The sequence below is a fragment of the Myxocyprinus asiaticus genome, chromosome 1 (assembly GCF_019703515.2).
Source record: "Myxocyprinus asiaticus isolate MX2 ecotype Aquarium Trade chromosome 1, UBuf_Myxa_2, whole genome shotgun sequence".
NCBI classification, from domain to species: Eukaryota; Metazoa; Chordata; class Actinopteri; order Cypriniformes; family Catostomidae; genus Myxocyprinus; species Myxocyprinus asiaticus.
In genome coordinates, this window is record NC_059344.1 from 68026607 (window position 1) to 68098695 (window position 72089).

Sequence of the window (72089 nt, forward strand, 5' to 3'; positions counted from 1 at the left end):
CAAGCTACAAGCTACGCATCAATTATAGTTATTCTTTAAGTCATTCTTTAACTTAAGATATTCGTTCTTTTTAAGCCATACGTATATCTCTTGAATTATAAAACATTAAGGATATCAATAAGGGTGACATCATTAAACTGGATATATTAATAAACATAAATGTACACTAAACACTCTATATAACCGAATCAAAAATAGTGCTAAACATCAGTATTTAATGACATTTTTAATCAGTACATTAACCCTTGTACACTGATCAATAGAGAACCCCGTTCCATCTGTTCGGGTGAAATTTGACCCAAAACCTCAAATGTGGAAGCCCTGATTTTTATTTTAAAGAAATGTAATAACACTGTCAGACTAAGATATTGATTTGACCTTGAAGTGTGTGTTTTTGTGAGTTTGGTGTGTGTGTGTGTGTGTGTGTGTGTGTGTGTTCTGCATTGAAAATGTGTTATTGTCTCACCCCTTCATTTCTGTTTGTGTTCTGCATTTTGGCTGTCCCATGTATTTCTTGTGTGTGTGTGTGTGTGTGTGTGTGTGTGTGTGTATGTATGTATGTATGTATGTGTGTGTGTTCTGCACTATGGCTGTTTTATAGTCTTACCCCTTCATTTGTGTGTATGTGTGTTTGTGGTTGTGTATATGTGTACTGCATTGTGTCTGAATTACGGCTTTTTAATATAGTCTCACCCATTCCTTGTACCGCTCAGATTAAAATTAAGGATAATCTAATATATATATATATATATATATATATATATATATATATATATATATATATATATATATATATATACTTTTTTTCTCCAAAGAATGAAGTTATGGAAAGCGTTTTGAAAGTCTGGAGTAAAAAGCTGTGCTGGTGTGGATGAGAGACATAAATCAATGCGTTTTCAGATGAAACATATTGTGTGTGGACGTTGCCTAAAATAAATCGGACTTCACAATGCTATTTGAGAGTGAGACGTTCTATGAAAGTGTATTTGATTATTGCCTCAGCTCGTGTAACGGGAGCCAGCTTGTACATGATAGCTGTGCGGTATGCGTAAACCTCACCCCCCTGGTCTCATGAGGCGCACTAGCGACTAGCCTTTAGCCTCCTCATTAATGTGCCCGCCTCCCATGTCAGCACATGCCGGTTCAAATCCCGCTTGGAGCGTGTCGAGCAGGACCGGTTACAGTGGTGCTGTGACCCAAATGAGAGTGAGGTTTTGGGGGGGTGACTGTAACGGGAGCCAGCTTGTACATGATAGCTGTGGTCTCATGAGGCGCACTAGCGACTAGTAGTTTAGCCTACTCGTTAACACGCCTGCCTCCCATGCCGGCTGACGCCGGTTCGAATCCCGCTCGGAGTGGGTTGAGCAGGACCGGTTAAACTCTCTCAATTTCAAGACTGTGCGCACAATAAAATGTGGCATAAAAACAGCGATGTAACGTTTCATCACACTACAATGCTGCTGGTTAGAAAAAGTAGCTTATTACTGGAAAAGCTACTTGTTTATTATTTTCTATGTAAACAAATAAACTTAGTGGTGTTGCTACTGTAAATGAGTTACTCCTCAACACTGCCCAACAGATCCCGTACATCAGGATGTTTGCCAGGGAAACATTTGTCTCCACAGATGATGTAGTCTAACTGAAAAGTGCTATCAGAGTAAACATAATGAATGTGCTCTTTAAATTATCTTTGGAGGTTTCCAAAACAAACTTTTGGCTTGTGATTAAAAAGTCACTTTACTTTGGATTTGAGTGAGTGTGTTGGCGTTGAGCACTTTGTCTACTCTATTTTTGTGTGCTGTGATGCCCGAAATTGACCACAAAGTGGGTGTGTAAATTTGTATTTTATCTATAAGCTTGTCCTGATACAGACTCCTGATGTCTTTATTTGGCTCGGTTGTACTCACTTACACAGAGGGCCTGTTTCATTCTGTCTGTTCTACATAAAGTGACCCCCCAAAAATATTTGGACTCCTACGGTATGCTTTTAAATGACTCAATGTCATTGCATTAGATATCATAGCAAGTGTGATTTGAAAGAAAGATAGCACTAAAAGTACACTTTTCATGCAAGACATTTCACAAAACTAAGTTTGTTCAGTTTAAATGATAAAACGATAGGAAATGTTCAGAATGAATGCAAAAGTGACACAAAGTGACACTTTGTGGATGTCAAACGTTAGCGCGATAGGTTGTGACCCAAAAATGGGTTGCAGGTTTGTTCTGATTGGGACGTGGACAGTGCAACTAATAAAATAAAAGTACATATAATTATGTATATTATAGCTAGCAAAATAAATAGACTTAGCAACTTTTTAAAGGGAGGAGAAAACACTTCCAGGATCTATTGTTGTTGATGTCAAAGGTCCTGCATCCAGTCATACTCTATTTTGACACAAAAGCTCATCAAATTAGGCAGATGTCAACATGGACAGGTGGTGTGACATGAACTCATCCTCAAAAACAAGCAACAAAACTACGGTAAAATAAATACCACCTAGACTACAATACAATACAGGTTCACTTGCAGCGAGGATAAACTTGGTTTGTGTCGACCAGAATGTTTTTTTGTGACTTCCAAGAGCATGAAACCATCGATATTCAAGAGAAATTTAAAAGACCACAGCTGTAAAGTTTAAAGGACTGTTGAGTTAAGCTCAATCAACAGCATTTGTGGCGTAATGCTGATTACCACAAAAAATGTACTTTGTCTGGTCCCTGCTTTTCTTTTAAAAAAAGCTCAAATCTGTGTTCCATTAGCCTAGTTTCCATCCACTTTTCGTGCTGTTTTTATTATCGACAAAGTGAAAATGCATAAAAAATGTTTTGCGACATTTGCCGTCTTCTGCCTGTTTCCATTTCAAATGGCCTTTTATCGATACAAATGGTGTGCGTGATGACATCATGCCTAAAAAAAACACTTTGTCGCATAAGTTTTGGTTTATCGCAAAATAAATCTGCCCTTAAGCCGTTTCCATACAGAAATGTGTTTATCGCTAATTCGCCTCCCAGATGTCTCCATTTTTTTTCCTCTGATGTTTTGGTAAAATGGGGAGATTATTGAGACAGTTCATTGAAATTAGCCAGCTTACTGTCATTTTAATTAATAAATGCAATTAGAAGACGAGGAATTGCAATCAAAAGGGAGCTGTTGCCCTTCTGATTGCCGACCCGAAAGCGAATCATCATGGCCCTGTTCAAGCTGGAAACTTTCGGTCTTAGTATAAGGACCATCCATCGATGTGTATATGCTGTGCACAGCTATTAAAGAAGAAAATTGATGCGGTGTAATATCAGGGTTTACATATATGATACATTCCTGATATTCAATAGTCTATTTTGAACAATCATCTAATCTAAAGCATTGCCATATCAACTGCATTATGTCCTGCATATTTGTCCAGCAACTTTTAATGACCAACTGAACTTGATTGTCATCTCAAATTAATTTTAGTGTCATAATGCAATTTATATTTCTGAAGAAGCTCAGCAAATGCGATCAGAGGTAAAGAGGGTTAGATTTAACATATTTAAACGTTTTTAAATGTTCATAAGTTGGTTTTCTGAAAGTGAACTCCACATTGGACAAATAGTTCTGATAGTTTATAGTCTTGAAGTGTAGAAAATGTCATTCAGACGACTTTATTCGTCTACAGAACAGGGTACGGCTAATTTAAGTTTGTGTAAAGAAAAGGCATATATAGGTCTAAAAATATATATTTTTTCGTTTGGTAATGTATTTTTTTTAATTGAATGCTTTATTGATTTGGTCTTTTTTTTAATGCTTTATTTGTTTGGTAATTTATTTAATTTAATACAGGGAATTTTGCCAGCATTTTTTCTAAAGTAAGCTAAACGATAATATAATTGGGTTATATGTTCGTGTTCCAAAAAAGCACACCTCCTAGTATTGTGTATTTATTTTTAATTTAAAACATCTTTGTGCACTGAAATGATGTTTTTTGTATTATGGGCTAATTCCGTGACGGCCGTCTATAATTTTGAACGGTGTGGAAAATCAACATAAATAATAAACGGATGTCTACCGCGATTAAATTAATCGCAAAGAGTGGCCACTCATTTGTTCTCCTTGCACTTGTCGATGACAGGTGCATGATACGAGATATTTGTGTTGGGACTCCTGGAAGTGTCGTGTCTGTGCAGGTATGTCGTTAAGACCAATCCATAATAGTGCGAGTAATGCTTCACGTACAATAAATTGGCTTTCAAAGATGTATACCTTGTCATCATGGTTAACACAGGCTAACGATTGGGGTAAACTCTGTCATGTGACACTACATTTTTGCGTTAATGGCAATTTTCTCGACAAAGTGTTTCCAAACCAGTTTTTCGCAACATTTGAAGTATCGACCTAGTTTATGCATTAGAGTTAAATGGAAATATATATTGTCAACACTAATTTGCTTTATCGGTAAACATTTTGATGAGCTACACTTTTTGTCGCAAAAAACCCTTGGATGGAAACGTAGATTAGTGAGGCACTTACAATGGAAGTGAATGGAGCCAATACGTAAACGTTAAAATACTGTTTCAAAAATATAGCCATCAAAAGTAAAAATGTTATACAATCAAGTCATGAACATTTTGCCTGTATTACTTGTTATTCTTTCTGCTATTTGGCTACATAAATACTGTAGCAGAAAATGAACAATCTTTCTGTCTTTGATTCCAGAATGCAGTCAAAGATTAAGTCTGGGAAATATTTTTCAGCCAACTATCATTTGCAATCTCAATGAGATGATCCTCACCCTGCACTGACGTGGATAATTCGCAGGGCACATTTGCAAATTTATCGTGAATAAAAAAAATTAAAAAAATTAAAAAAACATTCTCTCCATTAAGCTGTATTGTTCATGTTTTAGGACAATTTACTTAAATCCCATGAAATCAAAATTAGAGCTATGTTGCTTTTGTCTGTTAGCTTCGAGGTTATCTACAACAGGGCTAAAGGCACACCTTAAAGAAAATTTGCTTTTTTTGGTCGCAAAGTGTATCAAGACTGAAACGATACATTTATTGAATATTGATGAACATAATTTGTGTCAAAAGAAATAATAATGGAAGGTTGTTTTTATTAAAATTAATAAATCAATCAATCAGTTTCAAAAAATGTGGTGAGGGGGCACATTTGGGGTGAAAGGCCCCCGGGGAGGTTACAGTGTAGATATAGGGGCAATAGTTATAGGGCACAATTTGTTAACTTACGCAAAAAGATGATTATTCAAAATAACCACTTCTGGGGGGCTGGGTAGCTCAGTGGTAAAAGACGCTGGCTACCACCCCTGGAGTTCGCTAGTTCACTAGTTCGAATCCCAGGGTGTGCTGAGTGACTCCAGCCAGGCCTCCTAAGCAACCAAATTGGCCCGGTTGCTAGGGAGGGTAGAGTGACATGGGGTAACCTCCTCGTGGTCGCTATAATGTGGTTCGTTCTCGGTGGCGAGTTGAACGCGGATGCCGCAGTGGATGGCGTGAAGCCTCCACACACGCTATGTCTCCGTGGCAACACGCTCAACAACGTGATAAGATGCGTGGGTTGTTGGTCTCAGACTGGGATTCATCCTCCGCCACCCATATTGAGGCGAATCACTACGCCACCACGAGGACTTAAAAAGCACACTGGGAATTGGGCATTCCAAATTGGGTGAAAAAAGGGGAAAAAATCCACACAAAAAAATAAATAAATAAACCTTAATTTCAGTAAATTGAAAGATTGTCAAAGCATCAAAATATGTCATGCATTGGGGGTCTCTGGTCATATCTGCTGGAATAAAAATAACAATTACTTGAAATTACAAGTATCGCCAGTAGATGGCTCCAGTGCCCATGCATTGGCTGATCTCTATTAACCAGTGCTGTAACAAACGTATTTTCTAGATATAATTAGACGTTATAAAAGTATAACATTTTTGCATTTTTTAAAGGATGAGACTCTGTTATGATGCCACAATATGCTTACGGTCAAACCTGACCATGGTGTTCAGCTCCCACACGTAAGCGTAAGCTTTCTCACAGTGGGGTCAGACTGAAAGCGGTAGCACACCCGACGAGAAGTGCCACGCCAAGGCTAGGACATGGCACAGATATCACGTCAATGCGGTTCAGGTAGCAGACAGTACACACAAACGTTAACAAGGTTTTTCCGTTCTTCAAGAATGAACAATGCTAGAGGAAATAATCTATGTCATTTGGGTCGAATTTAATGGAAAATATTTTAATGGAAATTTGAGCAGTTTCCGGACTCGTTGCTGGGCGCAGTCAGAATGTCCCTCCCCCTATATCACCTGTAACAGACTAATAATGTTTAATGGCTGTGACACTAACTAAATCGAAGTAAAAATCCCATTCATTTATCCCATAGACAAACTGATTGTTGAAGCCAGCCGTCCGCGTTATTTCAACTTCATTGTTTAAAAATCATGTTTGATAGCGGAATTCATGGTAAACAATTATATTACCCATGATCCAGCGGAAACCACGAAACGTGGTTCGGAGCGACCGTGCGCTTATTTGCACAAACTCGGGATATTATGCAATAAACGTAAAATATATTGTTTCTATACTTATAATCAACAACCTGAAATCAATAGTTTTACATATTCCCATAGTTTTATATTCAGTGACATCATTGGCAATGCTTCATGGGATTATAGTTTGTGCCCTCATGAAACACGATAAGTACACAGTCTTGTACCGTTGTCTTTAGGTACTGTTTTCAAATACTTCCACAGTGGTTCTGTAAGGTTGTCTAATGAAGTCGTCTCCTCTCATCTCCAGGGTCAGGATGAAATTGAAGGTTCTGGTAGTTTTGCTGCTAAACTCTGGACCTACAGAGTTCTTCTGGAGCTCATCCACTGGACGGACTCGGCCTGTCAAACCCTTCACCTCTTCCACACCGAGAAACAAGGACAACAACAGCTACTGTAGAAACTCTGCATCCGTTCTGGGCCAGTTTCCACAAATGAATCCTTTTCCTGGACTGATCTGAATGTTCAAAAGAGAATCAGCTTAATCCAGGACAACGATCAGTGCAGGAAACTGGCCCTGCTGTAATAACTCACTGCATGTCAAGAACAGAGACTTCTAGAACCCTGTCAGTCAAATGATCAGATGATAATTTCAGATCTTTAGAGAAGTTTACACTAAGTGTAGTTCAGGACTAAAACGGAACTAATATTAACATTTAAAAAGAGGCTTTAATTAGTTACTAACAAGTTATAATCTCAGAACGAGTTAGTTACAGTTGACGAGTGAAACTACACTGCAAAATAAATACATAGAAAATAATTTTCTTTATTAGTATTTGTCTTCCGGTAAAAATATCTAAACATCCTCAAAACAAACTATACTTTTTGTGCGAGATACTACGATTATGACTTGTTTTCATATAATATGTGTAAGGTTTATTTTTCTCATCCCACTGGCAATTTTTTTCTTCTTCTTTCGTCATTAAATGATGTACACTTTAATACAAGAAAAATTATGGATCTCTTTAGAGAATTTATTTTCTGAAATAGTTTTGCATTCGCACGCAATTATTTTTGGGTCCCCTCTCAATAGCTTTATCCATCCCTTACGATGAATTAACCCTGCATTACTAGTAAAACTATAGTAACCACAACATGAACCATGCTTTTACTACAATAACCATATTTTAACCATGACATTCAAACTATGGTAATATTCTGTAAATCATAATCATTCTGCAAAAAAAATATATATATATAGTTTTATCAGTTTAGTAACACCACTGTTAATTAGTGGTGCATAAAAGCATACTTGTACTACAATTTAACCATGGTGTTACTATATTAAAACTTTAGTAACCATTTTGGCAGAATGATGATATTTTTGGTTTATAGTTCAACTATGGTTGCTGTAGTAAATTTTACTATTAACCATAAATCATTTAATAAGGGAGGGATAAATCGATTGAGAGGAAACACAAAACTAATTCAGAAAATAAATTCACTCCTTGTGCTTTAAGGGGATCCATAAAAAATAAAAGCCGTGCCAATGGTGGAAGAAAAAGAAAGTTAGTTCAAGGTAGATTCTCTCTAACAAGTCTTATAATCTACACACACACACACACACACTGACACATACATACACACACACTCACATCGCCACATACTGACACACACATACACACACACTCCCACTGACACAAACACACACACTGACACACACACAAACACATACTCACACTGACACATACATACACACTCACATTGACACACACACTGACACATACATACACACACACTCACATCGCCACATACTGACACACACACATACACACTCACACGGACACACACATACACACATACGCACTCACACGGACACACACACTGACACACACTCCCACTGACACACACACTCACACGGACACACACACACTTCCACTGACACATACATACACACTCACACGGACACACACACAAACTCCCACTGACACAAACACACACTGACACGGACACACACACTGACATAAACACACACTCACATTGACGCACACACTCACACTGACACAAACACTCACACTGACACATTCATACACACACTCACATCGCCACATACTGACACACACACTCACATGGACACAAACACTCACACTGACACATTCATACACACACTCACATCGCCACATACTGACACACACACTCCCACTGACAAATACACACACTCACACGGACACACACACTGACACACACACTCCCACTGACACATACATACATACACACACTCACACGGACACACACACATTGACACAAAAACATACACACACTCACACTGACACACACACACACACATATAGACACACTCACACGGACTGACACACACATTGACACAAAAACATAAACACTCACACTGACACACACACACACACATACACACTCACATGGACACACACACTGATGCACACTCACACTGACACACACTCACACACATACACACTCACATGGACACACACACTGATGCACACTCACACTGACACACACATTGACACACACTCACACACATACACACTCACATGGACACACACACTGATGCACACTCGCACTGACACACACTCACACACATACACACTCACACTGACACACACACATAAACTCTAAGTAAATTTATCTTGTTTTAAGGATGTTTTTTTTTTTTTTTACAGGAAAACAAGACAAAATTACTGATTTAAGAAAATAATTTGTTGCTGTATATTGTTACTTTCAGATCCTATAACCCTCAGATCTTGACACTGCGTAAAAACCAATAATCCAAAACTAAAACTATGTATTGTGCCGTGAGATGTACTATGGTAGCGCTTCACTGGACTCAAATATCTTGGCCTCTTTTGTGAAATACATCACCTCTGCATCTGGTTGCTCTCCAGGACTTCAGACACACTTCAGTTACACACAATAATAACAAACCTTCCAGACATTTACACATGGAAAGATGAAGTCCTTTCATAAGGATTTAACGTCATAGTTCACCAAAAACAATGTCAGTTCTGTCAGGTAAACATTCTTACTGTTGCTCCAAACCCGGATGACTTTCTTTCTTCTGTGAAACACATACATACATCGTTAGGGTCAGTAAATGATGTCAGAATGTACTGAAACACAACGGTTAGGAATCAGTCTGTACCTTTATTGCATCACCCATAAACAATATATTATATGGCGTTTAGATGGTTATTAAAGGAAAGAGTTATGCTGCCAGACTTCTGAATGGAGAGGTGAATTTGGCACGCTGGTTGTCGGACATGTGTGAAAGTGATGCTAAAATCACTCCACTGTTTTGCCCTGGTAATGAAGAATACAGTGTCTTTACAAGTGTGCAAATCAACATATAGAGTAGTGAACACGTAGTGATTAAACACAGAGCTTTACAAATGCACAACAATGCAACTAACACTTCATACTTCACTAACCGTGTTTCCACTTGCTGCCTGTGACTTTGACTGTGAATGACTGCAGAACTGCAATTATATTACATTGTGGCATTAATAGTCTTAATATTGTAGGATTAGAAAGAATTGCTTTTAACCAGAAATCTGCACTATTAAAATCTTAATTACTTTATTTATTATTTTGTACTGAAATGTGTTTGTGTAAATGTAACACTGTGATGCATTATTTCTAACACCAGCATACCAGCTACTGACAGCTAACTATGAAATTATAAACGCTGTGAAAGTCATATTTATTGTTGTCTAATCTGAGTGCACATGCTGCATGTTTGTTGCCTAAACAGTATTTCACACACACACACACACACACAGCTTGTTTATCATTGGGAATGCGCACTAAATTTTACATAGGATTGTTGGCTTATGTTCTATCATTTTTTTTGTGCACAATATGAAGTATATATTTAAATAAATCAATAAATGATTAACAAAAATACAATTTCTGAGAGTTTGGTGTGTGTGGGATGGGTAATTCACTCCAAAAATGTTTTAGATTCATTACAAAATTACATCAAATTGAAATGGTAAAGTTTAAAATAAAATTATAAAACTTATTAAAAGTAAAAAGTATTCAAATATGTTTATTTATTTTTATTATTTGACTAAAGACTGCTAGATTAACAGACTTATGAAATTGAAATTAATATATTATATATATATATATATATATATATATATATATATATGTGTGTGTGTGTTAATTTTAATTAAGGTGTGAATATTGTATGTATGACTAATTTTTATAGATTTTATGAATATGAGAAATAAAAATAACCATGCACACACATTATCTAAAAATAATAGTAATCATATAATCAATCAATGTTTAAAATGTAATGCTATAATGTTTAAATAGCTAAATGAAGATACTATATATATATTTTTTTTTTTAGCTGTTTCTTGAAATAATATTTAGGAATTGCGGGAAAGGAATTTGTTTCTTTTTTTATGTTTCTTAAAGTTTTTTTATTTATTATTATTATTTTTTATTATTTCCTTTTTTGTGTATGTGTTAATGAAATATTTCGGAGCTACAGAATATATAAATGGTACATGACGAAAATTATGATAAAAAATAAAATAATAGCATATGATTAAAACAACATGAATAGAATTATTATTATTATTTTTAATCGCTTTTCCTGTTTTTGGTAATGACTGGATAGGGGTGTTAAAAAAATAATTTTATACAGACTGAGCTAATAAAGAATTGTATCTCAGGTCGAGTTATTAATATGAATTCTAGAATTAAAATATTTAAAATTCCCTGTTAATTGAACTGATCCCGTGAGCTGCTGGATCTCATCTGCGCATGCGCACCGGAGCAGCGCTAATGGCGGAGAGCGTGCGGTCGCCGTTTGACTACCGGGAGCCCCCTACTCTCGACAGCGACGGGGATGGAAGCAAGCCGCCGCCACCGCGCGGGTCAGTATGTTTCTGTCAGTCGCAGGGCGGATTAGTCTCTGAGGGAATGTTCGGGTCAGCGCGCGTGCTAACGGTTAGCCGCTCCGGTGTTGTTGTCCTCGCGCACACGCCTCGATAAAGGAAATAAAATCGTGTCTCTAACATCAAACGCTGCTTTGAGCGAGTGTGCATCCTCGGAGTTGTGCTTTTCCTCTCGGTTTGCCAGGGAGTGTAAATATCAGCGCTTAAACCGACGAGGATGATTAGCAAAACACTGCGCGTGCCCCAGTTAGCGCGCGTGCAGGATGATTGCTGGCTGCTGATGCGCGCTCACCTGTGCATGCGCCTTACACAAATTGTCCATGGCACCCAGAGCTGTTAGCATCAAGCGATAATGTTTCTGACCGATACCCAGAATTATTAAAGGAATATTCCGTGTTCAATACAAGTTAATCTCAATCGACAGCATTTGTGACATAATGTTAATTACCACAAAAAATCATTTCGACTCGTCCCTCCTTTTCTTTAAATGTGTGTTCCAGTGAGACACTTACAATGGAAGTCAATGGGGTCAATCTGTAAACATTAAAATACTCACTGTTTCAAAAGTATAGACACAAGACATAAACAATATGTGTGTTAACGTGATTTTACTGTCATAAAATCACTTACCGCATCTGTGTAAAGTTATTCAATATTACAACATCGTTGCCATGACGACATAACGCTGTAATAAAATTAACTGTATTAGTCATCTCTGGCATGGATCCTGTCTTTCAATATAACGAAAGAAATATTTGCAAATAGCACATTTTACACAGTTTGAAAGAATCCCATATTATTTTTTTTATTATATAGTAAGAATGAAAACTAAATTTTAAATGTAGTATTTTGGTGTATGGTTACCGTGGTAACATCATGCATGGCTAACCATGTGCGTGGTTTGTTCCTTCATTCAGATCATGTCATGAATTGATTCAAATCAGTTTGGTTCAGAGTGTTTGCATACGTTTTATTATAATGTGTGTGTATGTATTATTAAGTGTGTAATAGGCTTGTAATAGTTGTGTGTGTGTTTGTTATGGTCTTATATTAAGTGTGTGTGTGTTTGAAGCAGGCGCGTGTGTGGCAGGAAGAGGAAGGGGACGCCGGTGAAGGTGTGTGACCGTGCAGCATATGTGACGGAGGATGAGGAGGAGAGTCTGTCTGAACACAGTTACAGCCCAGGTACATGCACACGCACGCACGCACACATACTCATACATATACATACGCACACACATACACATACACATGCACATACACACACACGCACATGCATTTACGCACGCACATACACCCAAACATACACACATACATACACACAAGCACATTCACACAAATATGCACATTCACTCGCACATGCAAATTCACTCGCACATACGCACACATACACATGCACATACGCACACACACGCACATTCACACACACGCACACTCACACACACATACTCCTCTTATACTAACATGCACATTCACACATACTTACGCTCGCACACGCACATGCACGCACACGCACGCACACCCATACATACGCACATACATACATACGCACGCACATTCACTCGCACACGCACACTCACATGCACGCACACGCGCGCACACCCATACATACGTACGCACGCACATTCACTCGCACATGCACGCATACGCACGCACACACACACGCACGGACATACGCACACACACATACTCTTATACTAACATGCACATTCACACACATACGTACGCACACACATACACATGCACATTCGCACACACATACACATGCACATTCACACACTCACACACACATACATACGTACGCACACACATACACACGCACATGCACACACGCACATGCACACACATGAACATACACACACACGCACATACACCCAAACATACGCACATACATACACACAAGCACATTCACACAAATATGCACATTCACTCGCACATGCAAATTCACTCGCACATACGCACACATACACATGCACATACGCGCACACGCACATTCACACACACACGCACACTCACACACACATACTCCTCTTATACTAACATGCACATTCACACACACTCACACACACATACGTACGCTCGCACATGCACACGCACATGCACGCACACACACCCATACATACGCACATACATACATACATACGCACGCACATTCACTCGCACATGCACGCATACGCACGCGCACACACACATGCACGCACATACGCACACACACACACATACTCCTCTTATACTAACATGCACATTCACACACACATGCACATTCACACACTCACACACATATACATACGTACGCACGCACATGCACACACACACATGCACATTCGCACACACATGCACATTCGCACGCACATACACACACGGGACAGTTTTAAACAAAAGCAGCAACAAACATTGCATATGCCACCTCTCCAGATTGACATTTAAGAAGCACCATTAGAGTGCATACATTGCAGTACATGCTTTACCTTTTTGGGCTTATTTTGGTAGGTGTTTCTTTATATACCAAACAGAAAAAATGATCATATGAACACTATTTGTACACAATAAGTTTGTTATTAGTTATGAATCAACTATGTCACAAACGTTTGTCAAAGTCAGTCACTGGTTCCACTTAAAAAGTGTTCATAGTCGCAGTCACGTGTTGTGTGTGTTTGTCAGGGGACGAGCGGTATCCAGAGGGCGCTGAAGACCGACTCCCTCCGCCGGGCAGCCCGTTCTACCTCACTGACCCCTCACAGCTCTGGTAAGACAGCAAATGCACACAGCGTACATACAATGATGGAATGAAGTCTCTTAAACATGTCAGAGGTGAAGTGTCTTATTGTCAACATGAAATCAAAACTGACTTTCTAAATAAATGTTCCTAGTCTTATTGTCCACTTTACAATATGTTTGTCTTCGCAATCTTTAGTTTTCAAAAAAACTAAATTCCCCAAATAATTGTTTTTACTTTAGGGAAAAAGGATACACCTGTAATGTAATATTTCTGTCAAAAATGACAGCGAACAATGAAGCGGCCCTTCTGGAGGGTTAAACATGCAACTTAAAGCACCGCCGCTAAAAAAACAATATCACGACTAAAAGTACAATCTACGCCAAACATCAGGTGGACTCACAAATGATTTTCATTGGACAATGTAGCCTGTTACCCTGCGCACACGAAAATAAATAACTGACTTACCTCTACATCTCACCGTTCTTCTCGTCTACACTGCCTTCTTTCATGTCTAACTCTTCATCATCTTCCTCATCCTGCTCTTGACCTGGAGTAGGAGGAGCCTCTTCTTTGGCTCGCTCCAGCTCCTCTTGTTTCTTCAGTTGTTGGGCGATTAGTCTACCATCGTGAGTCGTGACCCTAGTTGCAAATAGCATTTCGTGTTGACTTGTGACCTGTGTGTGTCGTGCAGTGTACCTGAGCTCGATGAAGAGGGTGCGAGTGGCGTCCGCGGTCCTGTGCTTTTCCACCCGCCACCCAACTGCAGGATTAGAGAGGTGCATTGTGGGAGTCAAGTGCGGCTTGTCGTCATAGCAATTCGAGACATTGCCAAAGGCGAGGAGATCACCGTGGACTACAGCCTGACCGACTGGGGAGAAAATGCCATGGTACTCAATTTCACTGCAATTCGATTTGTTATATAATGTTAATAGCTGTGTGATGCGTCAGTGTGATTGGTAAACAGTTAACTGAGACTAAATGCAACAGTGTGTTTTATTATTCTTGAAATTTGCAGGGTTTCCATAGTTCAGTGTCTCCACGTGAATTTGAATGTGGATTCAACCCAGAAAGTAACATTAAGAAGGTGATTCATGCAGAACACACACAAACACATCACAGTAACGGTATATACTGTATATGTAGTTATTTTTGCCGATAATACAATATTTAATGTTTTTATACTAAATCGCCATGTTGTAATGCCCATTTAAAAATTTCCCATTTGAAGTGTTTTCTTTTTATTCCCTTTTAGGACTTTTTTCCCTTTATTTTTTGGGGATTTTTCCCCTTTCTCTCCCAATTTGGAATGGCCAGTTCCCAATGCGCTCTAAGTCCTCGTGGTGGCGTAGTGACTCGCCTCAATCCGGGTGGTGGAGGACGAATCTCAGTTGCGTCTGAGATCGTCAACCCATTGTTGAGCGCATTGCCACGGAGACATAGCGTGTGTGGAGGCTTCACGCCATCCACCGCGGCGTCCACGCTCAACTCACCACACGCCCCACCGAGAACAAACCACATTATAGCGACCACGAGGAGGTTACCCCATGTGACTCTACCCTCCCTAACAACCGGGCCAATTTGGTTGCTTAGGAGACCTGGCTGGAGTCACTCAGCACGCCCTGGGTTCGAACTAGCGAACTAGCGAACTCCAGGGGTGGTAGCCAGCGTCTTTACCACTGAGCTACCCAGGGCCCCCTTTTTAGGACTATTAACAAATTATTAGGCTGCATATACGGAGACACTAAGAAGTGGTCAACCAATATAGGTTGTGTAAAGGCCAATACTAAATGATCTGTTTACCCAAAATTCACTTAACATATCTGAAAATGGAAATTGTGCATTATCCATTGACAAGGCTGTTTGGTAGATTTTGGAATTGACACTTGGTGAAATGAGCACACACAGGCACAGTTATCAGCCGATACCAATAATTTTGAAATTGCCAAATATCAGCCAATAAATCAGTCTGTCACTACTTATCGATGAAGTTACTGTTAACAAACAAATGCTCTGCGGCGACACTTCCGTGTTCTTTTGGCATCCCAGAAAAGAACTGCAGTCTATGGGCGCTTTGCTCAACTTCAACTGAAAAAGTGCTGTTGGTGGAGCTGGAATGCCTCGTTTCCAAAAGATTACTGGAGATTTGGGCTTCTTTAGATTTCCATCAGGATTAGTGGATCAGGACAAACTCAAGAGTATGACACACATGATGATATTTCATAGATCACTGTCGATGTGATCGCGTCTGATCTAATAAGGCCCATTCGCCTCGCATCTACTCTTGGTACAACTTGTTTTCAATTGGGGCCATATATGATTTAACAATGATCTTGCACTACCATCATGGTTTTAAACTCGTTTTGATTCTCGATAGTCTTACTCATGCACAGATTCACATATTTCTTCACTATAATCATAAGTGCTTCTAAATTAACTAAAGCATTGCTAAGCGCTGACGATGACTTCAGAACGATTGCATTCTTGCACCGTAAAGGGCTGTATGCAGCGCAACAAAGTTTAACAGAAAGCAGGTGTCTCAAGACACATTTTAAAGATTGAAGAACTTGACACAGCATCTAAAAAACACTGAATAAACAACAAAACGTGGCAAAACAATCAAAGACGTTCATCTAGCGCGTGTTTTTATAGAAAAAACAATGGAAAACTGGATGGTTGCAAAAGCGTTTGGTGTGAACAGCCCCTTAGGTGGAGGTCTTTGGGCGTTGCGTCTTGCTCTCATATCAGTGATTCTCTGATTAAGGAATTGGGTTTTTAAAACACTTTGTAAGGAGTTCAATTTGGAAATGTGTGTCTCGAGATCCTCGCGTTCTGTTCTTTGAACAGCCCCTGTGCTCGGAGTCTGAGCAACAATTTAACATTGTGCTGTATGGTTTATATTTATTTATTGCGCCCTCTTGTGGACTAAGGAAACAACGTCAATTTAAATAACTGCTGACTTCAAAATTCAAATAGAGTTTCTCAGACCAGTCGACAGCCCTGTAATCTATAGATATGTATTTTTATTAAAACCACTCTGGTCCCGGTCTGGTTTATTTATCTATCTGTCTCTATAGGAGGAGGATCCAGGCTCGCTCCCACTCTCTCTCACCGTTTCTGACTACCTCACTCCATCATGGTCCCTCTCCCCCTCCTCCTCGCCGCAGTCTCATTCTGAGGCCAGCGACTCGGACCGCGAGGAGGACGAAGAGGAGGAAGACGACGATGATGACGACGATGATGAAGACCTAGAGGAACTGCGCGGCCGAATGATGACACGGCGTAAAAAACGGAAAACCTCAGCGAGCGTCAAGAAAAAGGCCACGCCCAGGGCCCAGCCCCGCCCACTGTCGTTCACTCGCCCCGACCCTTCCTCTCCCTCCCCCTTCCAGCAGCCTCTGGCCCCGCCCACGACTAACATAAACAATAATATAAACATAAACATTGGGCATGGCGCAAGCGGCACGCTATCCCGTCAACAGCACTGCCCGTACTGCGGCCGGCATTTCCGCTCGCTCGCGCGCCATCTTGAGAAACACCACGACCAGCAGCCTGATGTGCGAGCCGCCATGGAACTGTCGCACCACAATGCGCAATCCCCACACACACCGACTGCCACCTCGCATGTGTTTTCATCGCCAGCACAACCTCCATCAACTGCGGGACCGTCACTGTTTTCCCGGGAACGTGATTCTGTGTCTTCGCCGTCTAAATCCGGTGCCGTCTCGTTTTCGCTCTCCCTGTCGCCACCTACTTCTTCGAATAACTCTAAAAAGACCTGCCCCTCCTTCTCGACGACTAAGAAGGCCACAGCGCCCGTTGCCAGCACCGTCAGCAAAAGCTCGCCTGTTACGCCCAAGCCTCCTGCCAGGAGAGGGCGCCCTCCAAAGAAAGAAAAGGAGGAGCAACTGAAGAAACAGGAGGAGCTGGAGCGAGCCAAAGAAGAGGCTCCTCCTACTCCAGGTCAAGAGCAGGATGAGGAAGATGATGAAGAGGAGAATGAGTTAGACATGAAAGAAGAAGGGAGTGTAGACGAGAAGAACGGTGAGATGGAGAGGTAAGTCAGTTATTTATTTAAATCAGTGGTTTTTATCAAAAGCGTGCAACATACTGTATAGTGCGACTAGTGTAGTCAGATTCTCGAATCTATGACTCTAATGATTCGGTTCTTTTGAATCAAAAGTGTTCAACAAACAGCATGACTAGAGTGCAAATTAATTGTTGAAATAATCGTTAGAATAGTCCGTTATCATCAAAATAATTGTTAGTTGCAGCCCTATTGCGTAGATATAAGTGTTTGACCGAAGACCTTCTTTAATCCCACATCCATCCCTCTTTCTTGTCTTCTTGCAGCTCTCATCAATCACACATGCCTCCTCTCCTCTCCTCGCTTTCTACACTGGTTCTATACCTCCGTCAGCAGCAGCACTCCTCTTTTCTCTCACTTTCTCGTTCGTCCGGCTTGGCAGAGTCGTGGCGTTTGCTGTGCCACTCCAGTTTGGCTCTTCTCATCTTGTACAACCGTCATCGCGAGTGCGAGGTCGCCAAACTCACCATTCAAGACTACCGCGACCGCTCCACACCCTCATCAAACTCCGTCTCCCTGCTGGAGTCGTCGCTTTCTCCTTTCGAACGCCACGTCCTCTGCCACCTCCCCCGGGTGGGCGTACTGGGCAAACGCAGTCGTGTTCAACCCCTCATTCTTCCGCCCCATTCCGAAGCTTGTCTGGAGCTTCTCATCAAGACCTCCGCGGATGTGGGTGTCGATCCGGAGAGCCCATATGTCTTTTCGCGACCATACCACTCTCCCGCCACGCCGCTCCGCGGTACGGACCTTCTCCGAGGATTGGCACGCACTAGCGGCGCTAAAAACCCCACGGCGCTCACCGCGCCCCGTGCTCGCCGCCAGGTAGCGATCCTCACCCAACTGCTATTGCTGGAGGAGGGCGAGAAGCCCGCGGGTGCAGCCGTGAAGCGATTGGAAGATTTTCTTCAAAGGGAGTACCATGTGACACAAAGCTGCACACGGATTGGTCAGGACCCGGCGCTGATGAGTCGTGTGGGACGGGTGGTGTTGTACGGAGAGCGAGACGGAGTGCTGTTCAAAGGGATGAGTCTACAACACATCTGTCTCGAACTGGATGGTGAGTCAACTGAGAAATAAAATGCTACAAAGATTCATTTAGAATGAATTTAGTAGATCATGAACTGATGTGTAGAGTTGATACAAACAATCAGTTTCACGTACAGTATGTTTCTTCAAGGGGATTATTTATATTTAAAATGATAGATTTCTTTTTTCTTTTTGTTATATGAAGGTCTAATTAAAACTGACTTGGAAACTTGTTATGAAAATACAAATTATTACATGTTTAAAACCATGGCCTGGTCTAAGGGGGTGCTAGATTTTCCTTCTGAAATCAAAAAGACTGCTAAAATTCGGCATTCACCAGCCATCGTGACTTGTGTGCAGAAAAGTTAATTTATCACCCTGGTAATCATGAGCGGGGTCATAGTACGATTCATAATTTCTCCAGAATTGTATCTGTACCAATACCTCAGAAAAACTCAGATCATTGTTTTTATTTTAATTTAGTATCAACTTTTTTCACCAGACTGTTTCTAGGATTGCATAAATTTACATACAGTACCTTGACTACTCAAATCACTTTCACTGCTGTCATCCCTCAACAATCAATTTTAAGAGTATTACACAAATATTTGTATTTTTCAATTAACATAGCTCCCTACAACAAAAGGAAATAAAATATTAATAATTTAAATGTTACATTTGTCCCTCCAGACGTTAATAAAAGAGTCTTTCTCTCTCGTACGTACAGTGATGTCGGGGAACTCTGCCGACTCTTTCTCTGATGATTCTGATAAAGAGGGTGGGAAGAATAAAGAGAGAGCTGAAGTAGGGAAGAAGAGAGGATGCAGCGCTCGAAGGCCGCTGCCCAAGAAGAGAAGCAGCCCACACCTGTTACCGGCCACGCCCACTCCTCCAGGTGTACTCAAGAGGCGGAGCTCCCAGGTCAAGTCAGGTGAGTTTTACCGGTGTTGGGGAACAATATTTTGTAAAGGTAAGATGTTTAGGGCTGTAATTAACAAGTATTTTTATAATCGATACATTTTCAATGATTTGTTCGATTAGTTGATTAATCGGATAAAGACTAATTTTATTTCTTGTATATATTACATTTAAAGTGATTGTATTTTGTACAAAAACATTTTAAATATAAATAAAATAAATATTTTACCCCAAAAATTTAATGTAGTTTAAAATATAGTATAAAATATTTAGTGCTGTCAGTCGATTAAAATATTTAATTGCGATTAATCGCATGGTTTTTCATAATTTATCGTGATTAATCGTAGATTTTGAAAATGCTGAATTTCAACTCTATATATACTTATTTTCCTGTCAAAATGTTTAGGAAAGAAACCAATATTTAACAATAATGCTTTATTTATATTTTCCAAACTTTTACGGTATAAAGATAAAAATACACTAAAATAGCACCAATTCAAGTTACATTAAAAGTTTCCCAAAGTCAAAGTGTGAGGTTGACTAAATGAAAAAACTTGTCCCCAATGTGCATTAAATCTCTCAAATTTTAATCCTCCACAATATTAATCGTGGCTATCCACTTCGTGACGCCGCATTCACACGAGTCACATGATTGGTTTCGAACTCAACATGAAAATCGCTTGTAGAGAACGTCCTCTTTTGCCAACCCGACACCGGGGAAATGCTAATGCTTCAATCCAGTGGGACGTGTGAATGCGGCCCTTCACAAGTCCCATCTGAGTCCCATGGTTTTTAAGAAAAGCAATGTGTTAAGTCAATTTTGCGTCATTGTTTTCTCACCATCAGCTAACTGGAGAGATTATTTTGTGTTTGTTAGTACATAAATAGAAAAGTAATGTACATTACTTAATAAAAAGGTACTTTTTAAATATTGTGTAATTAAGTGGGGTATAATTGTGTAAATTTAACATGGAAAAAGGAACTTAAAAAGTAATGTTATAACTCACCTTGATGCCGTTCCAAACTTACAATATTAGTTCTGCATTGCTGCGCTACACTGTTCATTGGACTCCATGTTTTTAACTCCTCAGGTAAACGTGGCGTTCTGAAGCGGCCGTGGTCGGAAGCAGAGCGGGATGCTGTGGAGACTCACCTGAAGCGGAATATCATGGAATTGCGTGTTCCTGCTAAAGCGGACTGTGAGCGGTGTTTGCAGCACTGCCCCCTGCTGGTCACCAACCAGCGTGACTGGAGGGCCATTAAATTCTACTGCCACAACCGCATTCAGCTGCTGAAGAAGCAGGGACGCAGAGAAGTCAACGGTGCAACCGTCTGTTAACTACAGTAACAACACACACACACACACACACACACACAAAGAAAAATTCAGTCATCATTTATTCACCCTCATGTTCCAAACCCATTGGCATGATGCTGAATACATTTTTGGTTAAACTTTTCCTTTAAGCTACTGCAGAGTGCGATGACGGCGTGTGACGCACACAAACACTTTCCACATTCCTATGTGTGAGTATTACTCTGGATGCTTCAGTTTTAACAGAAGATCTTTCAAACTATTAAACTTTTCAAACATGAACCTCCAGCGTTGCTGATCCTTTCTGGACGGACTGTAAGCGACACTCATTTCAGTTTCATTTGTGTGTGTACGTGTTCCAGTATTCATATTCAAACTGCAGCTCAAAAATGCAGCAATGAACTGGTGCAAATATTGTGAAGTTATTCCTGAACTATTTCATTTCTATATGAAAATTTTTCATTTGAATCTTGCTGTTGGACTGCCGTGATGCAAGCGGACCATTTTTACTCCACTAATAGCTGACGGTGTTAAACGGTGTTTCACTATTCGGGACCAGCTTCACTTCAGTGAGGCTCATTGTCAGACTGATTCTGAGTCAATCTAAATGGTCTGTTCAAGACTTTTGACCTCTGTAGATCTGATACTGTTATGTGAATCTTATGAAAACATGTCCATATTTCACCTCAAAGCCAAAAGTAAAAACTGACATTTGTGTAATACAAAAATACCTATTTTTTAAACAATTATAGTAAAACATATTGTAATGCAATCATTTAAAACAGTAAATAAGGACTGTAAAGAAAATGTCCTGATCGTATTTTGCTCCGAAAAACTAAAATGAAATTCTACTTTGCTTGCAGAAAAATTAAGCCTGTTTTTTATTTTTATTTATTTTTTTTTTTTTTACATTGTGACATTATTTTCGCAACTTTTACCTCAATTCTCATTACTAATTCATTTTCACTGATTAAATTTTTTTAGAAATCATTGTAGAACAGCATCTTTTGACTTGTGTGTTACGGTAATGAGAGTGGAAATAAAACGTCCGGATGTGTTACGGTAATGTGAACTGTCATTAAAAACAATCGGAAAAGTACAAATAAAACATCCGGATGTGTTACGGGAATGCGAACTGTCATTAAAAACAATCGGAAAAGTACAAATAAAACGTCTGGATGTGTTACGGTAATGTGAACCGTCATTAAAAACAATCAGATGTGTTACGGTAATGTGAACTGTCATTAAAAACAATCGGAAAAGTACAAATAAAACGTCCGGATGTGTTACGGTAATGTGAACCGTCATTAAAAACAATCGGAAAAGTACAAATAAAACGTCCGGATGTGTTACGGTAATGTGAACCGTCATTAAAAACAATCGGATGTGTTACGGTAATGCGAACCGTCATTAAAAACATTCGGAAAAGTACAAATAAAACGTCCGGATGTGTTACGGTAATGTGAACCGTCATTAAAAACAATCGGAAAAGTACAAATAAAACGTCCGGATGTGTTACCGTAATGTGAGCCGTCATTTAAAAACAATCGGAAAAGTACAAATAAAACGTCCGGATGTGTTACCGTAATGTGAACCGTCATTTAAAAACAATCGGAAAAGTACAAATAAAACGTCCGGATGTGTTACGGTAATGCGAACCGTCATTAAAAACATTCGGAAAAGTACAAATAAAACGTCCGGATGTGTTACGGTAATGTGAACCGTCATTAAAAACAATCGGAAAAGTACAAATAAAACGTCCGGATGTGTTACCGTAATGTGAACCGTCATTTAAAAACAATCGGAAAAGTACAAATAAAACGTCCGGATGTGTTACGGTAATGTGAACCGTCATTAAAAACAATCTGAAAAGTACAAATAAAACGTCCGGATGTGTTACCGTAATGTGAACCGTCATTTAAAAACAATCGGAAAAGTACAAATAAAACGTCCGGATGTGTTACGGTAATGAGAGTTTGGCCGTAAAATGTGCTTAAGTGTTCTGACAATAATCTCACAATCCCCAAAATCTTAATGGTCCTAAATGTAGGCTTCATTTTCTTCATGCAGAATATATTGTATTGATTTGAGGTTAAATATGAAAAGGACATTTTCTTGACAGGTTTCGTGAGAAATAATTAAATAACTGACAATGTAAAATAATCTGTTTTCACATTACAGTGATGAGAATACAGTTTTTTTTTTTCCAGTGCATTACAGTGATGAGAATTTAGGGGGGAAATGAATGTGCGTATTTGTCATAAAGATTCTTTTGCTTTGTGACATTTTTATGACCCTAAAATTAGACTTGTGTTTCCTCACGCAAAAAAACAAAACTAATTTATTTTCTTTGATTTTGGAGTAAAATACAACCTGGAGTGATTCACTCATCTGTGCATTTAACTAAACAGTTTGATGACTTCATTTTTGTTTTATTATTGTACATATGTTCATGGTTTGCAAAGACACAAATAAGCAGCTGATATAAACAACAAACTCAAGTGACCCTCCGCCTTAAAAACAATTCTGACCAATCTGACCCGGATTACTGTCACCGTCCTCCATATAATCTGACGAGCTGTTGCTCTTTTCTAATGTCAGTCTGTGGGAGTCCTGTGTGTTTGGAGAGTTTTAAACAGAATTTCACAGAAATTAATACGGTAAAATGTTGTTACTGTGACGTTTCTGTTCTGATTCACAGTCTCTTGATTTTCAATAATGTTGCCGCATAATTGAACAATTTCTTGAAAATGCATTAAAATTTCACCTAATGTTTTAATGCTTTATGAGCACATTTTACTCGACTTTACGATAAAAAGTGGGCGGAGCTTATCGAAGGGTCTTTTGCATATTTCAGCAGAACTTGATCATTTCAGTTCGACACAGAAAATGTGTTTTTACAGTCGTTGAGTTTTGAGATGAACCAATCACAAAGTTTATTCCGTTTATTCTCCCCTGTGCCAACAGAACAAACCTGTTTTAACTGTAAATTCCCCTTTTTATCTTTACAGTTCTCTAATGTATATCCAGTGTACACTGATGTATCGTCATGATGATATTAGACATTAGAAATGGTTATGTGAGACATTCTGTACATTCTGTAAATACTGACTTCATCTTAAAGTTGTTTTCTTAAATGCTGTTGTAAACGTCTATCAGATTTTAGAAAGATGCTATAGAGGTTAATGTCACATCACAAAACAAGAAAAAGCATCTTTTATTCCCATTTCACATTGTCAAGTCCTTTATTAAAATACAAACAGGTGAAAACAATAATCCTTGTGTATTTTAATATCTTCACCTAATTATGAATGTACAAATTCCACACACAAAAAACACTTGATTGGAAGAATTTCTACAGAAGTTGTTGAAGCTGAGACATTCTGCAGTTAACAGATCGTTTTTACACATACAAAAATCATACAGGAGAGCACACATACTGTATATGCTTTTAATTATTACTTGAGCAAAACATGATGAGATCTGATGAAAAATCTGTTCAATTTACGGTAAAATACCGGCAGCTTTGTTTGCCATAAATGTACCATAAAAAGTAAGGTGACCGTATTTCAGGCTTTACGGGATGTTCTCTTGATGCCTGTATATTTTATGGTTCACTGCTGTTTATATGATTAGATTATATAAACTTGATATACTAACCTGCTGGAACTATAAAAGTCTGCTTTTCACTTTAAAATATATTGTTGATCACTTTAGTAACTACAAAAGGCCATATGATGAGAAAAACATTCTACAATGAAATGTTATTTATACGTGTGCAAACAATTAGAAACTGTAGACTGAAGAAATCGTAAATGGGTTTAGAACGATATGAGACTCTCTTAAATAATATATACAATAAATACTGTATTAAATTGACCCCATTTAGTTACTCAATACACGTTAAGGCGCGGTCACACCTTTGCACGGCGAAATTCCGCGGGCGAAATGCAGTCGTCTGAATGGGAATCCGCGCGTCAATTTCGCGCGATGGACATCCTGTGCGAAGAATTTCCTTACTCTGAATCTGATTTCGCATGGAGTTCAAGTTTGATGAACTTTGACAGGTGAATTCAACGAGTTGACCAATAGGAATTTGCCTGCTTTGGCGGTGGCCTCTGTGTGGGCGGAGCTTCGTAAACAGCTACACTGAATATTTTCAATAAAAAAGGATATAATTTTAGCGGTGAGTTTTTAACTGAAATCTTTTTAACTTAAGTCTCAGTGAGTATAAAGTGCAGCTTTTAAAAATGCTGCTTGACGATTATATTTTTGCATGGTTTCACGCGCACTCAACATCCGCTCGCGTCATCTTCGCATGCGAAATTTCGCCATGAGAATGTATGTATGACCGCGCCTTTATTGGTTGTTTTGCCATATGGAAAATATTAATCAGTGTGTGTTTTTCCAAAGAATTCTTTCATCAAAATGTAATAACTTGCACCACCTCTGAAAACACTTCATTGTTACTTCTTAGAAACCGCACAATCCGTCATTACTTGTTCTAAAGCAACACTTTTGGCTTCTGTTAAAAACTATACTACAGCTTATCATGTTTTTCGCTGTTAAAAGTGTCTCCCCGTTTACCTCATAATGTTGAATGAGTAACCATGGCAACAGAACTCTCGCACTCTCCGCGACCATACAGCGTCATAGAGGGTGTTTGTGACGTCAGCGGCTGAGGGTTATAAATAGCGCGTTTCTCAGCGTTCTTCCACAGATGACTGTCGATTACTGCACAGATCAAACACGAGGATGATGAGGAGGAGGAGGAGGAGGATGATGCACTCAACGAATAGCTCGTTCTCTGAAGAGCGGCGTGACTGTGAACAGGTGAGCAGGCTGAAAAACAATGAGCAAAAATGCTATTTATTAATTAATTATTATGTTACTCTGTATTTAACTTCATTTTTAAAGATGAATTAAATATATTTATTTGTCAGATTAAAAGGATTTATTTGCCGTTATATTTAACTACATTTTTAAAACTATATATATATATAATAAAAAATAGTTTAAAACACGTGTCAGGTTCATAGATGTAATCTTTGAGTTCATGATGTTTGAAAAATCGTTTGAAAAACATTTGTAGCATTTAAAAAAATAAAATAATTATTATTATTTAATGACTTCAAAAATGTGATGTGGTGCAACCATCAATTAAAAGCTATTAAAATAGTTTCCTTGCACCTTGAAGACCTGTTCATGAGTGTACACAACTTCATTTATTTCAAAAACAGTTTTCAAACATATGTTTCAAGGTGAAAAATATTTTATTACAGATATCATGAGTTTTAAATCAAGAATACCTAGAAGTTTTCTCATGGTTGCACCAAATGACCTGAACCACATGGGCCTTTTCATGAAAATGTCAAATTATTGATATTTAATGATATAACAAAATTATGTTTTGTTTTTAATTCTTCACACACAGTCTTGTGGGTCTAAAGAGTTCCTCCCATTTTATGATTTTTGTCACATGATGACAAAATGTCTACCTATATGTTGGTTACGTCACTTGACTTTGATTTGGTGGGAAAACTTTTTTTTTTTTTTCGTCATTTTTTAAAATTAAATAGTTTCACTGCATTTTTTTTAAAGAGATAATAATAAAAGATTATTTAGCACAGCTCATTTTTTTATGAGACTTTGAATTTTTTTTTTACTGCCTCCAGATGGTTACACCACATGACGTTTTTGACTTTAGGCCCCATAAAAAAATGTCAAAATGACTTTGAACTCAGTAATTGAAAACACATTCATCATAGAAGAGGTATATTGCATTTGTAATGTATTTTTGAATATTAGACACGGAAAAAAAAAATACAAATAATGAGCATCACTTCATTGACCCATATGTAAAATTAAAATGAGTTATTTATTGTTATATTTAACTACATTTGAAAACATGAATTAAATGAACCGTTTTAAATCATTTAATTTGTCCATTTAATAAAGGGATTTAATAATCCATATTTCTTATGTTAGGAGCAGCATGACTGCAAGGATCAGGTGAGCAGCCTGCTTGATGAGAAGAACCAGCTTGAAGCCACTCTGATGGAAGCAAAAATGGTTATTCAGCGGCTGCAAGAAACGCTACGTCGAAAGGATTACAAAATCTTGAGCTTAAAAGACCTGATAAGGCAGAGGAAAGACTCCTTCGATGACCAGGTGAAAGCTTTAGAGGAGCAAATTCACACCCTCAAACATCTGCAAATAGAGCGCAAAGTCAAGGCTCAGCAAAGGGCAGAGTTAAAGATGGCCAAAGCTCTGCAAAAGGAAGAGAGACAGAGGGCCAGACACGAGTTGAAGATGGCCGAAGCCCAGCATAAATTGAAGGTGAAGAGAGCTGACGCTGAGCAAAAGGCACAGAAACAGAGGGAAAAAGAGGAGCTGAAGATGGCCGAAGCCCTGCATAAGTTGAAGGTGAAGAGAGCTGAAGATGAGCAAAAGGCACAGAAACGGAGGGCTAAAGAGGAGTTGAAGAAGTCTGAAGCCCAGATCAAGTTAGAGATAAAGAGAGCCAAGGCCCTGCAAAAGGTCGAAGAAAAGCGACATAAAGCAGAGCAAAGTTTTAAGGAGAAATGTGCGAAAGCCCAGCTGAAAAGAGAAGCAGCCCAGCTTAAGCTGGAAATGATGAGAGCCAAAGACCAGAAAGAATTAGACGAACAGAGAGCCAACGTTCAGCTACAGGCAGAAAAGAGAGCGAAAGCTGAGCAAATGCTCGAAGAAATGCCACTGAAAGCTGAGCGAAAGCTCGAAGAAATGCCACTGAAAGCTGAGCAAATGCTCGAAGAAATGACACTCAGTGCTGAGCAAAAGACAGAAGTCGACGTGGAAAGAGGGAAGGTTCAGCTACAGGCAGAAAAGAGAGCGAAAGCTGAGCGAAAGCTCGAAGAAATGCCACTGAAATCTGAGCAACCGCTCGAAGAAATGCCCCTGAAAGCTGAGCGAAAGCTCGAAGAAATGCCCCTGAAAGCTGAGCGAAAGGCAGCTGAAGAAGTCAAGGAAAGAGGGCTGAAGCGCAGACTTGACGAGGCTGATGAAACCTAAAGGCAGCCGGTAAAGAGGGAACCTAAAGTCAAGCAGAAGTCCAAGCAGGCTGCTCTTTACATTAAAATTTCAGCATAACAATATGAGAAAAGGTTTACAAATGTGCATTTATTTCAGAATTTTGGGATTTGGCTCATTCAACAATGTTGTCGAAATGGTGGACTCATTAATGTAAATGGAGGGACTATTTGCACTGGAATGTACACACCAGGTTTTACATTTATGGGATCAAAATATTTGTATTTATTGATTTATTTTTTAAGAACAATTGCATTCAGAGAGGGAGTTTTAGTTTATTCCTGACTGCAATTATAAATTATATATACATGTATGTATGTGACATTAATTACTGAGCCAAATGAATAAACAGTCCCCCTGGAGTTGTGTCTTGCTCAAGGACACAATTGTGGTGACTGTGGGGATGAAACCGGCAACCTTCTGCTTACCTGTTCTGTGCTTTAACCCACTACACCACCACCACTCTCAAAGAATTTCAAAGTCTCTTTTAGGAGATTGTTTCTGTCGAAATAGGTGGAATTTTGGATGACAACATATTTTTTTTGGTGGATATTGTTGGTTGAACGAAACATTATTTACGGGACTTCTGTGTCATTTCTCTCAGTACACACGTGTCACATGGAGTGCAAAATGTGTTTTGTATTGGAATGATTTGTGGGGTTTTTGTGTGTGTGAGGAGAATATAATCGAAAAATAGTTAATGGTAAAATCAGTGGAGGTTTTCATCTCAGGAACAGTGTTTCCCACGTAATTGGAATTTCACACTCATTGAGCTTAAATGAGATTAAAAAAAGACAATATATATATATATATATATATATATATATATATAGCTGTTGCTGATAAAGTGGATATCATTTAAATTCTGTTACTTTAAAATGAAAATATATATGATGAAATGGACACTCAATGTACCTGTTATTTCGCCAGTAAGACCATTTTTAGTTTAGTAAAGACACGCATTTGAGATATTTCAGAAATATGATAAAAATCACATATCCCATACAGAGATCGAACTGTCAGAGTGTTAGGAATATTCACGTATAATTTATACACGTCATTAGAGATAAAAAATCAAACATTTTTTAGAAGAGAACGAAACATCATGGTTGTTTAAGCCAATGAGCATTAAGCTGTGTCGTCACCAAGTCGTTTCCAATCATGCTTGCAGTTTGCGCAGCCTTGCTGTCACGAGACTGTTCTTCTGCTCTGACAATGTTCCCCAACTCTGAGGATTGGTTTTCCCAGCAGGACGATGCTCCATGCCACACAAACAGGTCAATCAAGGTGTGAATGGAGGACCACCAGATCAAGACCCTGTCATGGCCAGCCCAATCTCCAGCAGCCAGATCTCACATAAAAATCGACAAGAGTGTGCCGATTTTCCTTTAGACGAAATTGGCATATTTTGACTGAATTTGAAAACACGGAGACTAAAGCGGTAAGTGTTTCAGAGCATATAAACAAGTGTGACATCCATTTATATCCAGGAGAGGTCACCAGAAGACAGTTGTAAAAATTATTGTTTTCAGCAGAACAGGGTGTAAAACACTGAAGAAAAATACTTATTTTATTCAGTCTACCCCTCAAACAAACCCCAAATCTAACCATAACCATTAGTAAAGACAAAATGCAATGTTAGGGACAAAAATGCAAAATCCTTATCATGCTCGTGATTGTTTATACAAACGTGATTACTTCCTCATTTGATTGGGGATTGAACTGTGGTCTCCTATGCATCTGATGCAATGTGCTACCAGTCGAGCCACGAGGGGATATAATCGTTGTTGAGCCATTCTAAAAATATCCAATGGGAGATAGATACTGTTGCCGATCCTAGGGTACCAGAACTTTCGGAAACAGCATGCCGACTTCCTGTGTGATCATGTTGTCTCCAGACCTGAACCCCATCGAAAACCTCTGGAACGTGATCAAGAGGAAGATGGATGGCCACAAGCCATCAAACAAAGACAAGATGCTTGAATGTTTGCACCAGGAGTGGCATAAAGTCACCCAACAGCAATGTGAAAGACTGGTAGAGAGCACATGAAAGTGATGCATGTATCAAATCTTGATTTCTGAACTCTAAGTTAAAACATTAGTATTGTGTTGATTATAAATGAATATGAACTTGTTTTCTTTGCATTATTCGAGGTCTGAAAACACGGCATCTTTTTTGTTATTTTGACCAGTTGTCATTTTCTGCAAATAAATGCTCTAAATGACAATATTTTTATTTGGAATTTGGGAGAAATGTTGAGAGTACTTTATAGAATAAAACAAAAATGTTCATTTTACTCAAACACACACCTATAAATAGTAAATCCAGAGAAACTCACCATTTTGCAGTGGTCTCTTCACTTTTTCCAGAGCTGTATAACAGCAGTGTTAATATGTTATTACAGTTATTACATCAGGGATGTGTCCTCCTAGTATCCTGTAGGGTACTGTATTTCCCCTGCAGGAATTAAACAGGTGCCTGCAGGATTGATTAAACCTTTTAGAACCTTATTTTATTCCTGCAGGAGGTTTGCAGTTGTCGTGAAGAAATGTCAAAATCCTTTTGGTAACGTGTTTTACCTGTATTGTCAAGGACTGCACCCTCAGACACACACAGATCTCTTCCTGCTTTCATAAAGGAAACAGCATACATGCAGGTAACACGACGATTTCTTATAACAATCCTCTTTATGTGAAATGTTTGTTACTGTAAATGACATGTAAATATGAGATACATCACACTACAGAGAGTTTAATTTAATCATTAATGTAATTAATAACCAGATGAGTGTTAGTAATATCAGTGAGTTTCACTTAGTTTGAAAGAATCGTCTCAAAATCAAATCTGTGTGTCACAAAGATTGTGCTCAGTGCTGTGAAACACATTTTTCATTTCAGTGTCTGTATTTGATAAGTGCAACAAGTACAATCGTAATGAGATGTTTTGAAGTGTAAAAATAAGACATTTTGAATTGTTGCATAATGTCTGAACCTGTTTCATGTGACGTCACTGTATGACCGCGCTGCCATGTTTGTGATCAATATTCCATATATCTTCAATGTGCTGCGCTATGAGATGCGACAAAAACCTTCTTCAGAGTTAAACGAAGCTTTTACATTCATACAGACGGGATCATCACAGACATTTTTTAATACTGTGATTAAATCAGATCAGAAAACAGCACAAAACATCTGTAACTTCTGACTGAGAGATGTTTACGGAGATGTACCAGTGGGAATGTGTGTACATGCCGGTCACACATCAAACAAAAAAGTACGATTTGGTCATATTTGTGCTGTCTTCAGACCTGTATGAACTTCTCATGGATCAAAAGCTATTTTTAATGTTTTTCCATTCACCGCCATTGTTTCCTCCCACTGATGGTCACAAATATGGCGGCTGTGGGGAAAAGTGACGTCACTGAAACTGGGACTGGGCATCCCAACACTTTATACATTTTTATTTATTTATTTGCCTTTATTATGAATAGGATAGAATGAGAGTAGACCGGAAGTGACTTGAACTTGAGCACACACACTGTACTAATGCATATGAAAATAGGCCAAACATTTTACTCATTATGTGGTAAAAAAGCAATGAAAACTGTTACTGCATAACAATCACTGATATCTTTTACAAGTAAATGAACAGAGATATCAGGAGTCAAAGACGACGATCATCTGAACACTAAAGAAAGAGACGGAGAAGAAACAGAATATCAGACGGTAAATGTGAGATATAAACACACTCATCTCTGAGCGATATAGTAACAGCTGATTTTATGATATATTATGTTATGAGATATTAACAGCTAAAGATGATGAGTCCAGACTAGGAGTGGCAGCACAGGTTCAATTCAAGCATATCATATGTAAGATTCAGAAACCCTTGTTATTAGTGACACCTGTGGCCGTTAAGTGAACTGCAGCCTGTTGCTCGTGCTCGTGCACACACGCCATAGGGATGCGAGCGAGCATCGGCCAAAACAATGACGTAACGTACAAAGAGACTGAATGTGATTCACCGGCATCATGCTGACAGATGAGGCAGCTTATTTAAAATTACACAGTTATGATTGTTTTACTACAAACTTTGAGACTAAACTAAAACTACTTATCAGCTAACATAGCATACTGATACACACATACAGCTACATACTACCGAACTATACCAGACTGTTTACTGTTGCACTGTTATGTTGCACTATTGTATGTTTTGTATGTCATATGTTGTACTACGATCAAGAAACCAGCATATTTGCTTAAATGTATCCTGTATACCTGATTTTTAGTATGAAGAGAAAATCGTTGAAATTATTTGAAAGTTATGAAGCAAGGTAGCTTGCAATTCGTTAGCGTTAGCAGGCAGGATCAAGTTAGCTGAAATGACACAGATCAATCCTTATGGCACTATATTTCACATGCCAGTTCAGGGTCGGGTTTGATCCTCAAAACCAAATGAAGGTCCCTCCAGGAATCAAATGCCCTGCCGATGTTCACTCTAGTTTTCACTCAACCACGATCACGTTCCCGCGTAGCCAGATGGGATTCGGTAGATAAATGTTTTTTTTGGCTTACTCTGAGTTTGTGTAGGAGTCGGTGATGTGCTGGGAGCCGGACGTTTGCTGGATTCCATCTCTAAGATAACGTTACCTAGTGTTGCAGTTTGTTGTCGCTGTTGACTAGCGGAAGAGACGCACTGAGGCTCTCGGGAGCGCGCATAAACGTCACATCCTTTGAATTTTCCCGGCAAAATCGACCTGCTCCCTTCACATGAAAATCAGTCTACAGGCTTTAATAGGCAACATAGGAAGTCCAGGAAGAGCTCATTTTTTAAGTTGCGTTACAAGCCGTTCACACATTGGCAAAAAAAAGGTGATTATTACATGAAAATTGTTACATACTGCACCTTTAAGATATCTATAACATTTAAGATAATGTAACATTTTACATTAAGAAAATATAATGCCGGCACACTGCTCATGCACAGCCATTTATTTAATTTGTTCTTCTTTAACCTAACCCTAACATGTTGTAAAGAAAGAGTGATAAGAGCGATAGAGAGCGCTATGCAGCATATCCGTTTGAAGTGCAGTTAGTCACCAACATTAAAGAACATCAAAACAACATTAATGGTTTGAATTTAATGACATCATTCAGTAGTCAAAAATCAAGTTTTATGCTAAAATCAAGTTTCTACCAGTGTTAATCTCGTCAACGAAATCACTGATGAAAACATTAGTTGAAGAAATGTTTTTTGATTTCGTCACCATTAATGAAGACGAGATGAAAAAGGTGCATCATGAGGATGATTAAACAATTGAATTAAAGCATACTGTTGATGAAAATATGACAAGATAAAATGATATTGCAAGATGCTTGAGCTGTGTGAACCACTTAAAAACAGGATAAATACTACATTCAAACGCATCCTATTAATACATGAGTTCAATCACTATAGCCACATCATATTGTATATGTCATATAACAACTTACATCTGCACAGTGAAGTGAATGAACAGGTGAACTCTTGTCAGAACGTGTTATTTGCATTCGTAACTTGTGTTACACTGTTTCAGATTGATCATCAATCCCAACCGTAGAAGTCAGAGCAAAGAGAGAGACCCCCCCTGACAGTAAGTTTTTATATAGATCCACAAATACATGAAGTGAATCATGTGCATCTTTGGCCCCGCCCAACACAAAAATATCAGATTCAACCTGGAAAGCAGCTCTTGCTGGAATGTGATCTTCATTTATATTGGTGGTGTTGGCTTGTTGGTGTAAAAATGAAAAGATACGTGAGGCACCATTTGGGGTTCCTCAGATGTCACACTGGCAGAACCCTCTGGAGAACCTGTAGGAACCCTTTCTTAGTTGTCTCTCCCTCTCTCTCTCTCATGCAGCTGTCAGCAGTGTCAGAAGTGAGCGCGTGCAGCGAGGAAGCGCTTTGTCCCATAGTTACTGAACCTACAGATGTATAAACCTTTCTAAACCTGTTATTTAAACATGCATATTGCATTATACTCCGCAAGCGAGCGACGTGATTAAACTATATCGTTTCTGTTTATAATCAACAAAGCTGTTAACATTACAAGCATATGACGTTGATCTGTAGTTTTTGCCGCCTTTGATGTCTTGGCGCTCCTTCATTAGTCATAAATAATGAGGCATATTTGCAAGAAAGGCAGAAATAGCAAAAAATGCTTTGTGTAATGTACCAGCTGCATGTCTGAGAGAGACACTTAAACACTTGTTACATTTCTCATCTCCATCTCTAGTTCCATCCATGGTCGGAAATTAACTCGGAGGCTCTGGGCAAAAAAACAACAACACAAAATCCCCTGCTATCTGATATAGCTCCAAATACATACAGTGCATCCGGAAAGTATTCACCGCGCTTCACTTTTTCCACATTTTGTTATGTTACAGCCTTATTCCAAAATGGATTAAATTCATTATTTTCCTCAAAATTCTACAAACAATACCCCATAATGACAACATGAAAGAAGTTTGTTATAAAAAACGAAACAAAAAATCACATGAACATAAGTATTCACAGCCTTTGCCATGACACTCAAAATTGAGCTCAGGTGCATCCTGTTTCCACTGATCATCCTTGAGATGTTTCTACAACTTGATTGGAGTCCACCTGTGGTAAATTCAGTTGATTGGACATGATTTGGAAAGGCACACACCTGTCTATATAAGGTCCCACAGTTAACAGTGCATGTCAGAGCACAAACCAAGCCATGAAGTCCAAGGAATTGTCTGTAGACCTCCGAGACAGGATTGTATCGAGGCACAGATCTGGGGAAGGGTACAGAAATATTTCTGCAGGATTGAAGGTCCCAATGAGCACAGTGGCCTCCATCATCCGTAAATGGAAGAAGTTTGGAACCACCAGGACTCTTCCTAGAGCTGGCCGCCCGGCCAAACTGAGCGATCGGGAGAGAAGGGCCTTAGTCAGGGAGGTGACCAAGAACCCGATGGTCACTCTGACAGAGCTCCAGCGTTTCTCTGTGGAGAGAGGAGAACCTTCCAGAAGAACAACCATCTCTGCAGCACTCCACCAATCAGGCCTGTATGGTAGAGTGGCCAGACGGAAGCCACTCCTCAGTAAAAGGCACATGACAGCCCGTCTGGAGTTTGCCAAAAGGCACCTGTAGGACTCTCATACCATGAGAAACAAAGATTGAACTCTTTGACCTGAATGGCAAGCGTCATGTCTGGAGGAAACCAGGCACCGCTCATCACCTGGCCAATACCATCCCTACAGTGAAGCATGGTGGTGGCAGCATCATGCTGTGGGGATGTTTTTCAGCAGCAGGAACTGGGAGACTAGTCAGGATCGAGGGAAAGATGAATGCAGCAATGTACAGAGACATCCTTGATGAAAACCTGCTCCAGAGCGCTCTGGACCTCAGACTGGGGCGAAGGTTCATCTTCCAACAGGACAACGACCCTAAGCACACAGCCAAGATAACAAAGGAGTGGCTCCGGGACAACTCTGTGAATGTCCTTGAGTGGCCCAGCCAGAGCCCAGACTTGAACCCGATTGAACATCTCTGGAGAGATCTGAAAATGGCTGTGCACCGACGCTCCCCATCCAACCTGATGGAGCTTGAGAGGTCCTGCAAAGAAGAATGGGAGAAACTGCCCAAAAATAGGTGTGTCAAGCTTGTAGCATCATAATCAAAAAGACTTGAGGCTGTAATTGGTGCCAAAGGTGCTTCAACAAAGTATTGAGCAAAGGCTGTGAATACTTATGTACATGTGATTTTATTTTTTTTTTCATTTTTTATTTGTAATAAATTTGCAAAGATTTCAAACAAACTTCTTTCACGTTGTCATTATGGGGTATTGTTTGTAGAATTTTGAGGAAAATAATGAATGTAATCCATTTTGGAATAAGGCTGTAACATAACAAAATGTGGAAAAAGTGAAGCGCTGTGAATACTTTCCGGATGCACTGTACATCGGGTTCTTCATTTGAATTTTCGCTGAACATTATTTGTGTCTTGCTGTCCGTTGCGCAGATGTTACCATGTCAGTGGCAGATGCTGGCACCATAAACGTGCACAGACGGGCACTCGGCATCTCACACTCCGCATCAGTTCGGTGTTGTGCTACCACGCTAAAATGACCAAATGCTACAATGTAATTAATAATAATATTAACAAAAATAATATCTGGATGTGTTAAATAGCCTTAATGTTAAATAAAATGTTATTAATGATACAAATGCTGTCATCTACTCCTGTGTCGGTGCATTAGTTTTGTAGTTAATTTAATAGCCAAAATATTTGGAAATACACTATATTGCCAAAAGTATTCGCTCATCTGCCTTTAGACGCATATGAACTTAAGTGACATCCCATTCTTAATCCATAGGGTTTAATATGACATCGTGCAGGCCAGTCAAGTTCTTCCACACCAAACTCGCTCATCCATGTCTTTATGGACCTTGCTTTGTGCACTGGTGTGCAGTAATGTTGGAACAGGAAGGGGCCATCCCCAAACTGATCCCACAAAGTTGGGAGCATGGAATTGTCCAAAATCTCTTGATATGCTGAAGCATTCAGAGTTCCTTTCACTGGAACTAAAGGGCCAAGCCCAGCTCCTGAAAAACATCCCCACACCATAAACCCCCCTCCACCAAACTTCACAGCTGGCACAATGCAGTCAGACAAGGACCGTTCTCCTGGTAACCGTCCATCAGATTGCCAGATGGAGAAGCGTGATTCGTCACTCCAGAGAATGCGTCTCCACTGCTCTAGAGTCCAGTGGCGGCGTGCTTTACACCACTGCATCCGATGCTTTGCATTGCACTTGGTGATGTATGGCTTGGATGCAGCTGCTCGGCCATGGAAACCCATTCCATGAAGCTCTCTACACACTGTTCTTGAGCTAATCTGAAGGCCACATGAACTTTGGAGGTCTGTAGCGATTGACTCTGCAGAAAGTTGGCGACCTCTGCGCACTATGCGCCTCAGCATCCGCTGACCCCGCTCTGTCATTTTACGTGGCCTACCACTTCGTGGCTGAGTTGCTGTCATTCCCAATCGCTTCCACTTTGTTATAATACCACTGACAGTTGACTGTGGAATATTTAGTAGCGATGAAATTTCACGATTGGACTTGTTGCACAGGTGGCATCCTATCACAGTACCACGCTGGAATTCACTGAGCTCCTGAGAGCAGCCCATTCTTTCACAAATGTTTGTAGAAGCAGTCTGCATGCCTAGGTGCTTCATTTTATACACCTGTGGCCATGGAAGTGATTGGAACACCTGAATTCAATGATTTGGATGGGTGAGCGAATACTTTTGGCAATATAGTGTATGTGAATGAGTAAAAAATACGTTTTGTTTCAGTAACAATGCGCATTATGCAATGCAGAGATCATGCAATGTAATTGTTTAAATTAAAGTGTTTGACATAAAAGGATGACAGAGTCATTTTATAAGGCTAAAAAAAAAAAAAAAAAACTTGTAATTTCCAGTTTCTTATAATGCAACGTTTACCTTTGGCCCTTTGTAGGAAAAAGTTTTGGCACCTCTGCTCTAGTGACTCCATCATCATAGGGAAAGACTTTGAAACACAAAGTTCACTAAGTACAAAACAGGATATTTGAGGCACCTTTAAAGGGTTCCTAAAGGCTCTCCAGAGGTTTCCAGAGGGCCTTGATGCGTTGAGAATCTTTCCATTTTTATAGTGTAGGTGCCACAACAGATATTGTTACATATTGTGACCTATCGTGTGCTGTGTTTCAGTGAGTGAGTTGAGAATTGTTCTTCTGGGGAAGAATGTATCAAAAAACAGCAAAGTGGGAAACGTCATCCTGGGTACACCAGCTTTTCAGAGGAAAGCATCTTCAGAATATTTACAGCAGCACAGTGTGAAAATCAGTGGAATGGTGGAGAAGAGACACATCACAGTCATCAACACTTTCTACCTGCTACAGCCATTTCTCTCAGAAGCTCAGATCACACAAAGAGTGAGAGAGTGTGTTTCTCTGTCTGCTCCAGGACCTCACGTGTTCATACTTGTACTGCAGTATAAGAGCTTCAGGAAGGACGACCGAAACAGAGTGATAAAAGTGCTGAACCTCTTCAGTGAGCAGGCCATTAAACAGACCATAGTGCTGACTACTGATGAAGAGCCACTCAGCATCTATGGTATCTATTCAGTACCAAGAGAGAATGTCTTCATTAGACAACTGACTGCAGAGTGTGGAGGACGACGTCTTCATTTTTATAAACATCAACAGGCATTCTGCTCTGCTCTATTCAAAGAATATCTTAAATGTGAAAGAGGTATAAATGCACAAGGATCATCAGTGGATGATGAGAACAGTAGATCTTCAGCTTCAGTTGGAGCAGAGCTGGATTCTGGTCACAATACAGAGGGTAAATGCAAAGATATAAGATTTGCAATATAAAAATAAGTGTACGTTTTCAGAATATCATTTGCAAAAATATTCAGGGATCATATAAATGGGACTAGCTTTAATTAAAAGAGAATAGCTGTTACTTTGAACAACATCTGTCTTGTCTAATGTGATTTGGGATTATGTAAATTCAGACCCCACCTCTATAAAGTCTACTGGATAAATTATAACACTGGGCACATGTTAGTGTTTTATTTGAAGCTGATCTCAAAAGATGCAGATTCTGTCAGTGAGCTGATACAAACGCTGACACATATTAAGGGCAGGAATCACATACACATCCTGATGGTAGTTATTATATGGCATCTTAAACCTTTGCTAATCCAGCTGAATAATATTGCTATCATTATGAGGAGACATAGACACATAGACATAATGATTTTTATACTGTATGAACTATAGATTCTATCCCCTAACCCTAACCCTACCCCTAAACACACACACACACACACACACTCTCACACACACACTCTCTCTCTCACACACACACACACACACACACACACACACACATGTTGTTGCAGCTATCATTATGAGGACTCTCCATAGACATAATGATTTTTATACTGTATGAACTATAGATTTTATCCCCTAACCTTAACCCTACCCCTAAACACACACACACACTCTCACACACACACACACACACACACACACACTCTCTCTCTCTCTCTCTCTCACACACACACACACACACACACACACACATGTTGGTGCAGCTATCATTATGAGGACTCTCCATAGACATAATGATTTTTATACTGTACAAACTATAGATTCTATCCCCTAACCCTAACCCTACCCCTAAACACACACACACACACACACACACACACACACACACACGTTGGTGCAGCTATCATTATGAGGACTCTCCATAGACATAATGATTTTTATACTGTATGAACTATAGATTATATCCCCTAACCCTAACCCTACCCCTAAACACACACACACACAATCACACAATCACACTTAAACCACATTTATAGCATAATACCCTTGTAATTACCAGTTTATAACCTAAAAAGTCCTTGTAAACCACTTAAACTTGCCCACACACACACACAAACACACACACAGACACACACACACACACAGACACACACTCACTCACAGACACACAAACACACACACACTCACTCACACACACACACACACAGACACACACAGAGACACTCACTCACACACAGACACACACACTCACAGACAGACACACACAGACACACTCACTCACACACAGACAGACACTCACACACACACACTCACTCACACACAGACACACACACTCACTCACACACAGACACACACACACACTCACACACACACAGACACACACACTCACACAGACACACACACTCACTCACTCACACACACACTCACACACACACGAATGGAAGTAATATATGGAAAGTAAATATTTTAATTTCTCTAGGCCAAAGTTAAGTCTGGTTCTGAGTCGTAGTGATTAGACATTTAAATCTCAATGTTTTCAAATCAAACTTACATGTATCCCTATCTATTCTGAGTTTCTGGTTGGTGTGGGAAGAATTTAGTGTTTGCACATGGAGAAATATGTGTTAACTAAACTTTTGTGAAGCACTGAGTTCTGAGTGCCTGTGCTTTCTGAATGAGAACATAATTAAACCTTATGTGGACATTTGTGTGTAGAGTTTCGCAGAAAACGTATCAAATTGGAAGTTGCATGAAGACAAGGTGTTATTGTAGTTTTTTTAAATGCGTTTTTGTTTTGAGAGATAAAGTAATGGTTTGGGATTTGGGGCTAATAGTATCAGTTTTATTGTGTTGGCAACTAAGAAGAAAAAATAAGTACAGTAGATCCAGTCATCATGATCATTGTGAGGATTATCGAGTTGTTTCATCACAAAATGAATCTGTTTTATTTATGTTGCAGTGAGCGGGTGGCACAGTTCCGACTGCAATCGGCCCAACAGTAAGTTAACTAAAACTATTGACTGTAACAATATAGTATTATATTTATACTGCATTGTGTTAGAAAATACAATATTAAACATCAAATTGGCATCTGCACACAAATGATGTTAGACCTTTTTTCAGAAGTAACTTCAGTTTTATAGCCATTTTTGCTTTTACCCATCTTGTCCCATGGTAATTTTACACAGATGCACCAACCAAAAATAACCACAGGTGTAGTTCATCACATAACATATTCCCCTAACGTCTGACAAGCAGAAAGTGTCAAAATAATTGATCTTCATTTTTAACAGTAAATATATAGATTATATACATTATAATAAATATTATAAACAGTCTTGTGAAATGTTTTGCTTAAAGTGATCTCGTGCTGTCTTTGAAATAAATGCTACTTATGATATTTTGTCCTCTAATGCAATGATATTCATACAGTTTTTAAGCATGGCTTAAATGTCACACCTGATTGCACTGCAAATACATATATCAGCACATTTGGTGGTGCTCACATAAACACCAAACAGAAGTGGTTGTCAAACACAAAAGTAGAAATTAGTGCCCTCAACTGCAGGGGCGTGTCCAGGGAGTGGCCTGGGGTGGCACGGGCTACCCCTGGAATCTGATCGGCCACCCCAGGTGCCACCCCGTTATCCTAAACTATGATCATCAACCTTTCGTTAGGTGCAATTCAGTCTTAAACCTGAGCGGCAGTAATGCGCCAGAGTAGTGTCTAGCCTGCCAAAAACCCAGTGAAAGTTTTTGAGTTTGAGCGGGGCAGTTATCGTTGGCTGTGTCTCGTTTGGAAGGCTGCGTCCTCCGGAGGTCGCATTTGTCGGCCGTGTACGTCATCGAGGCTGTCTCGTTTCAGAAAAGCGAGTAGGACACTTCGAATGCGACCTTCTTTCATGGGAATTCAGAGGATGCATGAGGTGTACAAAACGGAAATGTCTAAAAAAAAATGATGCCAATTTGCCCGTAAATATGATGTTCAAACGCAAGTAATGTTAATTCCCAAGTAGATGGGTGCAGAGTATATAATATGTATAATTATATTAATATATAATTAAAATAAAGTATTATAGACTAAAAGTACACCTGTAAAATCTATTTTATTTTCTCTTCACATCATTATATCTCTCCTAAAATGTACCTCATACATTCCCTTCCAAAGGGACTTTGTTCCCTTCTCACTCAAAGTGCTGGCACTTGTTAAAGAGTGGCGTGCTGTCATAGCAACCATGTTACCTTCCGTTTCCGTTTGTCCTACGAAGGCCGTCTCGTTTAAACGAGGCTTGTTTAAAGAAGGACGCTCGGTATACAGCAGCCTTCAGAGGACGCCTTCGAGTACGAGACACAGCCGTTGAGTACCGGCTGCCAATAAACCAACAGAAGAAGAAGAAAAGCGGTTGGTCAACCACACGTCAAGAAGTCTCCGGGATTCCGGGCTACATTTGTTACGCCTGGTCTTATCTCACTAGTCGCTACTTACGTGTCGCTCATGTACATGTACACATGGGTATGTCAGTTCCTGATAGTTCCATATTTCTCTTTAGTAAGTACTTTATATTGGTAATATCAATGACGTTGTGGTTTATTGCCATACATTGAAACTAAAGTTGAAACGAGTCAATTATATGTGTAAAAGTGCAATACTCATTATTTAATTTCAGTCATCTGGGTTGGGTAACATATCACTTCGCCTATTTAGAAAAAGGCTGATTTTGTTATCATTCTGATGACAACTTATGTATTTTTGTAGACTCAGACAAGGATACTGGCAATGAAGGCCCAACCCGACAGAGCACCTTTGGGATGAATTAGAGCGAAGACTGCGAGCCAGGCCTTCTCGTCCAACATCAGTGTCTGACCTCACAAATGCGCTTCTGGAAGAATGGTCAAAAACTCCCATAAACACACTCCTAAACCTTGTGGAAAGCCTTCCCAGAAGAGTTGAAGCTGTTATAGCTGCAAAGGGTGGGCCGACGTCATATTAAACCCTATGGATTAAGAATGGGATGTCACTTAAGTTCATATGCGTCTAAAGGCAGATGAGCGAATACTTTTGGCAATATAGTGTATATACAGTGGCTTATACTGTCATTCATGATAAAGCCCCATTTTTATCAATACAAGTTTAAATAAGCTAAATATGACTAATTTGACATACAAATAAATTGATACAACTGTTAAAATCCCTGTATTGCTTCAGGTGTGTCAAGTCAGCCACTCTCAGAGTCAAAATATTATACTGACAATGAGAACCATCCAGCAGTGCCAGCAGGCCACGCAACGTCATGTGGGGATAGTGATGTGGCAGCCCTTGTTGCCCCACCTGGACCTCATGGTATGCCTTAATATTTCATTTTTCATATAAAATATATTGTATTTAATTAATATATTGTACATCATTAAATTCTTTCATCTGTATTCCCAGTAAGTCACATCTGTGACTTACATGACGCTTAATGCAAGATCTGATTCTCATGCTTTTGTCACTTTCAGATATTTCACAGTCAAAAGCAGCAGGTCCCACTCAACCTCGTTTAAAGATTTTTCCAAAAACCATCCAAGGTGAGAAGAGAAGGTCGTTCAATCCATTGTGGTATAACCTGCATTCACGGCTTGAATACTCACAAAGGAAAGATTCAGCCTGCTATTATGCATGCAGACACTTCTCCCTGCCTAATGTGGCAGAATCTGTTTTCAGCTCAGAATCAGGCTTTTCACATTGGAAAAAAGCAATGTGAGTCTCACATTAATGCCATGTTTTTCTTAATTTCTTAAAAATTCTAGAAATGATCGCTAAACACGATCCTATGGTAGCCAAAAAAATGAAGGCACAATGCAATTCAAAATACACAAGCAATACCATACAGAATGAAATTCTGCAGTGCTTAGAAAGTATGGTGTGTGATTCAATTGTAAAAGAAGTGAAGGAGAGTGAGGTATTCTCTGTCATTGCTGATGGAAGCAAAGATCTGCAAAAGAAGGAGCAGCTGTCATTAGTAGCTAGGTGTTACTACAGCAGGGCTGTGCATGAAAGCTTTCTTGATTTCCAACATGCCCAACATCTAGATGCTAAGGGGCTAAGCAAAATGATCATCCAGTGTTTAGAAAGTTATGACCTTCAGTACAAATCAAATCTTGTTGGACAAGGTTATGATGGGGCCTCAGTGATGAGTGGCAAACACTCAGGTGTGGCAGCCAGAATTAAGACAGAGGCTAAAAATGTGTTTTATGTCCACTGTAATGCGCACTGTCTGAAGTTACAAAAACTTCAAGATGGGCATGTAGAGCGTTGGCTTGCAGGAACTTGATGGAAAGGTTACCAGCTGTGTGGTGTGTTTTTCAAAATATAAGCACAGAAAATCATAGAGACAGATCCACTGATGCTCGAGGTTTGCTTCCACAGATTCACCTCACATTCATAGGCCTCCTTGCAACCTTCCAAAAACTGTTCGGTAACATAAAGCTGCTTTCTGACCTGCTACAATCACCCTCAGTTGATTTATCTATGGCAGTAGACATGGTGGAGTCACTTCACGATACATTTCAGAAGTACAGGACTGAGACATTTAGTGATCAACTGTGGCACGACATAGTAGAAACAGCCAAACAGTGCAATATAGCTGTTGAGAATGGTAGAAGAAGAGATCACCAACAATTAGCTCCACACTTGATGGGTCTTATGTGACATGTACTATAGGCCTGCACAAGGGTAATGATGACAAAGATACATTCAGACAGAGACTACTCTACCCCATCCTTGACTCCAGAAGGTTCTCAAAACCTAACTGTTTAATAATGAAAAGTATACAAGCCCTAAACCCTAATAGCAGTACGTTCCTTCAAGACGATCAGGTATTTGGTTTGGGTGAAATATATGGTTGCAGTCATGAAGATCTTACTCATGAGATTCACCAGGCTAGGAGATTTTTGAAAAGGAAGGCTGAGTGTGTGACGGTGCAGTTGGCAAGCATTATAGACTTGACTGTTTACTTAGAACCGTACCAAGAGGTGTTTCATGAGCTCTTCAGGCTGTGCAAAATAGCTGTAGCCCTTCCAGTCAGCAGTGCTACCTGTGAGCGGAGCTTTTCAGCTCTAAAGCTCATTAAAAATAATTTGTGGACAACCATGGTAGATGGCAGGCTAAGCCATTTAGGTGTGCTAAGCACTGAATCAAGAAGAGCTAAGGCATTGAACATGGATGACATCATGGGGCAGTGGTGGCTCAGCGGTTAAGGCTCTGGGTTACTGATCAGAAGGTCGGGGGTTCAAGCCCCAGCACCGCCAAGATGCCACTGTTGGGCCCTTGAGCAAGGCCCTTGATCCTATCTGCTCCAGGGGTACCGTATCATGGCTGACCCTGCACTCTGACCCCAGCTTAGCTGGGATATGTGAAAATAAAGAAATTTCACTGTATATATGCAAAAACATGTATGTATAATGTATGTCCAAAATAAAGGCTTCTATCTTCTATAAAAGTGTTTGCAAGCCAACACAAGAACAGGCAAATTGAACTGTTTTAAATGTATCCTGGGCTGTGTTGCAAGAGGCAGCTAGTATCTTTTGTAGCAAACGAAGTACATATCAAGATAGAAGTTTAATAGTGCTGGAAGCGATGCTTTATCAAAACAGCAAATTGCAACAAAGATATTAGTGTGATTGGCCGCAGTGTTGTTGGGTCCAACCACACCATTTATATAACATTTTACCAAAGTGTGACAAAGGCAAAGACATCTGTTTGTAGCTCAAACATTTTGATTATGGTGTTACAAACACACAATGTGACCTACCTAATGATTAGGAATTGTTGTTTTTCCATTAACTGTACACAGTATTGTGTTTATAAGCTGGTGAAATAGTTTTTTCCTCATAACTGTAGTTGTTTACATCACTGGCCTCAAACCTGAATGTTACGTTTTAAATAACTAAAGTGCCTGTAGTATTACTCTTATTTATTTCTTAGCAGATTAGTTATTTAACAAGTCATGTTACAGTGTTGAAACAAAATTTGCTGGAGTCTTTTTGTTGTTGTAATGTAAGCTAGTGTGAGTTCCGGTCTCTCTGTTGGTAAGATTAATACAGTGTCTGTTCTTCCAGACAACTACACTGTAGCACATTTGAAGTTTTGCACAATTTTGTCAAGTAAATATTTTGTCCACACAGGCACATTTATTTTAATTTTTTGTTGGCACTTTATACTGTTACTGTATTTTTGAATGTGCATTGTTTTCTTTTGTATGTAGCCTACTATTGGAAGTACGATTTATGTAAAGTTTGGAAGATTTATATTACATTTGTATGGTGCCACTCTGTTGTGTTGTGATTGGTAGGTCTATTTATCTTTTAAATTAAACTTTAAACACAGGAATGTCAGATAATGTAATGTTAGTAATTAAACTTTAAACACAGGAATGTAAGACACTGTAATGTTAGTAATTAAAGTAGATATGGGCAGTGGAGACAAATAGTAAATTAATGCTATTCAGAGTCAGACGTGTGTGTGTGTGTGTGTGTGTGTGTCTGTGCGCACTCGTACTTCACGCCACCATTGCATAAGTCAGTGCCCCACTAGGGCCACCCCAGTCAAAAAAGTCTGGGAACGCCACTGCTCAACTGACTGTTATGAATTTGAAAATGGCATTAAGCCTCAGTTATCCGCTTCAACTACAACACTATGAAAACACGCAAAATGATCGATAGACAGGACACATCAAAGACTGTGGCCCGCGGACAAATTTTTGTCTGCTGTTTTCAGTGTCTAGAGCTGTCACAGAGACCGCTGAGATATCTCAGGACACTTCTTTCATTAATATCTTTCAGGGAGTAGGACCATTTTCTGCATACCTTTTCATATAAAAATCGCTTACAGCACCTTTAATATGTTATCATGTTCCCCTTCTGTCACTCACTCGAAGTTGTGTCGATGAAGTGACACTAGGGGTCGCCCTTTGGGGCCCCAGACATCTCTGATCTTTGAGAAAAGGCCAATGAGAATTGGCGAGTGGAATTTGCTTGCCACTCCCCCAGACATACGGGTATAAAAGGAGCTGGAATGCAACCACTCATTCAGACTTGTTCTTTGGAGCCGAGCGGTTGTGTTCAGCGAGCTGAATTACTCTGCCGATCCATCCATTCATCTCTGAGTCCAGTAAAGCTGTTGGATTTACGGTGCATTACAGCGGCTTCTCCCCCTCTTGCACCGGTTGAGTGCAGAGAACACCCCTGGGTGCTTCAGCAGCCTAAAAGAGTATATTCTTCCTCTGAAATAGTATATTTCCCTTCTAAAAGTTTTCCTGTCAAGCAGACGCCAGGTGGTTAGAATAGGCATCAACATCTCCTCATCACTGACCCTCAACAGTGGAGCCCCACAGGGCTGTGTTCTCAGCCCACTCCTGTATTCCCTGTACACACATGAGTGTGTGGCAACACATAGCTCCAATGCCATCATTAAGTTTGCTGATGACACGACGGTGGTAGGTCTGATCACTGACAATGATGAAACAGCCTACAGAGAGGAGGTGCACACTCTGACACACTGGTGTCAGGAGCACAACCTCTCCCTTGACATCAGTAAGACAATGGAGCTTGTGGTGGACTTCAGAAGAAAAGACAGAGAACACTGTCCCATCACCATCAATGGAGCACCAGTGGAGAGAGTCAGCAGCTTCAAGTTCCAGGGTGTCCACATCACTGAGGAACTCACATGGTCCATCCACACTGAAGTCGTTGTGAAGAAGGCTCATCAGCGCCTCTTCTTCCTGAGATGGCTGAGGAAGTTTGGAATGAACCGCCACATCCTCACACAGTTCTACACCTGCACTGTAGAGAGCATCCTGAGTGGCTGTATCTCCGCCTGGTACGGCAATGGCACCGCCCACAACCGCAAAGCACTGCAAAGGGTGGTGCGAACTGCCAAACACATCATTGGAGGTGAGCTTCCCTCCCTCCAGGAAATATATACAAGGCGGTGTGTGAAAAAAGCTCGGAGGATATATTCTATATATACTATATATACTTGTTCATATATTTTTATTTTTATTGAATAATGTGTATCTATATAGTGTGTATTGTATACTGTACAGTGTATGTTATTATTTGTATATTGTTGAGTGTAATTATGTGTATATCAGATGTTTAAATTGTGCTGTGTTAATTTGATGTTATTGTAAATTGGTACTGTCTCATCACTGTCACGACTGCTATGTTGATCGGAACTGCACCCAAGAATTTCACACACCATTGCACTTGTGTATATGGCTGTGTGACAATAAAGTGATTTGATTTTGATTTTGATTTTTTAAAAGTGTGGCAGTCACGGAGAGCATCTTTTTAAAGATATCTTTCCGTTTGTGTATATTTCCTGGTTGCGATCGTTACCTCTCCGCTTCCCACGGCCACTATCACTGCCTCACGTGTTGGGTGCTGCCCACACGGGGACAGCGTTCGTGGACGGGTCATGTTCTCACTGCGAGAGCATGATTATGGCAACATTGCGGTCGTGACTTTCCCCAGGGAAAGCCCCACAGCGGCTCCCTGCCGCTCCTTCGAGGCCACTTTGGTTAGCACCGGGATAGATTTGGGAATTTCATTGGGAGCCACTCCGCCGGGAAACCCCCCACGGACCTCCCATTCCCCAGCACGCTCGTTTGCCCCAGCGAGTTCTGCGATGGGACCGCCGGCTCGTCTCAGGGCGAAAGTGCATAATGAGCTCACGCGATCGTGGTGGGCACCTTTTACTGCCTGGACCTGGTTCGCGGGCTCATCCGATCTCACTACCCTCGACGGTGGGGCTGCCAGGGGGTGCTCGGCGACTCCCCAGGTGGATATGGCGATCGCGGTGCACCTGTGCCCGCAGAGTACCGCCACCTGGCGGAGCCATCCAAAACTCCCGTCCAAGGTCTGTAGGTTTACATCGTCAATGGCGACTAAGGCCTACAGTGCCGCAGGACATGTCGCCTCTGCCCTGCACGCCACGGCTCTGCTGCAAGTGCACCAAGCCGAGGCGCTCAAAGAACTGCATGAGGGTAGTTCTGACCCGAGATTGACACAGGAGCTGCGCTCGGCGACCGATCTCGCCCTCCGGACGACGAAGGTCACAGCATGGTCTCTCGGGCGCCACCTTTAGCTCAACCTGGTCGAGTCAAGGGAGGCTGACAAGGTATGATTCCTTAACACCCCCGTCTCCCAGGTTGGCCTATTCGCCGACACCATAGAGGATTTTGCCCAGCAATTCTCAGCGGTTAAAAAGCAGATGGGGGCCACACAACACATCCTGCCCCGGCGCGACTCAAGGTCCCGCACCCCGTCTGCTCGTCACCAAGGGCTTTTTTGATTTCCATGATGCTTGCTAGCATACCTGTTGTCATTGTTTGGTCGTCACGCGACTATTACAGTATGAAAAGAAATCGGAACATTCAGGAATTCTTCAAAAGAAAGAAATCCAAAACAGCAGAGCAGGACAGAGCAGCCAGCAGTGCTAGCCAGTCAGAGGGGGCTGCGCACCCATTCTACCAGGGGTGTAGCGGCCTCCTGGGCTCTGACCAATGGCACCTCTTTAGCAGACATTTGTAGAGCAGCAGGCTGGGACACCTAACACCTTTGCGAGGTTTTACAACTTCCAGGTTGAGCCAGTTTCATCCCGTGTGTTGTCAGGTACGAACAGGTAAGTTCCAGGACAGCTGGCTCGGTGTACCGCTTGCGCATAGCGCCTTTCCCCTCCCTTGAGGTGATGACGTGCGCTCTTTCTTCCAGTCGCGTTCACAAATGTGTGGACCCTGGATGTCCTTCCTCCTTAGCCCTGTGGCTGGCGAGTTTTCGGAGAAACTCACTGCCGGCCCAGTACATGTGCTATTTAGACCCTGTACTGGGGTAGGTGCTCCACATGTGCTGGTTACCCCATTGGTAACCCTGTGTGATGTATTTTCCGCAAAGTGGTTTCCCCGTTGGTAAACCGCATCTTCCTTCGGCAGAGGTCCCTCTGCCCCTGGTCACCGTGTCTGTAGAAACTCCTCCCTCCTCGGGTTGGACCTACCATGGGACCTATATTTCTATATATACTTATATTTTCTATTCTCTTTTTATTTTTATTCTATTTTTCTATTTATTTTTTATTATCTGTATATATATTTTTTTATATTATTGCTTGTTGTATTGTTTGTGCACTGGAAGCTGCTGTCACCATGACGAAATCCTTGTATGCGTAAGCAAACTTGGCAATAAAGCTCATTCTGATTCTGAAAATTCACATTTAGTAATTAAGTTTGGTAAATTTCTTATTTTTATCATGGTATTGTAGATTATAGCCACAATTGTACAACTGATAAAGAACAAATTGAGTGGAGAAATATATTTTTGATGCTTCAGAATAAATTCAACATAATATATGATCTAAAGGATTGAAAATCTTCACTTAAAATTCCATATGATGTATTGTTATCTTTCTTTGATCTATCTTCGATTCATTTTTAATCTTTTTACTTTCAGATTCAATAGATGATTGCGAATGCAGGATTGTTCTGCTGGGTAAAACTGGAGTTGGAAAGAGTACAACAGGAAACACCATCTTAAGAAGAAAAGCATTTAAAGCAGAATCATCTCAAGAGTCAATTACTAAAGAGTGTCAGAGAGAAACAGCTGAAATCAACGGCAGAAACATTACTGTGATTGACACTCCAGGACTGTTTGATACTAAACTCAGTAATGAAGAGATCCAGAGGGAAATCACTAACTGCATCTCAATGATACTGCCAGGACCACATGTGTTCCTCTTACTGATACCAGTGGGACGATTCACTCAAGAGGAGGAAAGATCAGTGAAGATAATACAAGAGACTTTTGGTGAACAGTCTTCAATGTACACCATTGTGCTCTTCACCAGAGGAGATGATCTGGAGAATAAAACTATTAAAGAGTACCTGGGAAGATCTGGATCTGCTTTGATGAATCTCATTGATCGGTGTGGAAACAGATACCATGTGTTCAATAATAAGACTGGAGACCGCACACAGGTTTCTGATCTACTGAAGAAAATAGACGACATGGTGAGAGCAAACGGAGACAGTTACTACTCATGTAAGGTGTTCAGACAGATGGAGAGAGCTCTACAAGAAAAAGAAAAGAAGGAACTGAAGGATAGAGTGACACAACTGATCAGAGAGAAGGAAGATCTTCAGTCCAAATATAAAGAAGAGATAGAGAGAATGAAGATGATGATGGTGGAAGAGAGAAAGAAAAGAGGAGGAATTTAAAACAGAGATGAAGAGAGAACGAGAGGAATGGAAGAGACAGATTCAAGAGGAAAGACAGAGAAGAGAAGAAGAGAAAGAAAGAATAAGAGATGTGGAATGAATATAATAAGAGACTTCAACAAGAGAGTGAGAGAATGAAGATGATGATGGAGGTAGAGAAACAGAATTGAGACAGAGAGATAAAGAAAAGAGAAGAGGAATTTAGAAGAAGAGAAGAGTATGAGAGGAGAAAGAAAGTACAAGAAATGTGGGATGAATATCAGAAACATAAACGAGAGAAAGAGAGAATGGAGAGAGAGAAAGAAGATCTTTTGCACAAACAACAAATAGAGAAAGAGAGAATGAAGATGAAGATAGAGGAAGAAAGAAAGAATCGTGACAAAGAAAAGATGAGAAGAGAAGAGGGGTTTAGAGAGAGAGAAGGACAATATAAAAAAGACATTGAAGAAATAGAGGAACTTAAGAGAGAGATAAGAGAGGATATGAAGAGAGAACGAGAGGAATGGGAGAGACAGAAAAAAAAGGGAAAAAAGAGGAGAAGAAGAGAAAGAAAAAAACAAATCCAATGAAATTTATGAGAGAAAACCAAGTCCAGAGGGTAAGCACACAAACAAAATGATGACTAGCTCATTTTGAAATTAATCTGCAAATAATAATAATAATAATAATTGGGTGGGTGTAAGCAATAACCTGTTTATATTTTATTCTGTATATTGTGTTTTCAGCACTGTATGAGGTATATTGTTGTGGTAATATCGCTCTGATCCCACATTTAGAGGGGAATTCACTAAGAATAAACTGCACCTTATAATTGCGTCATTTGTTTGTGTGCGCAGTTTACATAGTTTTAGCGTCCTATTCATTTAAGGAATTATGCAAATCAGGTCATGGCACAAACACGGTAGTGACGTGCACAGACCTTAGCAGGGACAGGGGCGGAAGGATAAAAAAGGGCACTGATTTTTTTTGAATGAGTAGTAATTATAAATCCTACTGAAAACTCATTTCTTGGCTTTTTGAGTATTTAACCATTTCCTTATATATACTACCATACATACCATATATATATATATATATATATATATATATATATATATATATATATATATATATATATACTATACGTATTTTTTCAATTTTTCCCTTATCACAAATAATAGCCTATTCTGTTATATTTCTCACAAAAAGCACCATGGTAATACACTTGTTTATTGATTTATTTTCAGACATGGTCTGTGATAGCCACGTGTTTATGACATGTGTCATAGTAAAACCATGGTATTTTTTAAAGTACCTTGGAGTGCCATGACAGTATCATTAAATATGACTTCACTTTCTCTCGTCTCTGATCCCTCACTTTATTATTTCATCTCTGCTGCTTCCACTCAGATCTCATCATCCTCTTTACATAACTGACCCTTCTTATATTACTTTCCCTTCATTTTTGTAATATTCATATAATGTTATTTTCCTTATTCTGTCATTAATATTTATCAATACACAGGACCTTAACTCAATAATATGGTGGAACCATGGTACAATAATAGTGTTGAGATGGTACCATGGCTTTGAATGGTCATCATGGTAGACTACATGTCCAAAAAATGGTAATGGTATTTTTCTGAAAGTGATTAGTCTAATGGACTTTTATCTGACCTGTTACTCGTCTGAGGTAACGGCACTTTGATGTTCCGGGGCGAAATAAAAAATGCATCTTTTGCTTTCTTGAAGGGCACTCCTGCAGGGAGTGGATGTCACTTGAAAGCTCGTTCAAACCGAAAGTGAGAAAATTAATCTTTTCTCGGAGAGCCCTTCCACAAGACTGTTAGTGAAGGGTACATTCATACATTAATGCCATGTTTCCTTCAGAGTATCCACTCCAAGGTCTCTGCACTTCGTAGTAAGTAGAGAGCATAAGGAGGATCACTTGTGATTGAAACTCACCCCCAATCTGCTGTAGCGCATGCTCTTAAAAGCACCTCCACTTCATTTTCTTTAATACGCCCCTGATTTACAAAGAAATCTCATAACACGTTATTACTGTTATTGCTTGCGCCCCTGCCAAAACATTTTTGCACACGCAGTCCCTTAGCTTGCATACGGTATCTGAGTGCTATGTTGTGGCGGATGCAGCAGACTCGCATGTATTAAAATGCAGTATTAAAAGTGTATTTATATACACTATATGTCAATGGACCTCATTCATAAAACACGAGCTGAACCAACTTCTGTGGAGAAAGAAAAATTGTAAAGCCATTCTGATGTAAATTCTCTGATTCATGAAAGTTTTCATATTTTCAAAATGTTAGTTGGCATGAAGAACATTTACACCTGCTTCTGACTGTGTAAATCATGCGTGACATCTGAACAAATCTGGGAGGTATGAAGTATTTGTAAATCTGGAGGAAAGTTTTCGTGAAGGTCCATTTTACACCCAAATTTACTCTCTATTTACGAAGGTTTCTTGAATGAGGCCCAATAAATTAAAAGCTTGAGGATTAAATGAATCTATGAGTGCATTTTATGAAGATGTATACAAACTGCAAAGTTGAGGGTATGATTCCTTACTTAGAGATTCCTAAATTGAGGGTACAGTTTATATACCTGTGGGCACAAATTATTAAAATAACAGAAAGGTTTACATATCTTTACAAACATTTAAAAACTGATAATACAGATTATGACAGTACAATACAGTCATTTTGTTATTTGGCTGACGAAGGCTTTAGATGGCAAATCATTTATTGTTTATTTGTTCCATTTTAAGAGAGTATAGTCCCTCCTTAGACCAAGATGATACAGGAAACAGTCAGTGAGGGGCATCGCAGTCCGGCTGGAAGCTTATGGCAGGTAGTTTTGGTGAAATCCATCATGAGCCCATGGTTCAAACAGTGGCCAGTGAAGTATCCCATGTGTGACGCCCCAGTCTTGTGTTTGTAAGTGGTTGTTGCAGGTGGCTCAGTCTCTGAGGGGCTTGGCTGACACACCTGACGCTTGTGAGTGGGAGCATTAAATATCCTCAGAAGTATTCACGAGGCAGTGCATAGTTCTTTGGTGACAGCATCCTCATAGGGATGCAGCAGTGTTATGGAACCTACCTGAGAGCTTTGTCTTAGCGCCCAGTTACTGCTTTGGTGTTTGTACTTATATTAAAATAAATGTTTGTTTTTTTTTCTCACAGTTTTTGCGTGTTTGGTCTCCCTAATTGTTTCAGCCTTAGAGACTGGTTGTAACACATGTCTTGAAGTTGGCATCAGTTCATCATCTGTGGAGTCCATCGTAGTAGACTGAAGTGAAGTCTGGCTGGCACAGGCTGCAGATAGCCGTCATCACTCGGTGACACGTAGCAGAGGGAGTAGGAAATCAGGCAGGACGGGTGCTAAATCTGGCAGACTCTTGTAACCTTGGAATATATACCACGAGGTTAAGACAGGAGAAGAAATAGACAAAAATTAAAGTAGATGCCATTCACTTTAAAGCAGAGTTATTAAATAAGAGAAGTATGTCTGATTCCAGCAGACCTAACTAAAGCATCATAACTATGAGTACAAAAATCTTCTCCAGCCACCATACTTCATCAGACAACTGCATTTTCAACCATTTTAATTACAAGCTACAGGGAAACTTAGAGTGTATGAAATATACATAATTGTGTGGGCAATGTAGAATAGCAGACAGATTAGAAATATAATCTATTGTTTAAAAGTTATGACCATTGTAGTGATTTTAGTGGGAAAATGGAATAAAACAAACATTTAGAATGTACATGACCACTCCTCAAATACTCCATTTGAGCACCTGTAATAATAAATTGAGATTGTATCTGAAATTGAAGGACACAAACACTGAAATATACATTTTATGTGTTCAATAAAACACACACTTTATTTAATTTGAACATTAGAATTACACACGAATTACACAGCAAAACATACAAAATCAAACTTTCGAACTATCTACAGTCAATACATTTTTAATAAAGAGTGCATGAACAGAATATATATATAAATTCATAAATACTCAACAACTGCAATACCTGTGGAGAGAAGAGAGGGAGAAAAGAGGGGAGGGGGAGGAGGACAACACCAGTTGACACAGCCCAACCTAGGCCTCTTCGTGAAACTGGTCACACTCAGCTGAGTGCCAAGACTGAAAACAGTTCCTATCGCGAACCAAGCAAAGTGTTTTGCCATTACATTCCAGCACGCAACAAGCTACTTTAGTTTTATTTTCAGTCCTACTTTTCCGATAGCATAGCCAACATCTCTTAGAGGACTCTTCAAATTTAGGGACATGAGCTGTGTGGAGTGATGATGAAGGAGGGACTACAGGCTTTAATGTATGCAAAGGGAAACTTGCATGAATATCGATACCTCCCAGCTGACGAGCCAGGTTTTGTCTGAAATCTATCTGGGTTAAGTTCACCGGTCTATGCTCATTCCCTGGTGCCGCAGGAATGTGTTGCCATTCCTTAAACAATATGAAACTGTTGACGACGGCAATGTCTATGAAGTGGAAAAAAAGAGTCTTCCACCACTTCTGTGTTTTTTGTAGGACATCGTAAGATTTTATTATTTGGTCTGACCTATCAACACCACCCATGTTTTTGTTATAATCGCTGATGACAGTGGGCTGGAGGGCTACTTCTTTTGTTCAGTTGCCATCATTTTTTACAAACCTAGTAATTTCGGTTGAGCCATTCGCATTGTGGATATTGGAGAGGCATGTAACTGCACTCGTGTCCTTCCACTGATTTACAAGTATATTCCCCTCAATCCTACACCACCTCATATCCCCATGAGCTGTCTTATGTTCCCATCTTTTGATGACTTTAAATTCTGCAGGAAACAGTTTACGATTCACCCTGCATGTCCCACAGGCATTAGTTCCCATTTCTAACAACTTAACAATAAGAGCTGGGGACGTGTAAATGTTGTCAAACCAAACATTGTGGCCCTGGTCTTTGAATGGCTGCAGTAACGATTCAACTACTTTGGTGACCAAGTCAGTGACACACCCATCATGACTACCTGTGTAAACATTAAAGTCGAGAGTGTACCCCGAGTCTGATGTTGCAATTACCCATAATTTAAAACCCCTTTAAAATCCTGACCGAGCTTTAGACTTGACCGTACGTTCATCTATTTCGAGATTTTTGTTAGGCTGAAAGAGCTGCTGGCATTTTTGTTTGAGGTGGTCCATAAGATAACGCAACTTCCTAAGGCGATCCTGATTATCCTCTGTGGTAGGGTTTACAACATGCAGAGCTGCTAAAAGAGCCTTGTAGCGGTCACGCGACAAATCCCCTCGCCCACGAGCCCTGAAGTGACTTGGTTCCCTAATGACAATGGGAATCAGGGAGAATTGAAAACCCCATGTAAATGAGCAACCCAAGAAATTTTTTTAATTCATCGGGGGTCACCTCCATCCAAGCTCCTTGGTAGCTGGAATATGACAGACAGTTTAGAATGAGCTCCCACCCCTGACAGTTTGTAAAGTTGCATATCTCAGCAACTACAGCCTGAGTAAAAAACAGCATGAAAACGTCAATTTCTCGCAATATCATATTGGAGGTTGACCACACAGCCAGACGCATGCTACCTAAGTCAATACCAAATGGTTGGCTAGGCTTAAATGGGAGAGGTTTTGGTGCCTGTGAATCAATGTCAGAGTACGAGGGATAAGAAACAGAGTCAGGGAAGCATTTACGCTTTCTAGCTGACTTTGGACCTGTGCGAGAATGGCTAGCCATACCCAAAAAAATAAGAGTTACAGTGTTAGTGTTACTGTGAGTATCAGTCATATGAGAAATGGAAACAAACAATACATACACATTCATATATACCCAGTTGATGGTCTTGGCTGGGGATCAGGTTCCATCTCATCCTCCATCTCCTCATGGTCCGAGTCTTCCTGCAGTAGTTCCTGGTCCAGCAGATCTTCCTCCTCTGTGCTCATTCCCTCAAAAGCAGGGAGCCATAGACTTTCCATCTCTACAACAGAAAAAAGTACACAGTTGGTAGCCAGCAGTGTGTTCTTCACATATCCATACACTGAATAGTCACCAAAGGCTTGCAGACTAACCAGAATGTCCAACTGCAGACAGCCCTCTCACACTTTCCTTGTGAACAGGAAGCTACACACAATCTAAAATCATGTCTGTGTGATGGATGGGTAAGGCTATCTGCTAAATTATAGAAAGATATTTACCATTTTTTTTTTACATGTGAAAATCAACAAGCTAGATAACTTATCTAACCAGCAGGCCAGTTTCCAGGCAGGTCTGAACAGCATCTGCTCTCTGCCTCACATTACTTCAGGCGGATTTTTCACAAGCGACAAAATTGGCAAAAAAAGTTATTGATATTTAGTTAAAAATGTACATAGTATTGCTAGTTAATTTTTATTTAGCAAGTTTCAAAGAAACTGCCAAAATAATGTTTAGATAAAAAGAAGAGGCTCACCGATGACGGTCACGTTTTTTTCCAGAAAAAACAACAACTAGCAAGTGCAAATAAATGCTTTATAACTAAAAAGGTTTGACTATCTTCCACAAGTGACAAAATTGGCCAAAAAAGTTATTGATATTTAGCTAAAAATGTACATAGTATTGCTAATATTTATTTAGCAAGTTTCACAGAAATTTGCTTAAAAATAGAGGCTAGCTGCCTGTCCGATGAACGCCGACGGTCATGTCATTTTTTCCAGAAATAACTGGTGTTACTCCTACAAATAAATGCTTTGTAACTAAAATGTTTTGACTTTCAATAGACAATATTGACAACACATGTTAAATAACTTGTCTTACCTCAAAAGATCGCCTCAGTTTTCAATTTGAAGCAGTAAATCCAACATTGGAGGTAATCTCCCAGCGTATCCTCTCTGGCTCAGCTCAGGCAAATGGAGGATGACGCTGATGATGATACATTTATTATTCACGCCCAGTAACCCCTTAACCAATCATATGTGCTTTTAGCTTATATTGTCATGAGTATCTGGCAGTTTTCAGAAATAAAATCGGTGATTGGACGGTGAAGATATTGAGACAGGAACCATGGGAATAATTGTTCCCAAATTTAAATGCTCTGGCTGGTAAGGGTTAAAAGACTATTCCATAGTTTAGGAGCCAAATATGAAAATGATCTCCCTCCTTTTGTGGATTTTGAAGTTCGGTGAAGTCTATCCTAAGTCCAAGGTTCAGGCAATGGTATACTAATTATCCCATATCTTATGGTTGGAGTTGGCATCAGTTCATCCTCTGAAGTACATCGTAATAGACTGAAGTATGGCTGGAACGGGCTGCATTTAGTCATCATCACTCAGAGACACGGCTGGTTCTGGAGACCTCGGGATAGGAGTCCTGAGGTTGAGACATGGAAACAAATAGAATAATATTAGCGTAGATGCCATTCCATTTTATGCAGAGTTATAGATCATGATGGATGTTTCTGGTTCCGGCAGACATAACTAAAGCAGCCTAATTGTGAGTTGATGGATAAATTAGGTGTATGCCTGGCTAAATAGTTGAGTCTTTAGTTTAGACTTAAACTCAGCGAGTGTGTCTGCATCCCGAACAGTGTTAGGGAGACTATTCCATAGTTTAGGAGCCAAACAGGAAAAGGATCTACCTCCTTTTGTGGATTTTGATATTCTAGGAACTATTAACAGGCCAGAATTTTGTGATCGTAATGAACGTGATGGAATATAGCGTGGTAGAAGGTCACTTAAGTACTTTGGAGCTAGACCATTCAAAGCTTTGTATGTAGTTAACAGAATTTTAAAATTAATAAAAAATGTAATCAGGAGACAAATTGTATTTTAGCAGCTTATTTTTTGATGTTTTTGGTCCAGTAATTAGTACCTCAGTTTTGTCAGAATTGAGTAGGAAATTTCTAGCCTTCCAATCTTTGATATGATTAAGTCAAGTCAAGTCATTTTTATTTGTATAGCGCCTTTCACAACACACATTTTTTCAAAGCAGATTTACAGAAAATCATACATTAACAATAAATGAAACCATAATATCTATAAAGTCTTAGAGTCATCATTGTGTAGTCTGATTAAATATGATTGTAAATTGTGTATAAAAATAAGTAATTAAATAATAATTGTATTTAGACCCCCAGTGAGCAAGCTGAAGGCGACTGTGGCAAGGAACACAAAACTCCATAAGATGTTGATTAATGGAGAAAAATAACCTTGGGAGAAACCAGACTCACTGTGGGGGCCAGTTCCCCTCTGGCTAACAGCATGAATATATAGTCATTACTTATTTATGTGCAGTGCAAGTCATGGTTTAAAATTATTAAACTAAGTAAGTGTTAAGGGCCAGTGTTTAAACAAAGATTTTGTATGAACTGTAAGATTAATGACTAATGTCTTTGAAGTCCAATGGTGTATGTAGTTAACAGAATTTTTAAATTAATACAAAATTTAACAGGTAGCCAATGTAACGATGATAAAATGGGGCTAATATGATCATACTGAATTTCTTGGTTCTAGTCAGCACTCTGGCTGCTGCATTTTGAACCAATTGAAGTTTATTTATTGAACTTGCAGGACATCCTCCCAGTAATCCATTACAATAACCAAGTCTTGAGGTCATGAACGCATGAATTAGGTTTTTGGCATCAGAGAGCAAGTGTCGTAATTTAGCAATATTTCTCAGGTGGAAGAATGCTATTCAACAAACATTGGTAATTTGATTTTCAAAGGACAGATTGGTATCAAATATAACACCTAAGTTCTTCGCTGTAGAAGATGATGTAACAGTACATCCATCGGGAGTCAAATTATATTTTAGCTGCTTATTTTAGGAGGTTTTTGGTCCAATAATTAGTAGCTCTGTTTTGTCAGAATTGAGTAGAAGGAAATTTCTGGCCATCCAATCTTTGATTTCATTGATACACTCTGCTAATTTGGAGAATTGTGAAATTTAGTCGGGTTTCGAAGAAATATACAATTGGGTATCGTCGCCATAATAATGGAAACTTATTCCATGATTCTTGATAATATCTCCCAGGGGAAGCATATATAAGGAGACAATCAGAGGCCCTAAAACTGATCCCTGTGGTACTCAACACTTAACTTTTTGTTGATTTGACAATTTCTTATTTACATAGACAAAGTGGTAGCAGTCTGCTAAATAGGACCTAAACCATGCTAATGCAAGTCCACAAATACCAACATAATTCTCTAGCCAAGTCTAGACGATCTATCGTGTCGAAGGAAGCACTAAGATCTAAAAGCACTAGAAGTGAAATGCAGCCGTGATCAGATGATAAGAGCAAGTCATTTGTAGCTCTGATAAGTGCAGTCTCTGTACTGTGATGGGGCCTAAATCCTGACTGAAATTGTTCATATATTACTATTTCTCAACATAGTTGGGAGTATTTCTAGTATTTTCGACATAAACTGGAGATTTGAAATCGGTCTATAATTAGCCAGTTCTCCAGGAACAAGTTGTGGCTTCTTAATAAGCGGTTTGATAACGTCCTGGATACTTTCGTAACCTCTGTTCCCTGATGGAAGGAATGAGATGTTGTGTCAATGTAGTGACATTAGGGGTCACTCTTGGGAGCCCCAAACACCTCTGCTTTTTTTTTAAAAAAGGCCAATGAGAATTGGCGAGTGGAATTTGCATGCCACTCACCCGGACATACGGGTATAAAAGGAGCTGGTATGCAATCACTCATTCAGGTTTTGTGCTGAGGAGCCGAGACCAGGTCCCAGCCATTTCAGTGGGTAGTTCAGCGTTGTGGCCAGAGGGACACAACATCTCGTTCCCTCCATCAGGGAATGGAGGTTACGAAAGTAACCAGGACGTTCCCTATCTGTCACTCACTTGACGTTGTGTCGATGTAGTGACACTAGGGGTCCCTATACAAAATGCCACAACTAGCTGAACTGTGTTAAGTGAACTGCCGGTGTGTGATGGGCAGACTGCTGTGTGCCTCGTAGCCAGCACACCAGGCCATCACGTAACCTCCCCCAATGCTCTTATGAGCGTCGAATGGTCCATTAGGAACAAGTCGGCTGCCTTGTAGCCAGCACACCAGGCCATCACGTAACCTCCCCCAATGCTCTTATGAGCGTCGAATGGTCCATTAGGAACAAGTCGGCTGCCCAACTATAGGGACAGGCTAGCCCAGCCGAGGCCTCTTTTCCCTCTCTTTTCTCCCCAAAAAGAGTGGAATTTGTTACTGGGAGCCATAAGTGTCTGCATCGGGGGGTGTCCCTCCCAAGGGGAAGACACTGCGGAGACCACACCCCACCCAAAAGAGGGGGTGGTGTTCTGAGTGGAACACTTCACATGGTCTTACCAAGTCTTGTCGAAAGTTTGTCATGTGGAGAGGTCCCATGGTAGGTCCTACCTGAAGGGGGAGGAGTTTCTACAGAGCATGGCGAGGGGCCTCTGCCCAAGGAAGATAAAGTTTGCCGTCAGGGAAACAATATTGCAGAAGATATCACATGGGGTCGCCTTCTGGGAACCAGCAAATGTGGAGCACCTACCTCAGTATAGGGGCTCATTAGCACACGTACTGTGCGGTCAGCGAGTTTCTCCGCAAACTCAACTGCCAGAGTGCTAAGGAGGAAAGTCATCCAGGGATCACAGTCTGTGAACTCGACTGGGAGTCAAGAGTGCACATTTTCACCTCAAGGGAGGGGAAAGGCACTATGCGCAAGCGGTACTCCCAGCCAGTTTGTCCTGGAACTTACCTGCTCGTGCCTGCCAATACACGGGATGAGACAGGCTCAACCCGGAGATTGTAGAACCTCACAAAGGTGTTGGGTGTTGCCCAGCCTGCTGCTCTGCAGATGTCTGCCAAAGAGGCGCCACTGGCCAGGGCCCAGGAGGCTGCCACACTCCTGGTGGAATGGGCTCGTAACCCCGCAGGGGGTGGCATGTCCTAAGCCTGATATGCCATCGCGATGGCGTCAATGACCCAGTGGGTGATCCTCTGTTTGGAGACAGCGCTTCCTTTCCGCTGTCCACTAAAGCAAACAAAGAGCTGCTCGGAGCTTCCAAGTATCTGCATTCGATCCAAATAGATCGCACCGGACACAGCAACACCAAGGCAAACTGCGTCTTCTTGGGGCAGCACTTGCAGGTTCACCACCTGATCCCTGAAAGGGGTCGTGTGAACCTTGGGCACATAACCCGGTCGGGGTTTCGGGATCACATGAGAGTAAGCTGGACTGAACTCCAGGCATGATTCGCTGACAGAGAACGTTTGCAGGTCCCCTACCCTTTTGATGGAAGTAAGTGCAGTCAGGAGTGCAGTCTTCAAAGAGAGTGCCTTAAGCTCAGCTGACTCCAAGGGCTCAAAGGGAGCTCCTTGTAGACCCGAAGGACTACAGAGAGGTCCCACGAGGGGACGAGGCACGGTCTGGAGGGATTCAACCTCCTAGCGCCTCTCAGGAACCTGATGATCAAGTCGTGCTTTGCCAAATACTGCATCATGATGAGCCAAAATGGTGGCTACATACACCTTCAGGGTGGAGGGGGACAGCCGCCCCTCCAGCCTCTCCTGCAGGAAGTAAAGCACTGATCCAACTGCGCATCTCTGGGGGTCTTCGCGCCGGGAAGAACACCACTTAGTGAACAGACGCCACTTCAAGGCATAGGGGTGCCTCGTAGAGGGAGACAGAGACAGAGTCTGTGCAAGTAGGCTCACTGGGGGAAACGCATATTTGCATAGTCCAGGGGGCCAGCTGTGTGCCAGTGCATCTATACCGAGGGGTGCCTCAGTCAGGACGTACCAAAGCGGGCAGTGGGAGGAATTCCGGGAAGCAAACAGGTCTACCTGTGCTCTACCGAATCAACACCAAATCAGCTGGACCACCTGAGAGTGGAGTCTCCACTCTCCCCTGAGGGTAACCTGACGTGACAGCGTGTCCGCTGTGGTGTTGAGGTTGCCCGGGATGTGAGTGGCTCATAGCGACTTGAGGCGCTGCTGACTCCAGAGGAGGAGACGGTGGGTGAGTTGTGACATGCAATGGGAGCATAGACTGCCTTGGCAGTTGATGTACACTACCGTTGCTGTGTTGTCCGTCCAGACCAACACGTGCTTGCCCTGGATCAACAGTCAAAACCTCCACAGGGCGAGCAGAACTGCCAACAACTCTAGGCAGTTGAAACAAAAGATTCGCCTCCCAGCCCTCCACCGGGGGTGGAGTGGTCTGCTCACCAGCTCCAGAGAAGCTGGTCTCCTTGCCCCTGGGTCGCCCATCTCAGGGGCGCTTCGAAGCCTTCCTCGGGTTCTTGGCAGCCGGCCGTGAGACGGGTGGCATCTGCTTCCTGTGCTGGGCTCCATGCTGGGACCAGGCCACGGGGGTGGGCTGCGGCAGAGCCGGTGTTGTAGTTGCATGAGGATGTCCTTGGCGATGAGCAGATGGGGTGTGGGTCTTGAGCTGCGCTGGGGCAGGATTTGCTGTATGGCCTCTGTCTGCTGCTTCACCGCCGAGAACTGTTGGACAAAGTCCTCGACGGTGTCACCGAATTGGTCAACCTGGGAGATGGGGGCATCACCGTGCCTTGTCAGCCTCTCACATCTCAACCAAGTTGAGCCAAAGGTGGCACTCCTGGACCACCAGGGTGGACATCGCCTGCCTGAGAGTCCGCGCCGTGACCTACATTGCCCGAAGAGCGAGGTCAGTCGCCAAGCGCAGTTCCTGCATCAATCCCGGGTCAGAACTACCCTCGTGCAGTTCTTTTAGCACCTTGGTTTGGTGTACATGCAGGAGATCCATGGCGTACAGGGCAGAGGCGGTTTGTCCAGCGGCACCGTAGGCCTCAGCTGTCAGGGATGACGTAAACATACAGGCCCTGGACAGGAGTTTCGGGTGCCCACGCCAGGTGGCGGCGCTCTGCGGGCACAAGTGCACGGCGTGCACCTTATCCACCTGGGGGATCACCGAATACCCCCTGGCCGCTCTGCCATCGAGGGTAGCGAGAGCAGGGGAGCTGAAAGACCGGGACCGGGCAGTAAAAGGTGCTTCCCTCGATCTTGTCAGCTCCTCATGCGCTTCCGGGAAGAAAGGAATGGGAGCCCAGGAACCAATCATTGAGCCGTGAGGGTTCAGGGGAGAGTGGAGGGTTCCACTCTAGCCCAATGCTTGCAGCCGCCCAGGAAAGCATGTCTGTCATTTCTGCATCGGTCTGGGACTGGGCGACCATTCCTGAAGGAGGAAGCCCAGTCGAAGCCTCTGCGTCCGACTGGACATGCCCCCTCTCCGATGCTGCGCTCGATAACTCGTCTTCTTCCCGGGCTCCGAATGAGAGGTCGAACTCGCCCTGAGACGAGCCGGCGATCTCGTCCGAGTGCCCGACCAGGGCAAGCGAGCGTGCTGGGGAATGGGAGGTCCGTGGGGGGATACCCGGCAGAGGTGGTCCCATTGAGGTCCCCAAATCGCCCCCAGTGCTAACCGGCATGGCCTCATACCCGTAGGTAGAAGGACCGAGGCGGGGAGCCACTGGGGTGGCTTGCTTTCTTATGAATGCAAGCCACGACCACAACGTTGCCATGGTTATGTTCTCATAATGAGGACAAGACCCATCCATGAACGATGTCTCTGCGTAGGTAGCACCCAGACATGTAAGACAGTGATCATGGCCATCAGAAGCGGAGAGATAATGACTGCAACCAGGAATAACACACAAACGGAAAGCCATCTTTAAAAAGACGTTCCATGTGTGCTGCTCTTTTAGAAAGAAAATATACTCTTTTTTTTTTTTTTTAGAATATACTCTTTTAGTTGTTTCTGCCGAAGTGCCCAGGGGCGTTCTCTGCATTCCACGGGTGTAGAGGGGTGAAGCTGCTGAAATGCGCCGTAGAATCCAGCAGATGAGGTGAATGAACTTCGCGGATTAATTCAGCTTCAATTAATAGAACCGCTCGGCTCCGAAGAGAAAATCTAAATGAGTGGTTGCATACCAGCTCCTTTTATACCCGTATGTCTGGGGGAGTGGCATGTAAATTCCACTCCACTTCTCATTGGCCTTTTTTCAAAAAAAGCAGAGGTGTTTGGGGCTCCCAAGAGTGACCCCTAGTGTCACTACATTGACACAACGTCCAGTGAGTGACAGATAGGGAACTGCCATTTTAAAGTTTCTTGGGACATGTCCTAAGGATAGCGAGGAGTTAATAATATTAAGAAGAGGTTCTGAGATTACAGGGAATACCTCTTTTAAGAGCTTAGTTGGTATTGGATCTAACATACATGTTGTGGCTTTTGCAAGTGCCTAAAGCCTTTGCACAGTACCGTATATTACAGTAGGCCAGCGGCCCAAATGGGGGAATTGTACAGTTTGTGCAGATTGCATTCAGAACAAATTTTGTGGGCGTGTTTGCGCCATTACCTGATTTGCATGCATACTTTAGTCCATAGGGTGCTATAAGTGTTGTAAACAGTGCATGCAGATTATTGACACAATTAGCAGGTGCAATTTATTCTTAGTGAATTAACACTGAATGTTAAATTCAGAAGGTCAGAGAGGGGTGTAAAATGGTCATTACAACATTATAATATCAGAACTGTTTGTCAGAGGTGTTCTCTGGGAAGTCGGATTTCTCTCTCTCTTTGTTAATGTCTAAACTTAATTACTGTCATTTTCAGATGATGATTCAGGATGTCTGAGAATCATTCTGATTGGGAGGACAAGAGATGGAAAGAGTGCAACAGGAAACACTATTCTAGGAAGAAACAAATTTCTGAGCCGATCAAGCACAGATTCTGTGACGACTGATTTTCAGAAGGGAGTTGGTGAAGTTGATGGTAGAAAAGTAGCTGTTGTTGATACTCCAGGACTCTTTGACCCAACACTGTTAAATGAACAAGTGCAGGAATGTGTTTCATTGTCAGCACCTGGACCTCACGTCCAGGCTGCATTGGTGAGAGAACAGATCTGTTCGGACCAAGATGGCACCGAGTATGGCTGCTGCATTGCGAGCTCCGACACAACATTGTAGTTTTTTGTTTGTTTTGTTTACAATTCTTATGTTTTTTTTTGTCTTGGATGTTGTCTGCCTTATTGTCTATGACAGACAAACACTTTTGGACATTGGTTCTGCAATTACACACTGTAAACCGGACTTCAAATTCCTCGATGCCGACGTGCTGTTTACAAACACACCGGAGCCCTTTGTCTGGGTTGCTCGGTAACGGAAAAGCAAAAGGAAAAGGGGCCGAGCGTTCTCATCTGTTCAGTCTCTGGACAACAAGCTCTGCAAGCTGAGAGCGCGGATCTCTTTCCAACGAGAGATGAGGGACTGCTGCATTATCTGCCTTACAGAAACTTGGATGTCTGCTGAGATTCCAGACAGAGATTGAACCTGCGGGGTTCTCTGTGCACCGAGCGGACAGAGCAAAAGACCTCTCAGGTAAAAGCAGAGGTGGTGGTGTATGTTTTATGATCAACAAATCCTGGTATGATCAGAGGAACATACATTCTATCAAGTCTTTCTGCTCTCCTGATCTGGAATTCTTATGCTTCTGTGTCGATCATTCTGGCTACCGAGGGAATTCGCAGTGGTCATTATCACTGCTGTGTACATCCCGCCACAAGCCAACACAGACCGGGCATTCAAGGAACTGTACGGGATTATAAGCAAGCAGGAAACTGCGCACCCTGAGGCCACGTTCATTGTGACCGGGGACTTTAACAAAGCCAATCTTAAATCAGTCGCACCAAAATACCACCAACACATAAGTTTTAACACACGAGGGGACCATTGCTACTCTCCCTTCCGGGATGGCTACAAATCCCTCCCCCGCCCACCATTTGGCAAATCGGACCACTCTCCATTCTGCTTCTGCCCGCTTACAGGCAGAAACTGAAACAGGAAGCACCCACCCTCAGAACGATCCAGTGTTGGTCGGACCAATCAGACTCTACGCTACAAGACTGTTTTGATCACGCGGACTGGGAGATGTTCCGGTCCGCCTCTGATGACGATATCGTGCTTTACGCTGATAGCGTAACGTGTTTCATCAGAAAGTGCGTAGAGGACGTTGTTCTGACCAAAACAATACGGATCTACCCGAACCAGAAACCTTGGATTAATAGCGATGTTCGCGCAGTGCTTGATGCGCGGACCTCCGCTTTTAATTCCGGGAATGCGGAGGAGCATAAACAAGCCAGTTTTTAGAACAGCAAAACGCCAGTACAGGGACAAGATTGAAGGACAGTTCAACACCACCTACTCTAGAAGCATGTGGCAGGGAATTAACATCATCACAGACTTTAAAAGGAATAAAAACTCCACCGTGAACACCGCTGCCTCTCTCCCGGATGAGCTAAATACTTTTTATGCTCATTTCGAGGGAAATAACACCGCCCTCACGGAGAGAGCTCTCGCGGCCAAAGCTACAGAGGTTAGTTCACTCTCTGTCTCTGTAGTGGATGTAACCCGATCCTTCCGACGGGTAAATATCCGCAAAGCCGTGGGTCCAGACGGCATTCCGGGCCATGTCATCAGAGCGTGTGCGAACCAGCTGGCTGGTGTTTTTACGGACATTTTCAACCTTTCCCTCTCCTTGTCTGTGGTCCCCACATGCTTTAAAACGTCCATCATTGTGCCTGTTCCAAAGCAATCCAAAATCACATGCTTAAATGACTGGCGTCCTGTTGCTCTGACCCCCATCATCAGCAAATGCTTTGAGAGACTAATCAGAGATTACATCTGCTCTGTGCTGCCTCTCTCTCTAGACCCATTGCAGTTTGCTTACCGCATCAACCGCTCCACTGATAATGCCATTGCATCCACAATACACACTGCTCTCTCCCACCTGGAAAAAAAGAACACTTATGTGAGAATGCTGTTTGTAGACTACAGGTCAGCATTCAACACCATAGTGCCCTCTAAGCTAGATGAGAAACTCCGGGCTCTGGGCTTAAACAGCTCGCTGTGCAGCTGGATCCTGGACTTCCTGTCAAGCAGACGCCAGGTGGTTATAATGGGCAGCAACATCTCCTCATCACTGACCCTCAACACTGGAGCCCCACAGGGCTGTGTTCTCAGCCCACTCCTGTATTCTCTGTACACACATGACTGTGTGGCAACACACAGCTCCAATGCCATCATTAAGTTTGCTGATGATACGACGGTGGTAGGTCTGATCACTGACAGTGATGAAACAGCCTACAGAGAGGAGGTGCACACTCTGACACGCTGGTGTCAGGAGCACAACCTCTCCCTCAACGTCAGTAAGACAAAGGAGATTGTGGTGGACTTCAGAAGAAGAGAAAGAGAACACAGCCCCATCACCATCAATGGAGCACCAGTGGAGAGAGTCAGCAGCTTCAAGTTCCTGGGTGTCCACATCACTGAGGAACTCACATGGTCCGTCCACACTAAGGCCGTTGTGAAGAAGGCTCATCAGCACCTCTTCTTCCTGAGAAGGCTGAGGAAGTTTGGAATGAACCACCACATCCTCACACAGTTCTACACCTGCACTGTAGAGAGCATCCTGACTGGCTGCATCTCTGCCTGGTATGGCGATAACACCGCCCACAACCGCAAAGCCCTGCAAAGGGTGGTGCGAACTGCCAGACACATCATCGGAGGTGAGCTTCCCTCCCTCCAGGACATATATACCAGGCGGTGTGTGAAAAAAGCTCGGAGGATCATCAGAGACTCCAGCCACCCGAGCCATGGGCTGTTCTCACTGCTACCATCAGGTAGGCGGTATCGCAGCATCAGGACCCGCACCAGCCGACTTCATGACAGCTTCTTCCCCCAAGCAATCAGACTTTTGAACTCTTGTTCTCCCACGATCAAAATACATCAGCACTGCACTTTATTACTCTTACTCTTATTTCTCACACTGGACTGTCATAAATTATATTATTATTATATTATATTCTCTCTTAACAATTTACTATCAACCGACAGTCTGAATGTCAATACAGTACAATACAACCTACTGTACATTCTATATATACTATATATACTTTTTTTTATTGTATAATGTGTATTCTATATTGTGTGTATTGTATACTGTACAGTGTATGTTATTATTTGTATATTGTGTTGTGTGTAATTATGTGTATATTAGATTTTAAACTGTGTTGTGTAAATCTGATGTTTATTGTAAATTGGTATATGTCTCATCACTGTCACGACTACTATGTTGCTCAGAACTGCACCCAAGAATTTCACACACCATTGCACTTGTGTATATGGTTGTGTGACAATAAAAGTGATTTGATTTGATTCATTTGTCTCATTCTCATTTTTATGGCACTTTTCACAATACACAGTTGAACAACTTGAGTTCACGGATTTTAACATAAGCATTTTTGCAGGAATAAAGAGTTCAAGCAGCACTCAGAGCAAATGTGTGAAGATCAAACGCACTGCTGCATGCAATCTGTCACACGTGAGGCTTTTGCCCTAGTGGTCACTAGGTGTTTAAGAGACTTTTAGTTTTGAAGTTTTGTTTACCTTCTTGTGTCTCTGTTCCTGGTCCCTGCCCTTATTGTTCCCAGCTGTTTCTCAGTTACTTTGTTTGCCCCAATGTATTTAATATCCTTGTGTTTTTGTCAGTTGTTGTTTCCTGTTACCCCCATGGATGTGATGTTTGTTCTGTTCCTGAGTTTTAGTTTTAGTTTTTTGGTGATTTCCAAGGTTTGTTTCTGGACTCATTTTCTGATTAAATCAAAGCTGCACTTAGATCCTGCTCTCTTAATTTCTTCCTGCATTCGTTACAGAACAACTGACCCGCAACTATGGATGTAGCAGTTTTGCAACTGCTGCATCTCAAACAGAGAGACCAAACCATAGAGGAGTATATGGAGCTTTTCTGTAGTCTTGCCTAGGATTTTGATTGGGGAGAGCTTTGTTTTAAGGACATCTATCGTCTTGGACTCAATGAGCTGGTGATGGCCAACGAGCTCATGCCTGCCACAGCCAAAGAGCCTATTCTTGAAGCCTCGTCCATGCCAGAGCCAGTGTTCATGCCCGTTTCAGCCCTAGTGCAATTTTTTGGGGGGGGCACCATGGCTCTGCCCCTCGAGCCTCCCACGGCTCCGCCTTCCGAGTCTCTCGCAGCTGTACTCACGGCTTGGTCTGGAAGCGGAAGAGAAGGGCTCCTACTCCCAGTCGCTGCCAGCGCTCCTGACTACGTTGACTCTGCTCTCAGGGTCTTCCACGACTCTGCCCGCTCCCCCAGAGACTCCTCCTCCAGCTGTTCCATCCGCTCCCACAGAGATTCCTCTTACAGCAGCTCTGTTTTATACCTTAAATAAATAAATGTATAAAATAGACAGTCTGTGTAAATGGTGAATGTTTTAATTAGTTAATATAAAATTATTTGTGGCATGATTGTTGCAGACAACTGTATAAAATCAGAGAGAGGAATAAAGTCAGTGACTTGCTGCCATGCATAAAAATCATCTGTATATTGCTCATCCTCATCTCTACTTCCTCTCTATCCAAGGGTGCTCTCACCTGCACCACACGTCGTGTAGATCCACATGTTGTGTAGAATTGCTGTTACCGTTATCACTTTTGGGAGTAACAAGCAGACCTCTCTTTGATTTGTGAATGTCCCTAAAGCGCATCTTCAACATGTATCCTTATTTTGCGCTCCACAATAACCCGTTGAACCTCGTAATATTAAATTAATGCTTGTCATTAACAGGACCACACAGGGCCTCCGCTGTCTTCATTGATCCTGGAAGCTTTCCTCTTGACCCGCAGAGGAATTTGTGAAAATGAAATATTAAAAATGCACACCTGATTATGGAAGCAGCAATTGTGTAAAAGAAATAGATCGTTTTGCACAAAAGTATTGTAAAACAATATGTAATTATGTGGTTAATTAGGTTTAATATTTAAGAAAATATCTTTAAACATTTCTAACGAGGGCATTTACAAACATTTATAAAGTTACACACAAATAGCCTATAATAAATTTTATAATGACGGGCAGCACTCACTGAAAAAATCTAGCTCAATTAATAAATATTTAGTAACTAGTTCCATAGAATTTTTATGTTCACTCAATTCCTTTCTTCAAAGTATTAACTGATTTTTTTCTTGTTTAGTTGGCTCAAAGTGAACTCCAATTTAAAATAGTAAGTTAGCTCAACTAGTTTCATAGTTCACTCAACTAAAATGTTTTAATTGGTGCAACATTTAGAAACCTAGCACAAAGATTCTTTCAATTAATAATAGTGTGTTTACTCCATATGTCATATATATATTCATTGAACTAGAATGTATTATTTGGAAATCTCAACTAGAAATAGCTGTGGAACTAGTTACTAAACTATTTTACATCAAGACCACTAAGAATTAAATTAACTTTAAAGCACACAAATGAAAACAAACGATTTTTTTCCTCCTCAGTCTGTATTTAGAAACAATATTCCATTAGCATATGCACATTAACAAATGACACACGTTTAATTCCCTACAGCATATCAACATCAACTGCAATAAAACAACAAATTTTAGTTTACAAACTTTTAAATTTTACTAAATTGAAAAAAGATAATCCCCAGCCCTTAACACTGGTAATAATTTAAGTTGATTTACATCAAACGTGTTGAAAAATATTTCCATCAAACTTGTCCAAACAGTGGGTGTCAATAATGCTCTATAGCTGGGTTTCCAACCACTTATTTTTATGCACATTTTGGGACATTCCATAAAAAAATGCTGGATGGAAACACCAAGATGTGAATAACATCTCCAAAATGTAAAAACATACACTCGCTTGAGGTGGATATGTTTTTTATTCGATAAGAAGAAAAGTGCATAAAATTTGATGGAAACACATTTCCTAAATAAACTCCAATTAAATTTATTAGGAATACAAGATGTGCATTAAAACAATCCACATGAATGAATTTGTT

General features: G+C 40.9%; 5 protein-coding genes and 1 long non-coding RNA gene across 6 annotated transcripts in view; 5 read left to right on the top strand and 1 right to left on the bottom strand.

Annotated features, from left to right (window-relative positions):
* Window positions 1-8829, top strand: part of LOC127448059 (ciliary neurotrophic factor-like) — a 23946-nt gene extending 15117 nt beyond the window's left edge. Inside the window, exon 3 of the mRNA XM_051710330.1 lies at window positions 6796-8829. Within this exon, the coding sequence (XP_051566290.1) occupies window positions 6796-6945 (150 nt within the window). The 3' untranslated portion in view covers window positions 6946-8829. The remainder of the gene's footprint in view (window positions 1-6795) is intronic.
* Window positions 8830-11305: 2476 nt separating this feature from the next.
* Window positions 11306-24769, top strand: LOC127447621 (uncharacterized). Its single transcript, XM_051709559.1, has 9 exons — window positions 11306-11410; window positions 12507-12616; window positions 14093-14177; window positions 14842-15037; window positions 15166-15234; window positions 17225-18204; window positions 18501-19291; window positions 19988-20191; window positions 21270-24769. The coding sequence occupies exons 1-9, from the start codon at window positions 11319-11321 to the stop codon at window positions 21515-21517; spliced, it is 2775 nt and encodes a 924-aa protein (XP_051565519.1). The 5' UTR covers window positions 11306-11318; the 3' UTR covers window positions 21518-24769.
* A 1479-nt stretch (window positions 24770-26248) lies between these two features.
* Window positions 26249-28972, top strand: LOC127440332 (caldesmon-like). Its single transcript, XM_051696869.1, has 2 exons — window positions 26249-26326; window positions 27482-28972. The coding sequence occupies exons 1-2, from the start codon at window positions 26249-26251 to the stop codon at window positions 28544-28546; spliced, it is 1143 nt and encodes a 380-aa protein (XP_051552829.1). The 3' UTR covers window positions 28547-28972.
* A 2200-nt stretch (window positions 28973-31172) lies between these two features.
* LOC127447988 (GTPase IMAP family member 2-like) lies at window positions 31173-42879 on the top strand. Its single transcript, XM_051710271.1, has 7 exons — window positions 31173-31221; window positions 32206-32290; window positions 34144-34200; window positions 38341-38976; window positions 40933-40971; window positions 41162-41265; window positions 42730-42879. Coding segments are annotated over exons 3-6 (732 nt in total). The 5' UTR covers window positions 31173-31221; window positions 32206-32290; window positions 34144-34199; the 3' UTR covers window positions 41218-41265; window positions 42730-42879.
* Window positions 42483-52042, top strand: LOC127440338 (GTPase IMAP family member 9-like). Its single transcript, XM_051696879.1, has 6 exons — window positions 42483-42486; window positions 42641-42653; window positions 42757-42944; window positions 43180-43314; window positions 43473-43541; window positions 50460-52042. The coding sequence occupies exons 1-6, from the start codon at window positions 42483-42485 to the stop codon at window positions 51221-51223; spliced, it is 1173 nt and encodes a 390-aa protein (XP_051552839.1). The 3' UTR covers window positions 51224-52042.
* A 1897-nt stretch (window positions 52043-53939) lies between these two features.
* LOC127448138 (uncharacterized) lies at window positions 53940-58145 on the bottom strand. Its single transcript, XR_007898465.1, has 3 exons — window positions 58032-58145; window positions 57055-57216; window positions 53940-54626 (listed from the first exon to the last, which is right to left on the bottom strand). It is a non-coding gene; the product is annotated as an uncharacterized LOC127448138 (long non-coding RNA).
* Between the last annotated feature and the right edge of the window lie 13944 nt (window positions 58146-72089).

Bases quoted from the DNA above. Each gene is read 5' to 3' on its own strand.
- LOC127447621 (XM_051709559.1), top strand. From the start codon at position 11,319: ATGGCGGAGAGCGTGCGGTCGCCGTTTGACTACCGGGAGCCCCCTACT. The intron at 12,617-14,092 runs GTACATGCACAC...TGTGTTTGTCAG, and splicing joins TGAACACAGTTACAGCCCAG to GGGACGAGCGGTATCCAGAG. The intron at 19,292-19,987 runs GTGAGTCAACTG...TCGTACGTACAG, and splicing joins CATCTGTCTCGAACTGGATG to TGATGTCGGGGAACTCTGCC.
- LOC127440338 (XM_051696879.1), top strand. The intron at 43,315-43,472 runs GTATGCCTTAAT...TGTCACTTTCAG, and splicing joins TGCCCCACCTGGACCTCATG to ATATTTCACAGTCAAAAGCA. The intron at 43,542-50,459 runs GTGAGAAGAGAA...TTTTACTTTCAG, and splicing joins TTTTCCAAAAACCATCCAAG to ATTCAATAGATGATTGCGAA.
- LOC127440332 (XM_051696869.1), top strand. From the start codon at position 26,249: ATGATGAGGAGGAGGAGGAGGAGGATGATGCACTCAACGAATAGCTCG. The intron at 26,327-27,481 runs GTGAGCAGGCTG...TTCTTATGTTAG, and splicing joins AGCGGCGTGACTGTGAACAG to GAGCAGCATGACTGCAAGGA.
- LOC127447988 (XM_051710271.1), top strand. The intron at 38,977-40,932 runs GTAAATGCAAAG...TTTATGTTGCAG, and splicing joins TTCTGGTCACAATACAGAGG to TGAGCGGGTGGCACAGTTCC. The intron at 40,972-41,161 runs GTAAGTTAACTA...AATTTTACACAG, and splicing joins CGACTGCAATCGGCCCAACA to ATGCACCAACCAAAAATAAC.